The sequence below is a fragment of the Carassius auratus genome, unplaced genomic scaffold, assembly GCF_003368295.1.
Source record: "Carassius auratus strain Wakin unplaced genomic scaffold, ASM336829v1 scaf_tig00025997, whole genome shotgun sequence".
Taxonomy (NCBI): domain Eukaryota; kingdom Metazoa; phylum Chordata; class Actinopteri; order Cypriniformes; family Cyprinidae; genus Carassius; species Carassius auratus.
This window is the reverse complement of record NW_020525474.1, coordinates 95,414-167,502: the sequence shown is the minus strand read 5'-3', so window position 1 is coordinate 167,502 and position 72,089 is coordinate 95,414. Positions and strand designations below refer to the sequence as shown.

General features: G+C 37.8%; 1 protein-coding gene across 1 annotated transcript; it reads left to right on the top strand.

Moving 5' to 3' along the window:
* The first annotated feature begins 14,913 nt into the window (after positions 1–14,913).
* LOC113078557 (catenin alpha-2-like) lies at positions 14,914–48,172 on the top strand. The gene is made up of 9 exons (XM_026250853.1): positions 14,914–15,027; positions 16,226–16,382; positions 18,182–18,382; positions 23,646–23,797; positions 26,569–26,682; positions 29,607–29,788; positions 30,120–30,225; positions 46,340–46,474; positions 47,251–48,172. Exons 1-9 carry the CDS (start codon positions 14,992–14,994, stop codon positions 47,536–47,538), a joined length of 1,371 nt encoding a protein of 456 aa, XP_026106638.1. The 5' UTR covers positions 14,914–14,991; the 3' UTR covers positions 47,539–48,172.
* The last annotated feature ends 23,917 nt before the right edge of the window (positions 48,173–72,089 follow it).

The window sequence follows — 72,089 nt, the reverse complement described above, 5'->3', positions numbered from 1 at the left end:
CAGAAGGCTAAATCCTGACTGACAAGAGGACGAGTCAGTGATGGAGTTGAGTAACATAGCAATTGAGCTTATATATGAGTGCTGTGAAAGGTGTCGCATTCCTATAGGTTGACGTGGATCAGCTGAGAGTCAGATGATGCAAGCTTGACTAACGTGACCTGTCAAAACGGACGCTGATGCTAGATTTTTGAAACTACAGATGCAACAAAATTATAATGCTGTGCATGTACTTAAGATATGAATATTTTGCTATTTAAATATATAGATATATTATCACATACATACTATTATGCCAGGAGCAAGGTCACATACTACACACGTGAACTTGGTAACATGGTATGTGCGATTATGTTCACAAAGATATGTTTAATCATTTCAGTGGTCTGGAACTACTATTGTTAGCTCTTGAATATGGAGTATTGTAGCGAAGCTAAAGGAGGTTGTGCTGTACTGGAAATGGTGGAACAGTGTGTGAATAGCATGGGCCTCCCATGCTACTGCAGGTGAGGAGATCAATAATTGCCTTTCTTCACACTGGCAACACACAAACACATACTCACACAGGAATAGGCCTCTTTGCAGCTCATCCAGACGGAGCTTGTTGAGAGACAGCCAGCAGTTGATTGGCACCGTCTCAGTCTCAAGCTTTGCTCGTTTTTCCACAATCAGGTAGAAATGAGGAGCTATCCAAAACTGCCACAGTTTACAAAAAAAAAAAAAAAAAAAAAAAAAAAAACCTGTAAGATATCTTTTTCTTTCTGCTTCAGCATGCCTACCCCTCAAATCCTCACCCGAGAGTTTACACTTGCCTGGATCTGAAATTGCAGTCTATCTGAAGGTTATCTCTGGTCCCCCAATTCACGATCTCAACAAATTAGAAATGATGACATGCCAATCATCTAATCAATTCAAAACACCTGCAAAGGTTTCCTGAGCCTTCAAAATGGTCTCTGACAATAATTGACACCCTTCACAAGGTAAGTCACAAAAATTAATTGGCAATAAGCTGGCTGTTAACAGGATGCTGTATCCAAGCATGTTAACAGAATGTTGATTGGTAATTTGTTGAGATAGTTAATTGGTGGGTTTTTGTTAAATGTGAGCCAAAATCATCACAATTAAAAGATCCAAAGGCTTAAACTACTTCAGTCTGTGTGCATATAATTTATTTAACACACAAGTTTCACAATTTAAGTTGATCTACTGAAATAAATTAAGTTTGCTTCAACATTCTAATTTACTGAGAAGCACCTGGGTGTGTGTGTGTGTGTGTGTATGCACGCACGTGTATGTACACAAGTATGTGTGTGCTGACATCAAGAAATTCTATTGCAGGATATATTTATTCTTACAAAGAGTCCTTTTGTGGACTCTTGGATCTTTCTGTAAATTCTGGTCTCATTAATATATTAATTATTTCCTTGAGTGTGTAAATGCATAAAGATTTCAGAAAGCAGTTCATCAAATTGAAAGATATTGTGCAATAGGTATTATATACATAGTATAATTTATACATTTGCTGAATATGTTCAGAATTTGCCCAGATCAATTGCAAATGTATGTAATTCAGTGATCTTGGGTGCATTTACTTCTGGATTTTAATATGATATAGTGATAAAGTGTCATGTCAACGTGTTAATGCCGAGTGCAAAGGGGTCTGTCTCTCTCTCTCCTCTGTTCTGCACTCAGCAAGCATTCTCTACATCCAAACACTTTTAAATGCATTGTTTATCTCCAAACGCATTGGACATGCATTGTTTTAAATGGTGGCTCTGGAGTATTCTTAAATATACAGAGAAATTACAAAGAACAAGCTTGGCTCCATTTTCATAATTGCGCTTTGCTGCCAAGCACAACTGCTTGGCTTGCACCCTCACAAGGAGGGATCGATAGTTCAGTGAAAGCTGAAAGCTGCCCACTTATACTTTGGGAAGTTGGAGAGTCACACAGTGCCTTCCAAGTTTCTCAAGCTTTTTATATTGAAGACCTATTATCTACTCCGATTTAAAGGCATGTCGGGATCCAAGTGCAAAATGTGAGCGTAACATCAATCAATCCAAATGTTCTCTGTGGGTGCATAAGTCCATGAGTTCTGACTCCTGATTTGAAGCAGTGCAGCCCACACAGCCTTGAACTGAAACAGGAAGACACTTTTCACACTGAGCAGAGATCTTTTGGTAATGATTAAGCTAGGACTGCAGTAGGTGGTGACTCTCTGGTCACCACAGTTGGGGGCAATGAGCCACCATAACGCTCTGTCACCCTCTCAGGCACCCATCCTTCTCAATTCTCCACCCCTGAATACATCAGAGTTGTCCGATTGGTCTGTATCTCCACCATTGCCCTAGGTGATTAAAGTCGCCACCCGTCCCCTCGCCTCTCCACTTGTACAAAGTCAAGCATGCCCACTCAGCTTTATGGATTGTTTATATTGCTTTCAATTACCTTCCCATGTCCCACACTGAAGTCAGTAAATTTTTATATGGTGGAAATTACTCTCTAGGCACCCATCTCCACCATAACTGCCAGTACCCAGACAGAAGCTCACCATGTACTGGCAAATAAATCATACATATAATTCATCAAAATAACTTAGTATATTAGAGTTTATATGCAAATCCAAGCATGTTTTGGGTCTCTACTTTTTTTCATTCTTAGCGGTCGCTTGTCAGTTGTTAAACTCATTAATAAACCTAAAAGTCACACGGCATTGCAATTAAAATAAATTTCACAGCACTGGTTCTTCTTGATCAAATGTGGCTTGTATGAACCCTTAAAATAGTGTTCTGGAATTATTTAATGTTATCTTGGGTTGCTGCGCACATGTGATATTTTCTTCATATTCTGTTATGAAAGTGGCTAAATAAAGCTAAGTTGAATATTTGGATCATAAGAAATGTACTCAGCAAACACATTATTACTGATTAGATAGTTATATTTTAATAATTATGTTCTGCAGTTTCACCAGACTTATTATTTGATATAAATGAGAACCTTAAAGGTTTAAAGTGTGTAATTTAATAGACAGTCATTAAAAAAAGAAAAGAAAAAGAAACTGCAAAACTCACTAGTGTACATGTACTAGACAGATGTACTTCAATAATTCCTTGCATCTCCAGTAGATATTTAAAATGTCTTATGTATAATGTTTTCTTATTACCTACTCAGAATTTTTAATTACAATAAGAAAGAAAGAAAGAAAGAAAGAAAGGAAGAGTCTGATTTAAAAACACACTGGCTGCAATCACAAGAATAGCAATCAATATCTAATCTAGCCCAAATCAGTCCTGACACAACAGAACTAAATGCAAATTCAGTAGCAGACAAATGAAAAAGAGAATAGGGGTTCCCTTTCTGTCTTTCACACCGATGTTGTGTCGAGTGTAGGGGTTACTCTTGGGAGTCCAAACACCTCTGACATCTTTAAGAAAAGGCCAATGAAATTGGATGTGCAGAATTTGCAAAGCTGGCATCTGCTCACTGGTTCTGTTTCTTGGAGCCTAAATGCTGAATCTATCTCATAGAATAGATGTACTTATTGTACCCAAGAAGGGCAGGGGGCTCAGAAAAATCCTGGATTTGAGAACTCTGAACCGGGCCCTTCACAAGCTTCAATTCATAATTTTAACCCTCAAACACGTATTAACAGAGGTCAAAGATCAGGATTGGTTTGTGGCAATAGACCTGAAGGATGCATACTTTCATGTCTCAATCCTATCAAAGCACAGGCCGTTTCTTCTGTTTGCCTTCGAAGGCATTTTAGTACAAAGTTATTCCCTTTGTGCTGTCCCTGTCTATTTGTGTCTTTACGAAGATTGCAGTGGCTGCCCTTGTCCCTTTTAAAGAAGTGGACATTCGCATTTTTAACTAGCTCAACAACCTGCAGGATTGGCTACACCTAATACATTTGCTAGATTTTATAATCTACAAATGGAACCGGTTTCTTCTAGAGATCTGATCATCAGTTCTTTGACTCAGGAGACTGGCAGTATGTAGAGCTTGCTACCAGCGCTGCACAACCCAAAGGTTATTTTACGCTTATTCAGTCCAGCTCAGGTGCCTTTCATGGACTCAGGACAATCCAGCCATCACATAAGCACATTTTGTAAGCAAAGTTCAATGGAGGAACTTGTTATTAACTTACAAAGTTGATTCCCTGGATTCAATTCTTGTATTGGATTAGTGTTCCACATGTAATGGCTCCTCTTGTGGCCTTGTGTGTATTCTTCAACTGTATTGCCTCTAAGGCTCAGTGTTCCTCTAGACAGACATTCTAGGTTCTGGGTTCTAGTAGATTTACCCTTATGCAGAGCCCATCCCCCATACCTTCCCTATGTGGTACTTCCTCTGTAAGTCCATAGGTGGATCTTCACATGTTACATCCCCATCGGGTAGGATGTGATTTCTGTAGTACCTTTTCACTGTCCCAGAGTTACTTCTAAGACTTTTCAGCTATTCTATTATAGTGATTATTACTATGGGAAAAGGCTCCGGCTAAGAAAAGGAAATGAGTAGGAGGAAGAGAGGTGTATTTGGTTGTGACACTTTGGCTGGTCAATATCTGTGCCTCCCTGGACTCGTAACTCGGTTTTGCAGTTGTGGCATTTAGTATAGGGACCTCTAGTGTTGTACATTTGACTCAATGTCGAAGTAAACAACAGAAAGGTAACGTCTTGGTTACGTATGGTAAAACTCATTCCCTGATGGAGGGATGTGAGTGGATTGAAACGCTTCTCGACTCAAAAACAAGTAAGCAGATGCCACACTGGCCTATTTATACCCGAATATCCAGATATGCAAATTCTGAACACCTAATATCATTGGCCTTTTCTCAAAGATGTCAGAGGTGTTTGAGCTCCTAAGAGAAACCCCTCGTGTTGTACACTCGACACAACATCTATGTTCCATCCTTCAGGGAACAAGGGTTATCATACGTAACCAAGAATATTATTTTATTACAGTCAGTAGATGTTCCTGCAAGAAGAAGAAATTTGCTGAGTTTGCGTGGGTTTGTATGATACGTTTTAATCATACAAGTAAGTTTAGTTTGTTTAAGGAATAATTCGGGCAAAAAAAAAAAAAAAGTGTTTGCAATGACATGAGTGTGAGTAAGGGATGATATCGTTTGAATTGAATTATTTATCCTCTTAAGTATAAATTAAATTCATATAATTTTTTGTTGCTATCAGCGGTTGGTCTTATACCTGTGGCGAATTTCTTTCACTTTGTAAACACTATAAGCCAAGAAAAGTAATCAACATGGCTTTCGACAGGCTTTCTCTTTTCATTTGGTTGGCTCTCCTTTATTTGCCTCAATTCAGGCTTTGTTTATCAACTGGCTGATTGTTAGGCACTTAATTATGCCACACTCCAAACTGCAGGTTTCCCAGGCAATAAGCTACTTGGCACAGTGACTTAGTCGAGGTAAGTGGTGTGGACGCTCACTGACTTCTTAAGCAAGGCCTGTGACTCGCATGATTAAGATTACAGACTCTGGAGACAAATAAGACTCAACCTGGGACGATGTGTGTGTGCACTCCTCCATGTACTTCTATATGGTTGAAAGCATTTTTGATAGTTGTTACAGTGCCCAGGGTTTAAATTGAAGAGGCTTATCACAAACTCCTGTATTTCCTAGAGAAGTTTTTTATTTTTTTTTATTTTTTTTTGCATTTCCAGCTAACATCAGCAGAGTTTTGAAAGAACCGCTGAATGTTATTCTGTTAATGGGCAGAAACGCAAAGCACCTAGCCATTTTCCAACATATTAAAACACATTTTCATGGTTCCATTCAAAATGTTGCTTTCATTTTTAGGGTTAAATCTTGCTTATTTACTGCAGCCTATAAGTTGATCACATGAGGGAGAAATGGTTTGATACCATAATTGTATAACAATTGTTATAAAATGCTTTTAGGTTTGTATTATGCAGTGTCACATCGTAGTTAATAAAACAACAGAGGTTTGAACTTCATAATTAATAAAAAAATTTATAGAAATCAAAAATGACATACAATTAATAAAAAAAATAGCTAAAATAACATTTAAAACTTAAATTACTATTTTTTTTTCATTATTATATATATATATATATATATATATATATATATATATATATATATATATATATATATATATATATATATATAAACAATAGCAACTGCAAGGCTAACAACATCAACAATATAATCCATAATAATGACCACAGTACCAGTGGTATTTCTATTAATACAGATGAAATAGACCAGGAACATGCATAATATTTATTTAATGTAGTATAAATGGAGAGAGATCAAGGTTTGGCCTAGACTGTTAATGGTTATTTTCCATTAATCTCTTTTTAGATCTTAGACTTGCTTCAAATGGCTCCTGAAAAGCCATTAACTTACACTTTGCTGAAATGTACCCATGCATACACTGAACCCTTCATTTTCACCAAGGCTAAACCTCTGAAGGGGCTGGGACAGTTTTTCATATTGACCTTCATGCCAGATCTCATTATCTCCACATGATGTCTATTTATGACAACCCCATACATCAAATTCAGGCCCTCTTAGTGCAACTTTGGTGACAGTTAACATTTCACTGAGGTAGTTTGGAGCCTTCTAGCTCTAATGGGAACTTTTCTGCTTCTCAAAAAGAAAACTTGACAGAGAGAAGTGTTGAAGAACAGAAGAACCTGAGGGGAAAAAGAGGCCTCTTGGCTGGTGGCCGACCTGCGCCAGACCGCAGCCCTGTGACCAGTTGAGCATGCTTGCTGAAGGCATTTAGTGTAGCATACTGGCTTAGGACAGGTAGATTCTAATAATATAGCTCCATTGAGGGATTCAGGCTTCCACAGCTGTGACAGGCCCACCAGCCTTGGCTCTATTACACTCTTCCACTTTGGGCAGAAGTGTCAGTGTGAGAATCCAGAAAGGCTAATTCACTTCCGCAAGATGTCAAATGAGAAGATGTGCTAAGTTATTAGGACATTTTTCAGCCACATTTCATCTGTTACATTTTAATATACACTCCAGTGACTGTAGGTATATCGTTGAACTTTTCTGTCTTTTTATTTATTTATTTTAGGGATGCACTGGTATCAGGCCTGATACTAAGCTCCTGTACTCATACTCATTAAAATGCCCCGATTCCAAATGCCGATACCACACAGCAAAAAATAAAATAAATAAATAATAATAAATTTGAATGGGCATAATTAAGTGTAAAAATAACCAAAGGATATAGTCAAACCAAGAATTCATCAGAGATATTATTATTTTTCTTGTTTTTTACAAGGGGGGGCAGGACACTATAGCATATTTATAGTAAAATAAAGTAAACTGTGACAAATTATACCCAGAAATTCTTCATACAGTGGACTACCAGTAAAACTGATACAAATTTGGGACCCTAAGTCTGGGTTTGCATGATCCTAGAGCATGCCCAGGAGACTACAGGCTGTAAGGCTAAGGGTTGCTCAACTAAATATTGATAGTTAATACTGTCATACTAACAGCTGTCTTAACAGTTTTTGGTTGATTGTAGTACATTACATACATTTCTATCAAAGTTATCTAACATTATCAAGATGAATTTGTTCTGACACAGTTTAACTGTGTCATATTTTATTACCATCTTATAAACTATAGATAATAAACTGTGATAATGTCAAATATTGAAGGTGTCTGAATACATTTTGGTTTGACTATCTATTTAATAAATTAAGTTAACCAGCTAATATTATACATACTCTTTTGGATTCTGTAAACAATATTTTAAAAAAATATATCAAATGCAATAAAAAGATCGATATCGGTACTCTATATCGCCAAGTACCAAACATAAAAGTATCGTACCGGGCGAGTACTGAAAAAGTAGTATCTGTGCATCCCTAATTATTTAATTTAATTTATTTATTTTGTGATGACCATTAGGGAAACTTCTTCCTTATTGGCTGCTGTGTTTTAGTTCCGTCATGATGAAATGGTCATGTAAATTAGGAATATATGTTTAGAGCTCTGATCCCTATAGCTGCACCATGATACTGCCATGCTATCAGACGGTAAAACAGTTATAGACTTTTAACATTATTTCCATTGCACAAAAGGTTCTGGAAGAAGGTTTTTTTTTAGAATTGTAAACTGTAAACAGAGAGATAAAAAAAAAAAAAAAAAAAAATGAAAGGTTCTTTTAGAGAACCCAAAATGCTTCCTCTTATGATATTGCTTCTGTCATCAAAAGTGTTGTGATGAACAGTTTGAAAAAACTCCCACAACAGTTGCAGTACCACTTTATATTAGGTGACATTAACTATTAAAGTCATGGGAAAATTGTGGCCTAATGGTTAGAGAGTCGGACTCTTATCCCAAAAGGATGCAGATTCGAGTCTCGTGACAGCAGGGAATGAACAGTAGGTGGCAGGAGTGAATGTATCGCACTCTCTAACAGTTTCAATACAACGAATGAGTTGCCCTTGAGCAAGGCACTGAACCCCTAACTTCCCCCTGGGTGCTGTAGCATAAATGGCTGCCCACTGCTTCGGGTGTGTGTGTGTGTTCACTGCTGTGTGTGTGCACTTAAGATGGGTTAAATGCAGAGCAATAATTCAGAGTATGGGTAACCATATGTGGCAATAAGTCATTACACTGTTACGTCACTTACACTATTATGTAATTTAAACCAATCATTTGTTTTAACATTGTACTCATATAAAAATAAAAATACCTGCATGCAATTACATCTGTTGTTAATTTCTATATTTACATTTATAAGTACACTGTTGACCCATAGTAGTTAAGGCCTCCTAATATAAAGTGGAACCAAGGAACTAGCTACTCTCAAAACATACGCAGAAATGGTGCTGTGAGTATTTAAGACGTACTGCTGCTGCAAAAGTAGCATATATAAAATCCTTTAGCAGATCTATACATGAAAGCATGCTGTGAAAAGCTCTATTGAATACAAACCAGCCATTTAAATGTCAAGCAGCAAGCTTATTGGCTGTGTGCAATGTGAACTAATCAGCTGGTGCCAAGTAGTTTAATAATGTGAACATCATTAGTGCTATTATTAGCATTAACAACCCATCAGCCTACACCATCTAGAGTTTCATGACAGAAATTGCCATTTATGTAGAACCAATTAGAATTTGTATCATCTGCATCAACACCACTGCAATTTTGTTTGACATAGCATGCATGCTACCCTTAGGGTCAAAACTCTGACAAGACCAGCACTTTGGGGGATTTTTCTGTAATTTAGCATTTAAATCAGTATGTAAACTTGTCTGGGCCTGTCCAACTTTCCCTGCAGACATGTCAGGGATCATCAGGTTTCAAACATCTGGGACTGTTGAGGTTTGTTGTTAGCCTGCATGGTCATGCTTAGTGACCTGTGTTTGTTTCCCCCCCTCAGTGGATCGTTCTGCTTCATCCATGCTGACAGGCTGATTTATTTGCACTCTGTCCAGGGTATGGTTGGGGAATAGGGGGAAAACACTCTAACACCTTCTTGTGCCCCACTCTTAACTGACTCTCTTCTGACATCAACTTTCTCTCTTCTGTCCGTGAGTGCTGCAGCCTGAAGATGAGCTGCACTCATGCAATTTTTCCTTTCCGGAGGAAAATTACAATAAACAATACCTATATTTTGACAGGAATGGTTCCAACAAGAAATGCTGAGGTGTCTGAAATACTGATTTAATGTCCACAAAGAGAGGAGGCAGAAACTCTATTCTATAAGCTAGTGACCTGCCTTCACACTGTTTGTTGAAACCCAACCTAGACTCATTGGAAATACATTTTTGCAACACTGTTATTATTACTATACCTTACTGCACGTTTCGGGGCAGTTTGAAAGTGAAAAGTCCAGTGAATGGTGCTAAAACGCTGACACATTTTTTCACACAGTCTCGTATTGCTGTGTTTTTATTACGTTGCTTCAGGTATGTATTGTGGTAGGTCACAATTCAAATATCCAAGGAGTGAAAAAAAGTGAATGCTCTATCGTGTTGAAAATATCCCCTACACCAAACCCAACCTTAAATCTACCCAGTAGGATTAGCAAATGCAAAACTGGTATAAAAATGTATTTGTTGACGCAACCATGACATTTTAACCCTAGTTTCACAAAAATCATACCCGAGCTCTACACTTCTCAAGTCAAACTTCATACTGCGTGAGCTACTGAACAAACCTTCTGAATATAAAAACCCATACATATGAAGCTGGATATGTGACACTAACATGCAAAAGTATCAGTTTTCAAATGTCACACCATGTTAAAATAGTTTTGACTTCATAACTTGATATTCCTCAAATAATTTGTGAAAATTAGGCTTTATTAATCAAAACTGTGAAAAGGAATTACAATTTGTCTGAGTTTTACTGCCTCTGGTGTTTATTTTGAAAACTGAAAACTGCAGCGAATCTTATCTAATAGCTTTTTATTATTATTATTATTATTATTATTATTATTATTTGCAGAAAAGTATTTAAAGGCATGTATTTCCAATGTGCATATGTTGTTGAAACCTAAATGGAACCTCATAATGATCGATTTGAAACGCTCTACATATCAAATAACTCTTCTTGCCATCCAAATGTTCCCCATGTGAAGTGCACAGAAGACTTGAAGTTGATTCTGACAGTGTTTGCTAATATAATGCAAAAGTATTTCATCAAAAAAAGTTTGTAATCATTAATAACACACTGCACCTGCAAAACTGGAGTTTATTTGTAGTATGAAGTGCATTTATATGTCTATAGCATGAAACTCATGAATATTATTTTGACATCCTTGGCTACCTAACAGGGGCCTTCTCTTTGAGAAAATAAAAAAGGTCTCAGAAAGGAGGAGTGGTTCTTTAGATAATTGCAATTATTAATTTTGGCCGGACACTGTTTCTTGGCTAGGATCCAGCTATGAGAATTGAGTGCTGGAGCATCAGCCAGTTCTGGCTGCCGTCCAAGAGCTGCTGCTGGTTTGACTGTGTGTTCAGACCATGAAGGACTAGTGAGGACCAAGAGAAGCAGCAGCCCAACTACATAACAGGATATTATTTCCTGCAAATGCTGTGAGTTTTACACTGCCAGCCTAGTGTATAAAACAACCCCCTACCTTCCCATCCGGTCCTTTATACTGCTGTCTCTAGCCCCTTTGTCCACCGTCCAGGTGGCGGAACTGGTGCCCACTTCCATTTAAACCCAAAGTCTCCTCTAAAATGTAAGTTAGACCTGACAGTTGGAAATGATAGGTACAGAAGCTGTTGCCACACTCTCAGATGATTAGAAAAAAAAGGAAAGGGAAGGGAAGAAAGAAAAGAAATGTACAAAAGCTGTTCCTGGGAGGGTATCTTTTCAAAAGGAATGAATATGTACAATTTTGATAATAATATGTACCCTTTAGGTACTACAATTTGCCTTCAGGGTACAAATATACTCCCCTTTAGAAGTAAATATGGCAAAAAATGGTTACCGTCCCACTGATAGTTTTCTCTCTCTCTCTCTGTCTCTCTCTCTCTCTGAGGGAACAACTCATTAAAGAGGGATAATGTCAACAGAAAAGGGTCTCTGTTTTCTTATATAAGCGTGGGAATTTTACACAACACATGATTCAGAAAGTCACAATTCAAAAAAAAAAAAAAAAAAACAGCTTCCAAGCATGTGGTATATATCTTTCGAATGAGATCTGTAAACATTTGTTGACTCTATGGTGCATTAAAAAGAATGAATCAATGGAGTATCATTTCAGAAGGAATCTTCTTTCCCCACTGGTACTCTTTATCACATTATCATTAACAATCCTCAAGCTTTTTAGTCTTTACACTTTAAGCAGCAGCTAAACACACACACACACACACACACATGCAAGCACACACTAAAACATGAGAGCGATCCATCAAAGCATTCAGAGCTGTCAGGGGTAAACAGGAGAAAAGGGCCGTAAGCAAGAATCTTCTAACACAGATTTGATTTGCCTCGATTTACCTTAAAAAAAAAAAAAAAAAAAAGAAAGAAGAGAAGCCTGCTGATATGGCTTCAGTCATTCTGCATTTGCCAGCAGGCATATGTCACTTTAGCGCCGTCAAAACTCTTATTCCCGGCTGCTGTGTAATCTGATTTACTAACAGAGGATGAGATGCTTGGAACACCAATTCTGGATTGTTATCAAAATGCAACTGACACGCCTATTAGCGCCTTTCATCGAGGTCTGACGTGTCACCAAATTATAAACTTTCTGAGCAATATTGCAAGGTTTTCTGTCAGATCCAACGCTTTTTGGGGGAGGAAGCCAGGTTTTTAGCATCCAGTCTGACCAGTGCTCCCTCCGCAGATGCTTTTGTGATGATGGATGCGAGCAAATATGAGAGAGAGACCTTTTCTCATCACACACATGTATTCATGTGTATGCACCGATCCGGCTTTGCAAGATGCACTGCATGTCGGGTAACCCGAGGGCTGAAATTAGACAAGGGTGTATTGCGCAAAGAAGAGCCATCTTCTAGTTTAATTAGACTTTTTTTGTCAATTTTTTTTTTTTAATTTTTAGGGAAACTGTTCTAATGTTTTATATACAGTATTGTTCAAAATAATAGCAGTACAATGTGACTAACCAGAATAATCAAGGTTTTTAGTATATTTTTTATTGCTACGTGGCAAACAAGTTACCAGTAGGTTCAGTAGATTGTCAGAAAACAAACAAGACCCAGCATTCATGATATGCACGCTCTTAAGGCTGTGCAATTGGGCAATTAGTTGAAAGGGGTGTGTTCAAAAAAATAGCAGTGTCTACCTTTGACTGTACAAACTCAAAACTATTTCGTACAAAAATGATTTTCTTTCTGGGATTTAGCAATCCTGTGAATCACTAAACTAATATTTAGTTGTATGACCACAGTTTTTTAAAACTGCTTGACATCTGTGTGGCATGGAGTCAACCAACTTGTGGCACCTCTCAGCTGTTATTCCACTCCATGATTCTTTAACAACATTCCACAATTCATTCACATTTCTTGGTTTTGCTTCAGAAACAGCATTTTTGATATCACCCCACAAGTTCTCAATTGGATTAAGGTCTGGTGATTGGGCTGGCCACTCCATAACATTAATTTTGTTGGTTTGGAACCAAGACTTTGCCCGTTTACTAGTGTGTTTTGGGTCATTGTCTTGTTGAAACAACCATTTCAAGGGCATGTCCTCTTCAGCATAGGGCAACATGACCTCTTCAAGTATTTTAACATATGAAACTGATCCATGATCCCTGGTATGCGATAAATAGGCCCAACACCATAGTAGGAGAAACATGCCCATATCATGATGCTTGCACCTCCATGCTTAACTGTCTTCACTGTGTACTGTGGCTTGAATTCAGAGTTTGGGGGTCGTCTCACAAACTGCCTGTGGCCCTTGGACCCAAAAAGAACAATTTTACTCTCATCAGTCCACAAAATGTTCCTCCATTTCTCTTTAGGCCAGTTGATGTGTTCTTTGGCAAATTGTAACCTCTTCTGCACATGCCTTTTTTTTAACAGAGGGACTTTGCGGGGGATTCTTGAAAATAGATTAGCTTCACACAGACGTCTTCTAACTGTCACAGTACTTACAGGTAACTCCAGACTGTCTTTGATCATCCTGGAGGTGATCATTGGCTGAGCCTTTGCCATTCTGGTTATTCTTCTATCCATTTTGATGGTTGTCTTCCGTTTTCTTCCACGTCTCTCTGGTTTTGCTCTCCATTTTAAGGCATTGGAGATCATTTTAGCTGAACAGCCTATCATTTTTTGCACCTCTTTATAGGTTTTCCCCTCTCTAATCAACTTTTTAATCAAAGTACGCTGTTCTTCTGAGCAATGTCTTGAACGACCCATTTTCCTCAGCTTTCAAATGCATGTTCAACAAGTGTTGGCTTCATCCTTAAATAGGGGCCACCTGATTCACACCTGTTTCTTCACAAAATTGATGACCTCAGTGATTGAATGCCACACTGCTATTTTTTTGAACACACCCCTTTCAACTAATTCAACTAATTGCCCAATTGCACAGCCTTAAGAGCGTGCATATCATGAATGCTGGGTCTCATTTGTTTTCTGAGAATCTACTGAACCTACTGGTAACTTGTTTGCCACGTAGCAATAAAAAAATATACGAAAAACCTTGATTATTCTGGTTAGTCACATTGTACTGCTATTATTTTGAACAATACTGTATGTGGACGTGAAGTTTGGTAATCAACCCTGGTTATTCCATTAACTGCTTGTGGTGAAAATTCCAGATGTAAAAAAAGGGGACATTATGAGTGAAAAACAGAAACATGGTTACCTCCAATTAGGACCCCTCTCCGTGTCCACTGACATTTTTGGGGTAATTGTGTTTTCATGATGGGACCCACTATATCACGCGAACAAACCACAGTCCTTCTGTCGCTTCAGAGGAGAACATGAAGAGGCAGCCTCTAATACATCCAGAAGATTGGCTGGTCAAAATTCAAATTACTGTGTGTGTGATGTCAATTATTCAAATAGACGCTATTTTTAAAATAGTAAAAGAGAAAGGAAGGCAAGATGATTTGGGGCCGGGGGAGCAGAGGGGGATGAGGGACCCACAAATCATGTTCTTCACGCTGGGAAATAACAAATACCAATCTAACACTTGAATGAGCCCTAACTCTCTGTACATATTTTGGCCTGACATTGCCTTCTCAAGCCAAGCATTAAATCCTTATCCATTGCACACAGCACTGATAGCTTCAAACATGAACCGCAAAAAAGGACTATGTGTTTGTATATGTGTGCACTCTGCTCAGGAGCTTTATTTGCCCCTGTCCAAATGCTAGTCCAACCTGTCTGATTTACAGAAACCTGGCAACCAGAACCACAAGGTCACTTCATACTTTAACCTCGATGTACAAATGACCCCCTAAAATCTCTCTCCCCCTTCTGTTTTTTTGCCAGGTGGCCAACCTCGCCTGTTCCATTTCCAACAACGAGGAGGGGGTGAAGCTAGTGCGCATGGCTGCTACACAGATCGATAGCCTGTGTCCTCAGGTAAATGGCCTGAACGTTTGCTATCCATCCACTATTCAGGGTTCTATAACCTCTTGCAGCAGTTTTATACGGTGCTGACAAATAGTAGTTCACTTAACACATTGTGCCACTTATTCACTATAATGCACCTTTATTTGCAAAACTATTTATTCCATATAGCACTGTTTACCCGCTGCAACTACTGTACCATTGCCAAGAAGATATTTCCTTTAGAAGAGATGCCTGTGCACCTTTTTATTCCTCAAATGATGAAGAAGAGCATAGCAGGCACATAGCCAGGCACATCTCCAGACCTGTCATATTTATTAAAATATGACTCACGCTAGATTTTTTTAGCCATTCAAATTCAAAAGCTGTTTGAAACCCATTCAGCAAAAAAATTGAGGAATCAGTCAGAGGAGAAATCAAATGGAAACATAAAAGAGCCTTGGTAACATTAAACCATTTTTTAAGAGACAACATGTACTATGATAATCATTTGGGACAATGTGTATTAGAAGAATATGGTCTATTTAAAGTCAGTGTAAAATTGCATTTGCAAAGCCTTTTTTTGTGACATATTTATGAGAAATGTAGAATTAGATTTTATCCATTGGGAATTGTGAGTTGTTGTCCCCAAAATGAAAAGACTAATGACAAATTAGCAAAGCTGTCGGCAAAGTTGAAGTTTGCACTAATAAGTTTTTCACAACCAGTGTCAGAATGAAATCTGGACTGACCCTGGACTAAATTGGTTATATGGAAGGCTCCAGTTTAATTGCGGTATTCAGATTCATAAAGTACTTTTACAGTAACTCTTTCTAACAGATCTCACATTCTGTGTAATAAACTGACCCTCCGCAAGTGAAGCTAGAAAACTCTGGAAGTAATTGTGCTGTTCAAGGTTTCTTCTCATCAGCATAAAGGACTAATAAGAAAATCTGGTAAAGACAAATTTGACTCTTGACTTGAAACGCCATATGACTCAAAATTGTAAATGCAGAAGCTGTTATAGGTTCATAAGGAATGCAAAAATGTGCAACATTTTTTAATTGAAAACATGCACATGGTTTGATAAAATGTATGTTTAATAAAAATAAAAAAAAGGCTTGGATTTACTCGTTTGTTTTATACTATTTGTCAGCAGCATGACAACAAATAATCGTGTAGTTTTTCATAGATTTAGATAATTTAAGTAGATTTATTTTCCTTCTCCCAGGTAATAAATGCAGCCCTAACGCTGGCCGCACGCCCTCAAAGCAAGGTTGCTCAGGACAACATGGATGTTTTCAAGGACCAGTGGGAGAAGCAAGTACGCATTCTGACCGAAGCTGTTGATGACATCACTTCAGTTGATGACTTCCTCTCTGTTTCAGGTAAAATGGAAACAGATTGCTATATTCTATTGTGAGACAAATATTGAGTACTTTCTGCCTGGTGATTAACAGGAGATCAAGCAACCATTTTGTATCCACCCTATTAAAACATTGCAAGGTTTTAAGAGCTGTTTTATTTTATTCATCCTTCTCTTGACGTGTAAAGTCTCCACCCTGAGTACAGCAGTAGAGTTTAGCCATGTCTATTTATCCCTCTGTATAATGGACACTCTAAAATGTCAGCTGCCTCCACCATCAAGATCCCATTATCTTGAATGGGAATGCGCATCCAATATCAATGTAAATGGCCATATAATTCAACATAAATATGAACAGTTATGACCCTTTTCATGCATAGTCTTGCTTTGAAACAATGTTCACACTTTACTGTTACTTTGTTCACATCTACTTGTTTTGCATTCATGAAAAAGATTATTGTATTTACAATGTACATACACTTGGTGCCAGTTATTGTTTCTTTGAAGTTTCCGCTGAGCATTGGACTCAAAACTATGTAAGGCTTTTGACGATTATATACAGAACTGGATACAAATATATAGGTATATATCTTAAATGCCTTGCCTGCTATTTATATGCAGTATATATTATAGAATGTATGCTGTGAATGCATATGGAGAGGTTTTCTCTGATAGTCCACAGATTTTTGCTGATAAACAATATAATCATGTTTAATGTAAATGTTTCAACTTGTAATTATGGTATTAATTGAATTATATAATTCTCACAGTTATTTTCTTTGTAAAAGGTACGCCAACTTCACACTCTCACCTCCCACCTCTGAAAAAAACTGGCTCTCCTCTCCATCCACTTCAGTTTTTTGCCATATTTTGCTGGCGGAAGTGTAGTATATCCTGTCTGGATCCTGCACAAAAACTATTAGAACTAATACTGTATATTTCAAGGATTTCCAGGGATTTCAAGGCAGAGATTATAATAAGTCAATACTAAGTACATAGCAAATGAATGAATGGAATCCTGGATGTTGTGGGCCAGATCTTTTGTGTATCTGACAGGTCTATGTGGGCTGGATGAAATGAAGCAGGAGGCAATATTGGTATTCAGCCCACTGCCTGTTGTCCAGAAACTGGTGTAGTGCATTCCAGTTTGGAAATATTCTCCTGAAAAACCTGTGAATAAAACATGCCAGGACTCAACAATAAGAATTTTTATATTATTATTATTATTATTCTTGAAATGCTGGCCTGGCCGGGGCGAGTATTTGAGATTAGCACTTGGCCTGCCAACACTTTCACTGGACACAAAACAAATTGAATGTTTTAGCAACATATTATTGTATGCCTCAGAAAGAAAATATTTGGAAAACTGACATGGACTGCATTTTTTTTTTTTATTTATTTATATTTGGTTAACCATATTTTTTTGGTTATAGTTTATTTGAATAGTCCACCTTGAGAGTTTTACGGCCCACCTTGCATCTAGAACATCATCCATCTTTATCCAAATCTAAACGGAATAATAGACAAATAAAAACCATTGTTTAGGTCCACCCAGAAATGCATTTAGAAAGCTCAGCTGTGGGTCTGTTGTCTTACAAGTAGTTCAAGAAAAATGTTGAAGCGGTTAGAGAATATACCATACTCCACAACCCACACACATCCCCCATTGATTATTTTTATTTTTTTTTAATAATAGGTTAACTTTGCTCAAATTTATCGGCAGTGCTTTAAAAAATGTCAAATTCCAAAAGTGACTACAGTTATTGGACAATAGTAATACTTGAATGTGTATCCTCTTTGTTTTATCTCATCTCTCCACAGAGAACCACATTCTGGAGGATGTGAATAAGTGTGTGATCGCCCTGCAGGAGGGGGATGTGGACACGCTGGACAGGACAGCAGGGGCAATCCGGGGCCGAGCCGCTCGTGTGGTGCACATTATTAATGCTGAGATGGAGAACTACGAACCCGGCGTCTACACAGAGCGTGTTCTCGAGTCCATCAAGCTCCTCTCTGAGACCGGTGAGAACAATGATCACACACACACCTGGATCCTGATCTCGTCTCATGCTCACTAAGGCATGAACTTATGGTAGAGTTGGGGACAGATGGACAGAGGAGATCAGGAAGCTCTTGGAAGAAGGAAGTTAGAGGAGAGAGGGGTAGACAGATGAGCAAAGATGGTGAGGCCACCTGTTCCCTCCTTTGGCACTCATTCTTTGGTTATTCGTTTTTCATCTGTTTTCCCCAACCCCTCCACCTTTGTCCATCTAGTGCCAGAATACAGGAGGCGGCAATTTAGACACTGACAGACAAGGCCGAGGGCCAAAACATACCTAGTAATGCAGAGATTTGTGCATAGCCTTCCCAGTGCTTTCAAGACACAATATCTGACAGGAAGCAAAAAAGCCTTCTATCTTAGGTGTTAATGTGTGAGAAACATCTCGCCTGACAATTTTTGATGTGGTTGTTCCATCTAAATGCGCTTCGACGATTGTTCGGAATCAACAAATGCAGGGTGGCTGGAAAATGAGCACTCAAAATGTTATTCTGGTGGCGGCGCATTGTCCTGCCTCCCTTGTTGTGTCTAAAATATTACATTAGACTATTTTGACAGCCGGCATTGTTTAGAAGAGCGAACGGAATATGAGAGGAAGAAAATAGCAGTGCTGCTTTCAGGGTTGAGACTGCAATATTTTTGTTATCATAAAATTATTTCTTTAATCGTATTATTAGATCTAGACAGACAGGCAGAAAAAAAAATAATAATAATGAATATCTGTGATGCCTCACCAACTGAAGGTATAAATAAACATGTAATGTGTCCAAATGGATCTTCCCTGGTTCTTCTCATCATCTTCCAGTCTAAAAGTTTTGTTCCTTCACATTACTAAAATATTTAAATTGATCATTTAGATTTCCCTGTAAAAAAAAACAAACAAAAAAAAAAAACATTAAATTAAGTCAAATCGATGTGATTATGAGTGGTCTGGTGGTAAGATCCAGTAATCACTTTAAACGCAGATCTGATCTTTAAGGTCAGGAATTGAGCCGCATTTAGATCAGATTGTGTTGATGTGTTTGCATTGTATCCTGATTTCCGATTCTTATTGTCAGTTAGTTCTTAGTGAACCCTCTCATTTCATGTGTATCATATCCTTTAAATGTTTCCTCGGTTAATCCACATTGAAGGCCATGGAGTGCAGGAGATTTGATACCACCATCTGTGTTACACTGCTGCACAATGAGTCACATGTACTTCATGTCAGTTATCACTGAAAAGTATGAAACATTATATTTAGTTCACCCTTTGTTTCATCTCCTCTCAAACAGGGACTTTTAGAGACTTAATGAGGACTAAACTCTTGCATTTTATTACCGCCTTCAGTCTTATATATATTTCTAAAGATGGCACACTCTTTTCCAGAAACCACACGTTGAACAGTTAATGCTCGCTCAGCTTGAATGAGAAACTGTTTTGCTAGTTGCTTCAGCAAAATCAAGAGAAATATCTGCATGCTTGATTGAGAGGGATAATTGAATTGTGAAAGGGCTGGACGCCCAGAATGGCTCTCATCTTTGATGAGGTGGTACGTTTCATTTAATTTCACTTTTTCTTTGTTTCCGTCTTTGTTTTGGGATGTTGGTGTCACCCGGGGCTGTCATCAGGGAAAGGGGCAACTGGAAACCTTTGACGAGAAGGACCCATTGAGTTCCTCTGTCATATAGCCTACTCATTAGGCCCAGGGGAGGGTTGGTCACCCATAAAAATTTAGTTCCATGTCCCATGAATGTAAGTGACAGCCATGGCGCCACAGCATAAATGGATTTGAACCATAAAGCATTGCACCATTGATTCTTCTAGACCTTTCATTATTGCAGATGACTTGACACTCAAAATGTCAAAGAATTTTTGAAAGTTTGCAGGATTAGGACAGACGTAGCATTGGGGTGAGGGCTTAGTGAATTAGCATTTTTGATGCGAATAACATCTGAACGTGTTTCCCCATTTAATTAAGATGTTTGAGACTCAACTAAGTTTTATTTATCTAATGAATAAAGTAGAAAATGTGCAGGGGCACAATGTTCCAGTGGGCAATTAGAGTGGCAATTAAACTGCAGGTACTGGTCTGTAGTTTTGTGTCACGACAGATGATCCCCTACAACAAAAGTTCAGGGTATCACTTTTTAAAAAGTTAGTAAAAACTAGCAAATCCATTTCCTCCAAAAGTGTCTGACAGGTTCCTATCAATTTCTTACCTTTTTTTTTTTATGTTTCGTTCCTTATAGGCAGATGGACATCTTTTAGCCTCTTTGGAACATACACATTATTATTTATTTTTTTTTTATTTTTTTTATGGCAGTGTAAATATTACAAAAGTCCAGCTGGTCCAAAAATCTATACAGATACACTGCTAAAGGAACTTCAGCACACAGTGCTCGGGAATCTCGAATCGTGTCCTTGAGCTTGAAAATCAATTCTAATAGCAATGCTGTGATGACTTTCCCCTCTCTCTTTATCCTTTCCATCCTCTTCCTGATCCAAACTAATCTTCATGCAGGAAAAATTACACCATCATTAAGGTTATGCCCAGGCCCCCAGTAGATTAAAAATTAGAAATATGGCTGATGTAATAGTGCCAAGTAGAAGGCAGCAGTAGCAATACTGTCATGGAGTATGGCAGAGTGAGTAGGGCTCATGCCAAAGGGTGACCATGCAGAGATGAAATATGGCCTCCTAATCACTGCCCTCCGTCTAACACACATACAGACTCGTATATGATTTTTTTATGGCAAATATAGTGTTTCACTGACAGGTTGAAGGCCATGTTTGCTCAGGTACCAAAAACAGCAATGATTTCATACAGCCAAATGACCCTACAAAAAATATTTTTTCCTCAGCATGTCACGACCCAAGTGTCTGCATGGTGAGAAATGGGAGGTAGTGCATGCAAAAACAACAAGAATAATAGAATTAGTTCATGCCTGCCTACTACAATGAATGCAGCTGTTTGTTTTTTGAAAAAAAAAAAAAAAAAGAACGGAAGAAAGAAATGCAGATCCTGAAAAAAGTCAGTGCTAACAAATTCCACAGCCTAAGGACCAAAATGTAAATGAAACCAAAGTACAAGTGACCCCACTGTTGTCAAAGGAATCTTGTTTTCCATTTCGAATTACTTGGAGTGTTTTGTAAGACCTATTAGCATTAGGAATGTCTCATTGCATTTTAAAGTATATCATTTTGAGCCCATTAGGCTGATCTGACCTCAGCCTCTCAAACAGAAAAACCCAGTTTAAGGCATGTTTCATCTAATTCACCTCAGCATTGTGCGATATCCCAAAACACTTTTTAAAAAAAACATAATTTGAAGGCTCATAGAACAGATCTGACTGCTTGCTTTATCTGGGGTTAAACACTTTAAGAAAATAATCCCTTCCAACATGGTTTTTATTAGCTCCTTTCAGAATTCCTCACTGGTCTGAGTTAAATTTGCTCCTCACTAGCAGCAACTTTACTCATTAATGGCTTGAAGAACATTTAAATATTTCTATTTAAAAGTCACTGCAAAATTCCCCAAAGCTCATTTTTACGCCTCTTCAGTAAGTGGATTAAAATGAATTAAATATGTGTTAAAGCAAGATGGGGTTAGAGAGAAGAAACAAAATCAAATAAAGAGCCTTTACATTTTTGAATGTTTTGCATAATTTTGTATTTCTTATGTGTTCATTTGAAATTCAAATCAAAACTTGTACATTTATGAGGCAAATAGGCAAAATGGCTGTCAGAGAGGATCCCATACTGGTCCCCTTTTAAAGTCAAACTCAAGTCGGATGCCTGTAATCAAAACCATCATGAAAAATCACAAGCCAAGTCATTTCCTGAATATCTGCATCTGCTATTATTGTGAATGGCTCTCCGGGCTTTGATTTGGTTTGATGGCTGAAGACAACACTCTAGAATTTTCCTGTCACAGGAGTGTCCTCGTAAGACCCACCTTCCCCACTGAGAAGTGTATCTTGGGTCATAATATCCTAGTCCCTTGCTTTTAAAAATCCAGAGACCTTCCCCTCCTTGATACATTTGTTGAATATTTTAAGAGCATCGCTTTGGAGCTTGCTCAAGGGTTTAATACGAGGCTTTTTACTGTGTCCATCTTTTTTTCATCATCCAGCAAGTGGTCCCGGGCATTGATATGAGTGTGACTTGATGTAGGGGTTAGATCACAATACGGTCTCCCTCCACCAGTGATATTGCCATGGAAACACTACATTTTTCCTTCACTTTGGATATCCCCCCCTTCCTCGCCTCGGGTATGCAGGCAGGTCAATCAGTATCAGGTCCAGTGCTTGAGCGTGAATCGGTGGGCTGCGGTGCATACTTGTTTAGTACACTCCAACTAGAGACCTTAAATCATCAACCCTATTATTTACCCTTAAGTCTTTAAGGTTTAAAGCTTAGGATTCATAATAAGATAGTGGGAGCCCTGTAAAATGCTATTAACATTTTATATTGACATTTCACAGAAATTAAATTTACTTAAGTCTCCATTCACTGTCATGATGGAGCATTAGCTGTAAGTATTTTATCAAAATGGTTACACCAAGGGTAAGTGGTCCAAACACATTTGTTCAATGCAATCGTTGAAATATGGCTCATCATAAAAACAGATCAAACTGATGTCACATTAGTAAGCCTTTCCCAGCCCTCCAGCTGCACTCAATCAATGTCTGTCAACATTGTTCGTACTCGGCTCCTGTCTTTGTCAAACAATCCCTTATTACAGCTAGCATTTAGTGCCCATTTCTGAGGAACAAGTGAATTAAAAGAGGGTAGAGAGCGAGATGATGTAATTTTTTTTTTATTTTTTTGTCTGCCCACTTTGAGTGATGTGGTATCACTTCAGGATTTTATAGAGTTGTGAGGCCTTGGCTCGCTGAAGGTGAAGTGGTTAATTGGCAAACGTAGGGTGCCCCTTCCACATATTTTCAGGGTGACATTTTCTCGTCTTCCTCTCCCGCTGATGTCCTCGGGCCTGACTGACAGGGAGGAGACGACAGAAATAGATGTGCCGCCTGAATTTCGACACTTAGCTTCTTAAGATCACATATTCTCCATTTTTCTCACCTCTCACCATGTCTTTTCTCTGATATGTTTGGCACCTGAGGGGAAGGCTGGCTTTTGAGGGATGTATGTAATCCTTTTTTTCTGTGTATCTGTCTTTCTGTTTTTGCTTTCTTTCAGCCTCTACTTAATTCAATCATCTATGTTCTTCTTTCTCACCAGTGATGCCACGCTTTGCCGAGCAGGTTGAGGTTGCCATCGAGGCTCTTAGCACCAGCCCCCCACAGTCATTCGAAGAGAACGAGTTCATCGACGCCTCTCGTCTCGTTTATGATGGAGTCCGTGACATCAGGAAAGCAGTCCTTATGATAAGAGTGAGTATCATACGAGGTCCTTTCTAATCGCAAGCAGGGCTTTGACTGTGCCTATTGCCTCAGTGGTTTGTGTGGTAAATAACAAAAATCATTGAGCACATTTCAATTGAAAATATTGTGGGTTAAGACCCTATGATACAAAGCCAGGGTTCTCAGCTGTCACATTTCAGGGGATCTGTGGATATATGATATATAAAGTTCATCACATTTTCTTTAGAAATTAGTATTGTTTGAGTGAACATAAAGAAATGTTCTCGGATCAAATATCATAATCCAGCATAAAGAATTATTTATACTTGGCGAAAAGGTAGTGAGCGTGATATTGTAAAGAAAATGTATTTCCAAAAATAATTACTGTAATTCCTCAAATAAAAACCGGTAGTCAAATAAACGCCGGGCCTCTTATAGTGGCCGGGGGTGTGGTCAACACGGACAAAAAAAGGGCGGTCTTAAATAAAGACCAGGGGAAAATTTGTGCAGCAGAGCCAGATAACGAACGTACACGCCCACTGCCGGAGCATTTCTCGTTCTCGAGTCAAGAACCGGTTGCATCGGTTGTCGGATCACCAGTACACTGAAGCGAGAAGCGTTTCTGTCAGACACGTCCGATTTGAGAACCGAGGAGCTGATGATACTGCGCATGTTTGATTCAGCGTGAAGCAGACTGACACAGAGCGCGTCTGAACCGAACTGATTCTTTTGGTGATTGATTCTGAACTGATTCTGTGCTAATGTTATGATCTCTGTCCACTGGAACGCTATCGCTTTTAATTTAAAACGGGTTATTTAAAACAATTACTTATCAAACAGATGGAATTAGAAATAAAGGCCTGCCTCTAATAAAAACCTGCTTCAAATAAAAGCCTGTTACCTTCTGCAGCTAAGGTAAATAAAGGCTGCAGCTTTTATTTGAGGAATTACGGTAATTGGCTTTTGTATTGTCACTGTAATAAAGCCAAAGCAAACTATTAAAATATTATACTGAGAATGTTAAATTTTTTATTGAAAATTGTTTATAATAAAATACAAATAAATAAACATTTGAAATGTAGAATAGTTCTTTTTAAATATAGTGAAACAATAAAATAAATATCTTTGACACCCCTAAAACAAATAGTTGCGTAATATCCCTCTTGGTGGTTTCCTTGAACACAATTTCAAAACCCTTGATGTAATGTAGGAATGTAATATAAGTTAATGTTGTTAATGAAAGTTTTTTTTTTTTTTTTTTTTTTTAGAAAAAAGAAAAGAAAATAAAAATTAAGTGGATGCACTAGATTGTGAATTAATGCTAAAAGTTAGTATTTATGTGGTATACGTACAACATATCCTTGGTATACAATAAGAATATGTTAGAGTTTTGTTTTTATTTATGTCTTTGCCTGTTGTGTATATTCTATTTACCAAAACTGTCATGTTTCTACAATATGACTAACACTTGTCTTTTTGTTGCACAAATACATTTTCTAAGATGTATTCTTCCTCCAGGAGAACATCAAGCCATATTGAACCATGTGTTATCTGTAAATAACGTCAAGCTGAGCTTGGAGATGGTTTGTAACTGAGAGATAATTGTAAATAGAGATCCTACTTGGTTTTACTTATATATTGATTTTCTGAACCACCCTCCACCCCAAAAATTAAGCAAAGAGATAGGTCATATAGAGCGGGTATGCTTTCTGCCACCCAGAAAAGCCATTGCAGTCACCATGTGCTGGTGACTGCTTTTAAGGTTTGAAAATAGTACAGCTCCCAGAGTAGAAGTGAAATGAAAATACCAGATATTTGTCATGGATTTTATCCTGCTAATCAAACCAAGATGGGTTTGCGCACAAATATACTCTCCTACAGTACTTTTATGTCAGAGAGAAATCTCTGTCCACTGGGATCTTCATTAAAACACGTAACAAAGAATACTTGGCCAGTTTGCGACAAGTTACTTTGCTAATTGAATCAATAGCATATCTCAATCAATAGTTAGTGCCACTGCCGCTCAGAGTGGCAGAAACAGTGGCTGCTGTCAAGATTATATATATATACACTTCTTTGTCTTCAATTTGCTCATTAGTCAGTTAGTGGGACTGATGTTGAAACTACTGGTAGGCAGAATACAAGAAAACAGATCACATCTAAAAACCTAGAGGCCTTCCCCCCTTCACATTGTTTGATCCCACTTTAAGAGGGAACTTCTTTTTATATTACTCACAAGAAACCCAAAAGGGAATTGACGAACAATGATGCAAGTAACTTGTAACTCAAACTGTGGGACGAATGAATTATTTATTGAGATTTGACTGGTTTAATGGTTGACTTGCTTTATGTTTGATCAGAGGTCCTTCACTCTCATTGTGTGGCAATGCACAGCTGCTCATGTCAAAAGTTGTGTCCCAAATTGTCAACAAGCTGGAGCACTAGGACAAAGGACATTGGCACTCTAGTAGAGTACATTTAAAATATATATGTACCATATAAACAAGGCAAAATATTTGCTGACGGTAGAAATCCACAAGTCTCTTCAGTCCAGTTTTGAAACTGAAAGTGACAGTAAAAATGTAATTTAGTAGATTTAGCTCATTCAAAAATGAATCATTCACTGTTCTCATCCAAAACCCTGTGTGTGCGAAATGCAATTAAAACAGCTACTGATTGCTCTTTTCCAACAAATAATAATAATAAAAAAACACTTTTTATTTGATCAAGTATTTATTTTTCAAGGAAAACCCACAAAGGTATGGTGTGGTGACAACAATTGTCTTTTTTTTTTTGGTCAGACTCCAGAAGAGTTGGAAGATGACTCTGACTTTGAGCAAGAAGACTATGACGCCCGTAGCCGCACCAGTGTCCAGACAGAAGATGACCAACTGATTGCTGGACAGAGCGCAAGGGTGAGTGACTCATACAGTACGTGACACATGAACAAAATCTCCTGTTCCTGCTGTCATTTCCAGCAGGTTTATTCTCACAATACAAAACACTTATCACTCCACTGAGCATGTCTGCTCTAAAATTACATCTAGTCTTAGAATAACAAGAGGGCCAGTCACTCAAGTGCATTCACACAACGTGTCTCTCATTTTTCGACAAAAACACATTATATAGCCTCTGCTGCAAATGATGGTGTGAATGTGTTTGTTGATTTTCATCCCTCAGTACTCAACACTGCAGTTACAAAGTATAAAGTATACATCCTGTGATGATCACACTTTATAACAGTTCTGTCGCATGGCACCTAAAAGCTCTATTTTGTCAATATTTAACATAGCTGAGGAGCAGGCGTGTTAGTTTGAGTCCTCCATATATGAACATGTTTTTTGTAATAGGTAAAGTAAAACTCTCTGTATAGACTGTTATCTGTGAAAATATAGCTTTATTGGAAACTATTGAACTTCCTATGTAGGGGCATTTTAAGGAAACTTACACTTTCAAAAAAACAAAACTATATATATATATATATATGTATATATATATAATAAAAATGTATGGACCCTTTAGGTCCAAAGGTAAGAGAACACCTTTGGACCAGAGGACAAAGTAAGAGATATGCTATTTGTATTCCTTCGATACAGCAAGGTAGAAAATAATTATAATAAAAAAAAAAAAATATCTGATCTTTTGCTAATGGTGGATTTTGTATAAACATTTGGATTTGTTGAGTCTACATTGCACATCAAATTGCTGCCTAGTATATGTAGAATGTTATCTTATTCTAATGTTCCATTTTGGAATGTAGGTTTCAAAGACAAAGCCTAGATATTAAGCTTCAATATTTAACATAGCAGGGGAGCGTGCTCCCATTTCCAGTAGAACATTCTTCATACAAGAATCATTTGGGTTCTAGTTTCGTAAACTCTCTGCAGAGGCTGTAGTAGTTAAAATATGATTGCAAATGAGACTTCTGGCAGTGTCACCCCCTTAGTGTGCCTGTGTCAGCCGGCGTTTGACGGCAAAGCTCACTGGGGTTCGAGGCTTAATCCACATTAGTGTATGTGTGAATAGTGCACAGTGGGCTGCTTATGAGACATTACAAGGATATCAGTATGTAGCCATGGAGTACCGCTGACTTTCACAAGCAAATACACAGCATAACCCTGTTTGATACCAATTACTCTTGAGAAGAAATTATCTTACATGAATGAGAGGAAATGATCGCTTGTATAGAAAAAAAAGACCGGGCTAAAAGAGATAATGCTGCAGAGAAGAAAAACAGGGTCATTTCTTAACAGCAAGAAATTGACAAAAAAAAATGACAGTAGAAAAACATTTTGCTCAGTAGTAGACTCGGTTCAGTGGAGTTCAATTGGCGTCTTGTGCATAGGTGCTGAATGTTACATTGAGTGAATGTGTTTTTGCAAATCACATATGCATGGCACTACTGTTGTATTGATATAGTCTATGACTTTAAGTTTTATGGATTTTGAGCTCTCACAAGACAGAAATAAGAGCATACATTTGTACACTGACACACACTTTCAAACAGATGCGTAGAGACACTGCTCTGTCTGTCAGCTCCTTGATAGGATAACAGTGCTGATAGGTCAGCCATAAAATTGAACTCCGGTATCTAGGCCACTTTATTTCAAATGAGAAAAATTAAAAGCTTTTCTGAGGGACTTCTAATCCAGAAGCGCACACACGTACATGCAGACGTTCAGCACACAAAATGAGTATGTTGAATGAATCGGCACCGGTGCGTATGGGGAAGGATTTGTTGGAGCATTAAGCTGCCTGCACCCTCTTGTTATCGGTTAGGAGCCAGACAGATTTGGGATAAGTGAATTCTGAGCAAGGCAAGAGGAAGAAATTGGCTCTCTACTTCCTATTTACCTTCTTTCCATACATCGCATCCATTTTTATGATCAGAGGAGTTGGGATAAAACTTGTAGCAGCTCACTAATACTGACTGGCTGCTTCAAAGGCATGTAAAGATCTGATTGGCTCTTGGGATGGGTATGTTTCTGATTAGTCATACAGGTGGTAGAACAGTGCATATATGTAGATGTGTGTATGTATATGTATATATATATATACTCCTTTTGAAATGCCCAGGAGTGCTCGCTATCTGAAAAAATAAATCATTTTCATCTTTTAATCACGTTTTCTCCAGGGACTTATTTTCGTTTTACTGTGTAATCGCTTGTTAAATAAACAAGCAAAAAGCTACAAATCTTAAATGAGCAGCTGCCTCTTAATTAGCTCTTATGTTATGACATCCTTTGGCTATGATGGTGTATCTCCACTAAATTCAGAAAAAAACTGCGGAAAAGCTCATCTATGCCTTGTCAATCTACAAATTCCGACTTTTTTGAAACCCATCTTTCTCAGTAATCAATCACGCACTTAATGACATCCAGAGTCCCCTGCTTTGGTCTGGTCCGAATACTGAACAAATGTGTAATTCATTGACTGGTGTAAGAAGTGAGGTAATTATACATTTATTGCACAAATAATACTGCGCCTTAACAGTGCCTGTGACCTTGCAAAGAGATTAATGCCCTTTCGGACTGGCTCAGAATCACTAAGGAAAGAGAATTTATTCCTTGACAAGGAGAGGGGGGGAGAAAAGAGGATGGATTTTCTCTTTATGAGCATGAGATGTCATGGGGTTCCAGAAGGTCTTATGATTAAGTGTTAAGTTTCAAAACCTCATACAGAAACATTTCAGTGTTGTTGAACAAAGTCAACCTAAATGGAGGGTACTTTCTTTTCAAACTTTTAATGAGAAACAAGGGCATTTGTTGCAAAAGAAAAAAAAAATTGTAATGTGTTTAATTGATCTTTATCTTGTGTCATACTACTAACCTCCCAATAGGCTATCATGGCTCAGCTGCCTCAGGAAGAGAAGGCCAAGATTGCTGAACAGGTAGAGAGTTTCAGGCAGGAGAAGAGCAAGCTGGACGCAGAGGTCGCCAAGTGGGACGACAATGGAAATGACATCATTGTGCTGGCAAAGCAGATGTGTATGATTATGATGGAGATGACTGACTTCACCAGGTACATCCATTCCCATGTCAACAATAAGAATGCTGGAAACATTAGACAAATAACATTATAATGTGAATCTGAGGGCTTTAGTATCAACTTTAGTATCAAGGGGTACTAATATGCACCCTTTAGTGGTAAATAAGGTACAAATGTGTACCTTTTAAAAATGTTATGCCCCATTTTTTCTGACAATGTAGCTGCTTGTGTTTCTTTAGTTTGTTCTGATTGGGGATTTACTAGCATATGTTGGGGGATTGCTTGCTTTCTGTGCAGCTTGCATTCTGCCCTTTTTGAGGAATCAGCTAATAGAGTAACAATCTGGGTTTTTGTGCTACTGCAGAGGCAAAGGCCCTTTGAAGAATTCCTCTGATGTGATCAATGCCGCAAAGAAAATCGCAGAGGCCGGATCCAGAATGGACAAGCTCGCCCGTGCCGTGGCTGACCAGGTCAGAATACCCTTTTCTTTTTTTGTCTTCCTCTATCCATTTCTTTGAGGATGTGAGATCAAAGCCCTGGGTTGTGTTTAATATAATGAGCTCCTATGAGGTGTGGAATTTATTATCAGATGAGCACCATCTTCAGAACCAGCTGACTGACACTTTTTAATGGTTAATCAACTGTACTCCTTGTAAAAAAAAAGAAAGGCTAAGGATGTGTCAGTGAGTGCTAGCATGTGTTGATGGCAGCTACTATATCATGCACAATTTTCGTTCATTCAGTATGTAGTGCACTTTAATGTTTTCATAAAATATTATGCACTTTTTTCAAGTCATAGTATTATTTGCTCATAATTAAGTAACCATATAGGGGTAGATTTTGAAAGGATTGGATGTAAATTGGACGAGTGTTAAAAATTTGAAAAACTTGAAATTGTTGGAAAGTAGCAAACCTGTCTACCACCCTGCCTATTTGGGGAGAAGACAAACTTGGTAGTAAGGGCTGAAGGTTTTTCAGAGTTGTTCGTGGTCTTAGTCAAAGGCAAAAAAAGAGTTCTCACTGTTAAAGCAGGGATGAAGTCAACTTTGTTTGCTGTCCATTTGACAAAACATGGTTAGGGACTAGCAAGAGATCACAACTAACAATGAGTGCAACTGTTTTGTGTGCAGACATCTTTAGACTTCTGTCTTTGGTATACAGTGGGGATGAAGTGAGAGCACATGACAGGAAACACGATAGTATTGGAGAGAAAATAAAAGGAATGCTGCATGTTATCGCCACACATGTTGAATTATGGCTTGGTTTGCTTGGGTTTTGTTTATTTATATAGCACTAATAAAAAAAATAAAAAACCTGAGGTTGAATCAAAGTGCTTTACATAGTATCAGAACAAAAAGTTTCAGAACTATATCCGAACTAGTATCAAATCTTTCACCAGGTTCCTGAATACTGATAAGGATGTAGCAGATGTAATCGATAAAGGCAGCTCATTCTATAATCTCGGTCCCATAACTGCAAAAGCACGATCACCTTTTTGAAGGCGTTTTGTCCTTGGAACTGTAAGTAGTTTTTGGTTTTCTGACTGCAGTGCTGTAAGGGGATTATAAGGGATCACCAGATTAGTGAGGTACATAGGGGCCTTATTATTTAAAACTCTATATACAAACATAAAAATCTTATTTGATTCTAAAATGAACGGGAAGCCACCGCAAATTTGCTAAAGCTGGTGAAATTGACTCAGATTTCTTGATCCTATTTAAGAGCCTCGCCGCTATATAGAAAATACCATCATAAATGCTACCATTTAGAGAATTACTAAATTCAAAACGAGATCAAACAAAAGTATGAATGACTCTTTCAAGATCTACATTTGATAAGAAAGATTACATTTTTTGTTAAAAGACACTGATGATAAAAGCTGGCCCGCACCACAAAATTGATTTGCTTTTCCTTTTTAATTTATAATCAATTATGTAACCTACATTTCTTACCGATATTTTAAAGTATGGTTCCAACCCGCTCAAATCATTTGAGTCATTTGACTGGCCAAATACAATTATCTTTGTTTTGTCCTCATTTAACATAATTAAATAATAAAAAAAAATCCATCCAGTTTTTAATATCGTTTAGGCAAGCTAACGGAGCATCCACGGATTTTGTTGGGTGCCTTAGTGGTAAATACAGTTGAGTATCATCAGCAAAACAATGGAATGATACTTCGTGCTTTCTAAAAATGCTACCCTGTGGGAGCAGATAAAAAGAAAAGAGAGGTAAAATAGACCCTTGTGGCACACCCCACAACAGGCATTTATTGGTGGAAGTTCTATTTCCAAAATGTACTGAAAAATATCTATCAATAACAAAGGATTTAAGCCATTTCAAGACTGCGTCTTTTAAACCTACTGTGTGTTCCAGGCGAGAAATAAGGATATTATGGTCAATCATGTCAAATGCTGCACTGAGATCCAGCAACACTGAAACCACAGCATCTCCTTTATTTAGACCTAGAAAAATATAATTTAACACTTTCAACAGTATAGACTAAATGAACTGCTACTCCAATGGAGTTATATGAATGACATATTTTTTGTAGACCAAAACCCAGAAACGTGTTAGTATTTTAAGACTTCTGGTTAACATAAGCACAATAAATTTCCCTTTTTAACATTTTTATTAGCATTATTCTACAACAGAAAATATATATATATATATATATATATATATATATATATATATATATATATATATATATATATATATATATATATATATATATATATATAATATATTTCTTTTATTTGTTTTGTATTATTATTATTATTATTATTATTATTATTTACTTTTATTTAAAAAAAAAAAAAAAAAAACAGTTGCTAACAGGTGGCTAAATGGAAGTGCAAAGATCCTGTTGGGAACCAGGGTGCCTATAAAAAAAAAATGTAATCACTGTAGCACTCTGTAGGACAGCTCTACTATACTACACTACTAAATAATAAGCCACTCCTACCTTACAAAAACCTACCTGTTTTCCGTAATATGGCTTACTGAATGACAGTTTTTATAGGAAAGACAAAACCCAGAACAACAATCATTGCAATTATCAAAGGATTTTACATTTGTTTTTTTGTTTTTTGCTACTACATAACAGGAATGGGCCTTTTGTTGTCATCAATGGTGGGAGACTAATCAAAAAGATACAAGAAGCCTGAAACCTGCTGTGTCACCACTGGCCAGGCTTCTTGTTGTTTTTGTTGTTTTCTTGCCGTATTTCTTTTCCCTTACATAAAGGGAAAGAGTGAGGGGGAACCTGATCACACTGCTGATCAGAGTGTAATCCGAGTGTACGAGCACATCGGAGATGGTCAGACAGTTACTGCTTTCCAAATCAGAACTCCCCTCCCTTCCCTTCAGGCCATTGTGTTCCGCCCATAGCAGCAATCCATCCTCTCTACTGCCACATTTTGTGTTTGTTGGGTATTCTGAACAGGTGGCTTGACTTGTCCCTTATCGAACCTTTTTCCCACTAACACAGTATTTACATCTAATGGCCATCTGGGGATCACAGGACTCATCAAGGGACTGTATTCATTTCAGAAAGAATCTCTGAGTAGGCGGTATAAAACAGAACCGGGTGCTCAATAATCAAGCTGCCCCTCAGTGCTGGAAAAGACAAAACAATTCAGAAACAAAAGCATAGCATCATAGGATTTGCTTCATTTGCTGTAAATAAAGCTTTGGATGTTCCAGTAAGTTAAATGTAAAATGGTGGAATATTGTACAGCTGTGGTTGTCAAAAACAATGCTAATTGCAACTAATCATATAACAGCTGAAACAAGACTTTAAAAAGAAGAACTTAAAAGGAAGCGCATGTATTTCAGTGAAAATATCTGCCTACTTTGGTTATGTTCCACAAAATAACAGACTAAAATGGATGCAACTGGAAAGAAAATTTGACCATGCTTACAGTTCAGCTGGTATTAATATATTTTAAATAATATTTTAAATATGTTTTTAAAGCTTTTTTTAATTTTTAAATGCACAGTGGTGTGTGGTCATCGGAAACATACTCTTATTAACTCCTGCAATTGCTGCACTTTACACAGCAGACCTAAAGCTGCTGGGCCCTGGAGGCGAGAAAAGAGGGTTCTATATTTTTCCCTTTCCCTCTTGCCATCCTCCGGCACAGCGAGAGGTTGCCTCCTGAAGAGAGACACTCGATCGCTGAACGCTAAGGACGTTACAGCTGCTCAGCCGTGTCAAAGATAAAGCAGCTTCAACAGTTATTAAATGTGTCTCATCGGTCTTTTTCACTCAAAGTTCAAGTGACGCAAAGGGAGAAAAAATTGTAGCCAACTATTTAACAACTTTTGACAACTTTTGACAGGACTTATTTCTTAAAGCAAAGTCGCTGAGTTAACTGCTGTGTTAGAAGTGTGTCAAAGCGGTAATCTTGTCTTGGCATGCAAGGTGCTGCATGGGCAAAATTTGTATTTTTCCAAAAAGTCCAGCAACTGCACAGGGGTCATTTTTACATTTAAATACACTACATAGAATGAATCATTTTCTTGTTGACAAATTCTTCATATTACAGTTTTGACATTTTAAATGCAACTGATCTATATACCAGAAATAGTTGGAGGATGGGCATATGCTAACACATGTAGGATTTTTGTACTTCTAAATAGTTATCAAAACAATGAAAGTCAGTTAAATGGTATAAATAGAGGCAAGTAAAACTGGTCTGATCTCAATTCAAAGTATGTACACATTACCAATTCTATTAGCCAATGTCTTAGTTTATGAATATTAAGTAGTTTGTGACTGCAGGAAGTAGGGCTGTGCAAAAAATCAAATGTTATTTTCATGCGCATCTCGTCAGTAAAGGCACTCCTGTGATTGTAAGTACATCTCCAGTACGTGCGTTCAGATCAGGGTTGCCAGGTTTTCAAAACAAATCCTGCCCACTTGCTTCTCAAAACTAGTCCAAAACTAGCCCAATTGCGTTTCCAAGAGGTTCCCCGATAGAAATTGCATCCCGGGGTTAAAATAAACCTTTTTTGGCAGGGTTGCCTTGGTAAACTTTGCATTTGAGGGGCTAAACATCACGTCATTGGTATTGGGGTCGCTTCAACCTCGGGCATGAAAAACAACCGCGGACTTGGCAACACTGGTTCAGGTGGAGCGGCATTTACTACACAGAGCCGTAGTCCACTGACAAGCTACACAAAATCGCTTTCAAAATAGACAAAGAATCGTCTCCGATTTAGAAATCGATTTTGTGTAGATTGTCAGTGAACTACGGCTCTGTGTAGTAAAGGCCAACCAGTGTTGCCAAGTCTGTGGTTGTTTTTCATGTCCGAGGGTCGAAGCGACCCCAATACAAAAAAACGTGATGTTTAGTCCTTAAAATGCAAATTTTACCAAGGGAACCCTGCCCCCCAAAAAAATATGTATATTAGAGTTGGGTCCGAGTCCACCTTTGTCGAGTACGAGTCAAGACCAAGTCCACAAACATCGAGTCCAAGTCCGAGTCCGAGTCCAAAAGGGGCCGAGTTGGACTCAAGTCCGAGTTCTTAAAGGCCGAGTCCGAGTCGAGTCCGCCCGAGTCCAGAAAGTAATTAAATTAAAAAAGATTATAAATTGGTATTGTACATTTTTACATTCTATTAATATTTTAACCTTTCAACACATTAAACCAATGGCAATATAAAAATGTAATAAAAAAAATACCACTGTTACATCTAGTCATTGCCATTGAACATTTTTATTTTATTTCAACAGAACTAGTTTCCTATCAAAAAAGGTTTCAAAGGTTTTATTGTATTACAAGTGCATGAAAATACAAATGAACCTGTTTTATTATTGTATCACACTATATTGTCCTCCAGTTAAAGATGACATTTCAGTTATTTAATGCCTCTCCCCCACATTTGACAGAGGTAAAGTGCAGCCAATGAGGAGATCCTTAATGATGACATTATGAATTTCTTGTTGTCTTGGAGAACTTGCATCATAAAGTTGCATTGCTTGTTTGGTCAGGTCTGGTCTTGCAAATCCTGCAATGCTGAGCTGTGCAGCATCTGTTGGTTGCTGCTGCTGTCTTTGGTAGTCGGTTGCATCGGTTTTCGGATCACCAGTACACTGAACCGAAAACTGTTTCTTTCGGAGGCGTCCGATTTGAGAACCGATGAACTGATGATACTGATGAACTGATGAACTGATGAATTTTTCAAATATTTTGTTAAACATCGGAAAGTGTGATAAAACTATATAATATATATATATATATATATATATATATATATATATACGTTTTTTGTTAAGATAGGGGCTACATGTTTCTAATCTGCATATTGTAGATTATTTATGGGGCCAAAGGGGTTTTCAGGGAAGTTGGACAATGATTAAGACTCTAAAGACTCCATGTTTAATATGAATAAGAGATGATTTATGAAATATCTGTACTGTATTTATAGTTAATGATGACAGATTCACAAACTGAGTTTGTAGTAAACAGAACATGAACACGAGTAGAGCAGCTGATGATACTGAACTGCAGCATGTGCCGGTGTCCTGACATTTTATCCTACCCTGTCAGATTGTCCTACCCGGGTTTTGAGCGATTCTCGTTCTCGAGTCAAGAACCGGTTGTATCAGTTTTCAGATCATCAGTACACTGAACCGAAAACCGTTACTTTCGGACGCGTCCGATTCGAGAACCGAGGAGCTGATGATACTGCGCATTCGTGATTCAGCATGAAGCCGACTGACTCACAGCGCGTCTGAACCGAACTGATTCTTTTGGTGATTGATTCTGAACTGATTTTGTGCTAATGTAATGAGTGCGGGTAAACCGAGGGCTTGAATGAAGGGCAATCTGACGAAACGTAAGTTCATTTAATAACAAATACATCGCAATGGATTATGTATCCGGTTAACTGTTTTTTTTTTCAACCGGTTTATTGAATCAAACCGTCCGAAAGAACCGGTTCGCGGAAAAGAATCGAACTTCCCATCACTAATCCACATTGATATCCAGTGAGTGGTGCGTGTGTTTCGTCTGCAAGCATGAGACTTCTGCCTGCCGGTGTGGTGCAGTAAAATGACAGAAGGGGAGACATTCATTATGTAACCGTGATACACACTAAATGTAAGCTTACGCTGGGTTAGGTTCGGAAGGAGCTAAGTGATATAAACTGTACCCATAAAAGGAAATATCAGACCAGGTAAGTAGTAACCAGTAACTTTTACTCACATTAATTTTGCAAATAGCAGTTGAAACACAATTGCATAACATTTATATGAAAAAAAAAAAAAAAAAAAAAATGGGCCCTTTAAAATAAATGAGTCTCTGATTTTGTCCTTTTGTAGTCGTTAAAGTCTGTTTTGTGATCACTTTCTGTATTAATCAATCCTGTCAATAGTTCGATGTCAAAAGTGTGTGTCACCAGTTCTGTGACAGTTCCTCCTTTTAAAAGGAAGTTTGCACTTGGATGAAAGTGGGTACCAGCTCAGGCGACTGATACTTTCCTACCACCAGGGGAAACGTTCGATGAGTTGGTCTGCATCTCTTCACGATCACACTGGGAGGCTCGCCATCGATAGAGAAGGATCTTCCAAGTAGTTTTCACTCTGTTCATAAGACCTGACCGAGACAAATACTGGTGAAAAAAAGAGTTTTCAAAACTCTCGGTTGCTCCTCCTTATTCTGTCTTCTGTGTTGGTTCTTTAGCTTGCTAATACACTCACTTTTATCACTCTGTTAACTTTATATATGTCAATTTCCTCTCGTTTCCCATCGCCATCAATCGTGTTCGTCTTCTCTCTTTCTCTCACATACTCGCGCGCATGGTTGAATCACGCAATTTGCCTCGTGTCCTGTCAATCATGTTCAGCTAGGGGAGGACTATCACTCCTGATTGGCTGATTTCTTCCTAAGGGATATTACACTATTTGGCTGTTTTTTTTTTTCTTAAAGGGATATTAATCTATTTTGGCAGATTTTTTTCTAAAGAGATATTACACTATTTTAATACAATTTTAAAGTAATTTTAACCCTGTATTGCCACTGGGTTACACACTCCCCTCCTTAACTGACATGAGTCCCTTCATGTTCTCTTTTTCTAATGATTACTTTCAAACGTTTCAACTAAAGCTCGATTAAATCCCTCTAGAATGGTCTGAGCAAAAGAAATCAAGGGACTGCCAAGTTGAGGGTAAGTAAATTTCCTAGGTGCACTTCTGGAACGTTCTGACCTACGTGGAGGTTCACTGGTTATCTCATTGATGTCATTGTCAGTTTCAACAGTAGAACTTGGGTCACTGGTTATATCTGTTTGAGGGCTATTCTTTTGAGACTGACATTGTGAATCCTCTCTTCCCATTGCAAGTTGCTCATGTAGGTACTCCTCTAGATGTTGTAATGATAGTTCTTTTTCCATTTGGGATGTGTTGATCTCATTTACTCTCTCTGTTTCCATATCTCCATCCATTTTTTCAGTTCTTTCCTCAGGTTCAACTGTAAAAGGTAAGTTCTCTTCAGGTTCAACTGCAACAGGTAAGTTTTCCTCAGGCTCCAAATACATGGAACTTCTCTCCACAGAATTAGGACCGTTTCCAGCAGGGGACACATCAGGTATGGTTCCAGGTAAGCTTTGTTGTTCAATGCCATGTAGGGTTTCAGAATCAACAGGTAAGTATTCAGCTCCAGCCCGTGTGCTTCTTCTGCAAGCTGCCTCACCATTTTCCTTAGGCATATCCATGACTTTAAACAGTGTTGTCTCTACCTCAGAAACTTTCATGGGGTAAAATTGAGGATCCATATCATCATCATCCTCTGAACAGGTAAGTTGTTCACTTGGTTGGGAAAATGTCTGCTTGGTTCTGAGTCTACGTGCGGGTTTTGGCTCGACAACTTCCTTTTCTTCAGAAAGGAAACCACAAGGTAGGAGCAGATCACGATGTAATGTGCGAGTTGGCCCATCCTGACCTTCAGGACACACCACATAGACGGGTAAGTCTCCTGCTCTCTTTTGCACAATACAGACTTTTGACTCCCATCGGTCAGCCAGTTTGTGCTTTTGGCGAAGTCGAAGATTTCGCACAAGAACTCTGTCTCCTGCCTCAAGTGTGGATTCTCTTACTCGCACATCAAACCTCTTTTTGTTCTTATTAGCCACTTTTTCCGCATTTTTAGTTGCAAGCTGATAGCTTTCCCTCAATTGATACTTGAGATTTTTCACATACTGGGAATGTGAAGTAGATGAACTGTCTTTGACTGGTAACCCAAATGCGATGTCTATGGGTAATCTGGGCTGCCGCCCAAACATCAATTCATATGGTGAAAACCCTGTGGCATCGTTTCTCGTGCAATTGTATGCATGAGTGAGTGGTTTGACATGCTCACGCCACTTTGTCTTCTCCTTTTCCTGCAAGGTTCCCAGCATGCTCAGTAATGTGCGATTAAATCGCTCCACTGGATTTCCTCTGGGATGATATGGACTTGTCCTCACTTTACGGATGCCGGCCAAAACACAGAGCTCTTTGATGGTTCGAGACTCAAAATCGCGCCCCTGATCACTATGGAGACGTTCTGGGAACCCATAGTGACTGAGGAACTGCTCCCATAGACATTTGGCAACTGTGCTGGCCTTTTGATCTCTCGTTGGAATGGCTACTGCATACCGTGTAAAGTGATCGGTGATGACCAGGATATCTTTGGTGTTATGACTATCCGGTTCTAAAGACAAAAAGTCCATACAAACCAGTTCCATTGGCCTGCTGGTGTTGATATTGACCAGAGGTGCAGCTTTCTCTGGCTGACTTTTCCTCTTGACACATCTCTCACAGTTCTTGATCTTTGTCTCAATATCAGAAGCCATTTTTGGCCAATAAAACCTTGACCTAACCAGCTCAAGAGTACGTTCAATACCCATATGTCCCATCTGGTTATGCAGACTGGTAAGTACTGATGACCTTAACACATGTGGCAGAACAAGTTGGAAAACTGGTCTATTGTCACACTGTCGTCTCCTGTACAATAGGTCATCCTTCAATTCAAGGCGACTCCTCTCCCTGAGCATCAGCTGAAACTCTGGCGACTCAGTCTTGCAACTGGTAGGTACATGTTCTTGGGACTGAATACATTCTATGATGTTTCTGATAACTGGGTCTGCTCTTTGTAGTTTTGCAAGATCATCTGTGCTGTACTTTGGAACTGTAAGAAGACTTGGGAATCCTTCCTCCTCAAACTCAGTAGGGACGGCCTCTGGATGTATAGCTAGAGACTCTACTAAGCAAGGATTAGTGAAGTCTTCCTCGCCACAACCAAGAATATGGCACTCACAGGACGCCTTAACTGTTTCGTTGCAGCAGAAATCATTTCTCTCAGGATTTAGATGGTGAGAAGTGAACTCATGTATCCTCTGACTTTCGCCCTGAGACTGGTTGTCATTTATTAAATCACCATGAGGCCTCCTTGACAACCCGTCAGCATCCTGGTTCTGCTTGCCTGCCCGATATGTGATGTCAAACGTAAAAGTGGACAGTGAAGCTAGCCAACGATAGCTAGTGGCATCTAGTTTAGCAGTGGTAAGTATATACCTCAGCGGATTATTGTCAGTGACAACTTGGAAGTAGTTACCATACAAGTAGTCGTGGAATTTTTCAGTGATAGCCCACTTTAAGGCTAAAAATTCCAACTTATGCGCTTGGTATCTTGCCTCACTGCGTGATAATCCTCTACTGGCATAGGCAATGACACGACTCTGTCCATCCTGTTCCTGATACAATGCCGCTCCAAGTCCAGTTGTACTGGCATCTGTGTGAAGGGTATATGGTAATTTAGGATTTGCAAATCCTAACACAGGGGACGATGTGAGCTTGTCTATGATGTTCTCGAAAGCCTGCTGACAAGCAGAGGTCCATCTTTCCGCAAAAGGCTCCTTGGGGTTAAAGTATTTGCCAGGTGGTTGGGTTGGCTTGTTTCTTCTTTGAGTTGGCGGATAACCAGCAGTCAGGTTGGTCAAAGGCTTTACAATCTTGGCATAATCTTGTACAAATCTCCGATAGTAACCAGAGAAACCCAGGAAGGATTTTAATTCTTTCAGGGTCTGAGGTCTTGGCCAGGTCTTGAGTGCTTTAACCTTTTCTGGATCCGTCTCAACTCCGTTCCTTGATACAATGTGCCCTAAGTAACGTACTGATGTTTGAAAGAAACAGCACTTTTCTGGTGATAGCTTAAGGCCACTATCTCTTAGTCGGTTCAAGACACTGATCAGTCGTTTTTCATGTTCTTCCAAAGACTTTGAGAAAACAATCAAGTCATCAAGGAAAACGAGCACTTCCCTCAGATGCATATCACCCATGCACTTCTCCATCAACCGCTGGAATGTGGAGGGTGCATTCGTTATCCCTTGTGGCATGCGGTTCCATTCCCAAAACCCTAGAGGGCAGACAAAGGCAGTTTTTTGTTTGTCGCTTTCCTCCATCTCGATCTGATAGTATCCAGATTTTAGATCCATTACAGAAAACCATTGAGACCCACTGAGTGCAGAAAACGACTCCTCTAAATTAGGTAGAGCATATGCGTCCCTGATAGTTTGGAGGTTTAGCTTTCTGTAGTCTACACACAGTCTAATATCACCATTCTTCTTTTTGACGACTACAATTGGTGATGAAAAGGGGGACTCAGATTCCCTGATAACTCCAGCATCAAGAAGGGTTTTGAGATGGCGGCGCACTGCTTCGAAATCTTGTGGATGTATTGGACGAGGTCGCTGTTTGAATGGAGTTTCATCTTTCAGACGAATGTGATGTTTTACTTTTTTTGTGTGACCGAAGTCAAGGTCATGATGAGCGAAAACATCAGTGTAGTTATTTAGCTTCTCGATTATTCTTGTCTTCCACTCCTCAGAAAGTGGTGAATCGCCAAAGTCAAACTCCAGTTTTTTCTCTTGTCGACTAGATGTGGTTGCATCTTGCTGATTATCAGAAAGAAATGATTCTTCATCTGGGTTAGTAGGTTTTTCAAAAGGATGAGTATCTTGCAAAATGTCTTGAACTACTGATAGCTCAGCAATGATACAGTTAGTTGGTAGTGTTATATCATGTTCTGTTTCATTTCTCAGTATTACAGGTACCTTGTAAGGATGTTGAGTTGGCATGGTGATAAGACAACAGTCTGTGAAGATTCCACCAGGTAAGGATGACATCGATGGAGGCTCCAACAACACAACTGACTCATTGGTAACGGTTCTTGCACCAGCAACTCCTTGTAGTATGACCTTCTCACCAGCAGGGATTGTGGCAGGTGTACTGCCTCTGATTTTTACTAGTCCAAGTCTACCACCGAAGCGTTGCTGGTATCGTAGCTGCAGGGTTCTGAGTACTTGGGCATAACCACAAAATGTTGTAGACCTGAGAGTGTTGTCATCACAGTACTCTTCATAAAGAGGGTCCAGAGTGTTCGTGCCAATGAGTACTGGTATACTGCTGTTTGAGCGAGTGTCTGGTACTATCAAAGCTAGAGTTTCTACTTCTGGTTCTGAAATGATAAACTCTTTAGGAAACTTCAGACTTATCGCCACATATCCAGCGTAAGGGACAGGTTCACCATTAGCTCCCTCAACCTCTAATATGTCACTCACAGGTTTGATTATGTACTCTGACAGATGGTCATTGTAGAACGACTGAGATATGGTGGTAACCTGTGAACCTGTATCGAGTAAGCAGTTGCACCCGACTCCACCAACTTCAACATTAGCTGTGCTCTTTCGTCCAACAAGTCCTTTTGGGACACTCCTGGCTTGTTTTACTTTCTGTTCTTTCAATATTGCTTTGGTCTTAATCTTTTGTTGAGGACTTTTCTGTTTTTCGGTTCCTGATCGTCCTTCCACAGGAACCGCTTCTAGTTTAAAGTGGAGGGGTTGCTTGATGCAGTCTTCTCATCCCAAGCCTGTTGCTTTTCTTTTAGCGTCAACCAGCACAGGATTAGCAGGGTTACTGCAGCTGCTAATTATGTGACCATCTTCCCCACATTTAAAACAGTACCAAGGCCGTGGTCTCCTAGTGGTCACAAACTGAGCTGAGGACTGCTTCTGAGACACAGGCTGGCTCTCTTTTGGCTTAGCCCTCTGAGCATTAGGCACTTTATTTCTCACTGCTTTATCTCCCTTGGAAACTGTGAAAGCAGCAATCTGAGCTTGGAGGTCTGCTATCTGTTTTTGAATCTGTTTCATGGTCGAAGGTATACTGTTATCTTGGATTTTCATGTCATAATCAGGGATTCCATCGACACACACAGCTTGTGCATTAGACTGGGCTTTTGTTTTTGTGAATCCAAGGTGCTGCTTCATTCGAGTTGCCTTGGCGGCTCGCTTATCCTCTTCAGTTCGCAACAACATCAAAAACTCTGAGAAGGTGGGTGGTTTATTTTGTCTCTGTTCCAGCTGGAGAGTTGCGATCACTGTATTATCCCAACGCCCTCTACAGAACTGTTTGAGAAGCTGTCTGTCTGCATCACTGGCACTTACAGCCCTCCTTTTCACAACGGCACTCAAGGATGACTGCAGTCTATGAAGGTAGGTAGATGGTTTCTCACCTGAATTCTGGTGAGTGTTAAGAAATTTTGCAAATAACTCATCACCATCCTCTACAGTTGCATATGCAGAATCAAGCAAACTCAGGTAATCTTGTGGAGTAGCATGACGATCTAAAGGCTTCACTACATTAGCAGCAGGGGGTAAAAGGCTATCAACAATTCTTCTCACCAACTGTGAATGAGAAACAGTGGGATCAGTCAAGTAGAAATCAACACTGGTTCGCCAGGTTTCATAATCCACCTCATAGTTCGGGCAAGGGACTTTTCCTGAGAAAATCCTCAATTTTGCAGGTGAGTGCAATTGAGATGAAATTTCTGCACTTTTCACAATGTGTTCCACCACTACCCGCTGAACTTCAGGTGTGCTGAGGTGATCAGGAGATAAGGTAAAGTTAGGCATGGGATCCCTCATAACAGATGGAGTGAATGTTGCTGCTGGTTCAATGTAAGACTGTCTTTCACCAGCAGTTTGACTTAATTCACCAGTGTAGTGAGGGTTAAATGGAGTTTCAGTGGAGTTATGTTGTTGTCCCAGTTGAGCTGGTGTGGGTCTGGGCTGAGCTTGAGTCGTAGGTAAGATGGGCTCTATCCTTTCACTCACTGACGGAGTTGGCTCATGAACTGTCTCTACTTCTTCCACTGGGGCCTGTGCTCCAATAGTTTCTGTAATCCTTGTCAACTCCCCTCGCAACATAGCCAGATTAAGTGGTGTGTCATTTGAGGACATGTTTCTAAGTCCAGACAGAAAAGTGTGAGTGACTTCAGTGCCTAGTTTGCTGCTGTGAACACTAGCTAGTGTTTTTACATGGTGTATGACATTGGAGTCCTCAGAACTGGGTCTATCTAGCGGCAATATAGTTTCAAGTGACTGCAGTGTTGCCCCTGATTTAAACTCAATGATGGCTTGTTTGTGATATTCAGACTCAGGATTCTCAATCTTAAAGGTTCTACTGATTGACCCCCATTGCTTCAAGTAATCGAAAATCTCCTCATCTACAGGGGTATAGGATAACCCACTTACTATGACTGAATTTGGTACTTTGATATTTTCGTTCTCAACAATCTCCATTTTACAGGTGTAACACTCAACCCTGAAATTTTCAAACTTTTAACAAAAAAAAAAAAATTGCAAATCAAAGTGTTATTCTAACTAGCTTTCCTGAATGGCAACAGTCTACTCACAAAGCTCCTGGCTGGCTCGCCAAGTTTATGTAACCGTGATACACACTAAATGTAAGCTTACGCTGGGTTAGGTTCGGAAGGAGCTAAGTGATATAAACTGTACCCATAAAAGGAAATATCAGACCAGGTAAGTAGTAACCAGTAACTTTTACTCACATTAATTATGCAAATAACAGTTGAAACACAATTGCATAACATTTATATGGAAAAAATAAAAAAAATAAAATGGGCCCTTTAAAATAAATGAGTCTCTGATTTTGTCCTTTTGTAGTCGTTAAAGTCTGTTTTGTGATCACTTTCTGTATTAATCAATCCTGTCAATAGTTCGATGTCAAAAGTGTGTGTCACCAGTTCTGTGACAGTTCCTCCTTTTAAAAGGAAGTTTGCACTTGGATGAAAGTGGGTACCAGCTCAGGCGACTGATACTTTCCTACCACCAGGGGAAACGTTCGATGAGTTGGTCTGCATCTCTTCACGATCACACTGGGAGGCTCGCCATCGATAGAGAAGGATCTTCCAAGTAGTTTTCACTCTGTTCATAAGACCTGACCGAGACAAATACTGGTGAAAAAAATAGTTTTCAAAACTCTCGGTTGCTCCTCCTTATTCTGTCTTCTGTGTTGGTTCTTTAGCTTGCTAATACACTCACTTTTATCACTCTGTTAACTTTATATATGTCAATTTCCTCTCGTTTCCCATCGCCATCAATCGTGTTCGTCTTCTCTCTTTCTCTCACATACTCGCGCGCATGGTTGAATCACGCAATTTGCCTCGTGTCCTGTCAATCATGTTCAGCTAGGGGAGGACTATCACTCCTGATTGGCTGATTTCTTCCTAAGGGATATTACACTATTTGGCTGTTTCTTTTTCTTAAAGGGATATTAATCTATTTTGGCAGATTTTTTTCTAAAGAGATATTACACTATTTTAATACAATTTTAAAGTAATTTTAACCCTGTATTGCCACTGGGTTACAATTAATTTATCATTTCAATTTTATGCTGGTTTTATTGTTACACATGACGTGGACTCGACTGTACTCAGAATATTTTCCGAGTCCAAAATGTTCAAGTCCATGTCAAGTCCGAGTACAAATTCACCCGAGTGCGTGACAAGTCCAAGTTCATTCAAAATTGGACTCGAGTCCGGACTACCATTTAACCCAGTTCGAGTACCCCAACTCTAATGTATATATTTTATCGCCCGGAACGAAACGCGATTGGGCTAGTTTTGAGAATTAATTGGGCAGGTTTTGTTTTGAAAACCTGGCAATCCTGATCTGAACACACTTGCTGGAGATATACCACTAATCACAGGAGTGCCTTTACTGACAAGATGTGCATGAAAATAGCATTCGATTTTTTGCACAGCCCTAGCAGGAAGGTTACACAGCAACATGATCATGGCCTAATTAATATTCATGAGACAATCAATCGCTGTGTCATCACATCAAAAAACAGTCCATGCATCACTCCCCGCTGGCTTCAAAACATTTAAAGGAAATTAAGGATGTTTTATTTACTGTAATACGGGGGCTGGTGTCCATTATGAAATGTATCTTTAAACCCTCAGGGATGAGAAGTACTTTGCATTTCATTTTGTTTGTTTTCTACTGTGCTTTATATTTATGTGTACAGTTTTCCTATTGCCAAATTGCAGGAGGTTTACGAATGAGTCTACATGGCCAATATGTGATGATGACAATCCCTTTAGTCATCTTCAAGATGGAGCTAATTTCATCTTCAGTTATTATGGCTTCACCCTCCTCACCTCATGTTTGCTCTACATAGTGACTGTATATAAGGGTCAAGTCTCTGCTATGTGTTCCCATCTCTTTTAGTGTCCAGACTCAGCCTGTAAGCAGGACTTATTGGCATACCTCCAGAGAATCGCCCTCTACTGCCACCAGCTCAACATCTGCAGCAAGGTCAAGGCTGAGGTTCAGAACCTGGGAGGAGAACTCATTGTTTCAGGGGTAAGGCGATATTAGGCGTACATACTATGACCATGTTTGATTAATGCACTTTAAAAGATTGGTTTCAGACTGACTAAACTAATAATGTTGTCTTTTTTTTAAAATGTCATGTAAATGATTTAAAGTACAGTCATACTACTGTTTCATTGATATATAGTCATGCATTTGTAAATTTGGGAAAACAGCAACAAAAGCTCCATAGTACTGACCTGTGAATTAGTATCATGTGACGACTTGTGACCAATGGAAGAGCAATACACAGCTTGCTAAGCTACATTAAAATAGCATATGCTTTGAAGCTGTACATTCACAGCATTGTAATAATGTTATAATAATGTTCACTGTATTGCTGTTTAGTTCAGCATATCAGCTGAATCAGCATATTAGCATAGTATCAGCAAATCGCCATATTAGAATGATTTCTGAAATTATAATGTAAAACTTATTTTAAATTCTAACAATATTCACTATATTCCTGTTGTTGTTTTTATATTATTTTATTTTTGTTGCTGTTGTGTTGGTATATAATGATGGATTAAGAGATGAGAAAAAAAAAAAATGCCATAGCTTGTTTATAACTTGTTTACTGTTACTTACTTGTTATGCTGCTCTTGTGTACTGCTTGTTTATCATTTATGTACTGTTTCACACATTATTTAATTTTTTAATACTATGCATTAGGATCAAAACTGCATTCATTACTATATCATTCCATACATATCCATAGTAATCCTCAAAAGATACTTACTTGAATGTTCTCCTCCCCATTGCATTAGCTGGACAGCGCTACATCCCTCATCCAGGCAGCCAAGAACTTGATGAATGCCGTGGTCCTCACAGTCAAGGCCTCCTATGTGGCTTCCACCAAGTACCAGAAGGTGTACGGCACGGCGGCGGTCAATTCCCCGGTGGTGTCCTGGCGCATGAAGGCCCCGGAGAAGAAACCCCTGGTGAAGAGAGAGAAACCAGAGGAGTGCCAGACCCGTGTCAGACGAGGCTCGCAGAAGAAACACATCTCCCCCGTCCAAGCCCTCAGCGAATTCAAGGCCATGGACTCCTATTAACAGCGCACCACAGATACCCCAAACTCCTCCTCCTCTCTTGATTTCTTCCCCTCTTCTTGTTACGGCTTATTTTCTCGGAGCTGTATCTTGTTCCATGCAGCGACATGAGTATGTGCCCAGTAAATGTCTGTGAGTTGGAGGGGCTTGGCAACCCATCCTCTTCGAACCGAATTTCACTGTAAATGAGAAACAAACATGTGAAGGAAACATTTACAGTGCAGGCTGTGGTACAATTCATGTGATGTTCATTCTCGCTGACTGGCCATATATACACAGAGATATTAAAGAATATAATCTATGGTTTAGTAGTGTCAGCCCTAACCAAGGCAGAGGTGCTGCTTTCTTTCCTACTGATTTTTTTTCTAAATGAATATTGAACCTTAGTAATAGGAATAACTTATGTTGAAACAATTTTCTTCCTTCTTCCCAGTTATCCATATGGTGACTTGATGCACTAGTTTTTGCATTAAAAAAATCAATTTCTTTAATTATATTATTGTATCACTAACCATGGCAGCCAGGTTGGCTATAGTATTACATTTAGAAATGGACTAGTTGTGTGGTTTGCTCAGAGACTAGTAGAAACCTGCATATCTTTATAGTCCTGATTCTCTAATAAACCTTGCAATTGTGTGTGTGGAGTCAAGTTATTTTCTATTTGTTCCATTCAGCTTCATGATGGACTACAAGCAACAGTTGCACCAGCACCTGATGTATTATATTTGATGCCGCAAACACATTTTCTAATTAATGAATGGTACTTGCTGTGTGTTTGACAAGCAAGATCTTCTATCAAGCTCATATCCGTCACCAAACAAGTTTTGTGTTTGCCACACGCCGTGTTCTGAAATGACTTATCTGTGTCTGTAAACATTTTTGGTAATCCCAAATAAAAAGTTTGCTGTTGATTGGTAACTTTGAGAAGAAAAATAAGCAACAACAACAACAACAAAAAATGCATTATTTAATCATTAAATAAACTAAAAAGTGCAACTAAAAAATGCAACAATGATTATATTAGGAATGCCAATTTGGAGTCAATGTCTCAAGTGGTCCACAGTGCTCCTTATTTTATGTAATTATCTCAGGGCTACAATTTGCTGGCCAGGATGACACAAACAAGCCTCCAGCTCACAGTTGGAGCCTTGTTAACAGGATTTTATATATAACTGACAAGAAGGCAAGTACGTCAATGCCACACTGCCATCCTCTCCTGACTCCATGTGTGCTGAAGAGTTTCCAGCTGTTTCTCGGGGATTAATACAGTGACCTGCGCCTAATGAAACTCATTGCCAAATGATTAGCTTCAAGACTGCTCTGCCAGTATCTGCCATTTACCTTAATTAAAATCTCATTTAGCCACCACTTATGTCACAACATTAGGCATTGTTCTGTGTTCAATAATTCAGTTGGCTTTCAGAACAAACATGCAACAGAAACAATATCTTCAGAATAAATCCAGAAGGTTAAGGTGTTACTTGTGGGCCACTTGCAACACCACGTGGAAAAGAAAAAAGAAGAAGAAACAGACAAACAAAAACAAAGCCCTCCATCTATACGTGATTATGTTCAGAGCTTAGATGTTGGCTGGCTGATGGCCCTGCCCTAACCCTAACCCTAACCCTAACAAACAGTCCCAAACTCTTTGCTAGTGGATACACGGAGACCTCAACAGCAGCAAACAGAAATATTCACTTATTGTTTATAAAATACATAAATAAATGTGTTATATGTCTTTACTATAGTAATAACAGTAAATTATGCATAATAATTTACTTTTTACTTTGAAGGTTGGGTGGTTTTAGAGAAGATATTATTCAGGGTTCAGTTTACCTCAACACTAGTCATGAACAAAAGCAGTATGGGGATAATTTCAATCAAATATACACATGCTAAATGGCAGCACTTGAATGAGCTTCAGGCCATGATAATTCTCTTTAAAGCACTGCCATCTTATGCAAAAGGAATTTTTGAATATGTCATTGCATATTTAATGGCCAACTTGTTTCACAGATGTTTCTCCAGACATTCGTACCTCATAAGAGTGATTCAATTACTATTTCATCGAATCACTCACATCTTTTGTTTTTATAATACAATATGCAGCTCATAGCAAAGCTTTGATGTTCAAATGAACAGCACTGTACCTACTGGTACATGAAGAGCATAGCAGAAATGTAGACATGGCTTAAGAAACACATTTTTAAGGGAAACATAATACTGGAGACTGCATTAAAATCTTGGTCCAGAATCTAAAATAGAGGCCAGGCCAAAGCTCAAGGCTGCTTAAGAGTCTTCCCTTATTCCCTTCACAAAGTTAATTTGTATACACTGTCCATGTGAACATTTTAGAGGCAGCCTTTAAAAACACCCAGGTTGCCAAAAAAACACTGAAGTGCTAACAAGATGTTCTAAAGCTTCGGTCATATTGCAATTTTTTTTAAATAAATAATAATAATAAGGACGGCAGCTGTGGGAAGTGCTTACCTAAATTATTATTACCATAAATGATTGGAGTGAAAATCAGGATGAAAGGCTATTATACTGAAGCACAACCTGAGCGCCACAGAGCTGACATTTACAGATCAGTGATTGGCCACAGCATGATTTCCTCTATTTAAAACTGAAAAGGACAAAGTACTAATGCCACTGCACTCACAAAAGAAGTGGAACATCCAGTTCTCACTGGCTCAGGGAGTTCACTCAACCACTAGCCTTCCTGGCAAATCCTTGAGACAACCATAGAAGCACCATTCTTCTCCCGCTGCGGACTCCAGAGCCAGATGAGAAGTATGTCAGAGCCTTTCTTTGTTTAATACATGTCTTCTGCTATGCCCAAATGTTCTTGGCCACTTACAGTACAGTGAGTGGATTTCGAGCACATCCTCAAACGTCTGGTTTAAACATATTTATGTTCTCAGAATAACTCCGTAGAACTCTGTAGCTCCAGGATTAGAAAATGTGTACCTTTTGTTAATGCATTTGCACAATAACATTTCAAGAATTTCAAGAACTCACATTATTCGAGTTCATCTAATGATGCTTTTTCCTATAGACCTTCATGAAGGCCAAATAAGTTGACTGTGTTTCTTCTGGGTTCATTTTACGCAATGTTACAATTTAGTAGGGGCATTTTATTAGAAGCGGATCTGACAATACTTGTTATTTCCTGTAAAGTAATTTAGAAAATGGCTCATGAAGTTTATTTGGAGAAGAATATTCTCTTATAGAAGGTTTTTATATATCTTGTTTCATCAGTTCAGTTGTCTGTTTTTCTTTTTATAAATATTCATTATACAACTATAATTTTGCTATTACAACCATTTAAGTAAGAAATAATTAACTCACGTTCAATTACTTATTTTACATTTACATTTATGCATTTAGCAGACGCTTTTTTTCCAAAGTGCATCCAGGCTATACATTATTTTTAATTATTTATTTATATATTTTTACCTAACGTGTTCCCCACAACATTTTGCTATATTAATGCAATGATCTACCACTGAGCCACAAAAAAAAAAAAAAAAAAAAAATAAGAAAAAAGGTTCCCCTCCAAAATATACTTAAAGTGCTCTATTTTCCGCGCACTAACTTTGTAATAATAGTAATACATAAAAAAAAAAAGATTATTTAGTACTTCTTAAGATAAACTTAATATAATTGAAGTGTACTCAACTGTGCTATTTTGGAACACCATGAATATGAACTAAAATGCACTTTTAACATACAAAAGCATATATTTAGTTACCATTTGTAGTACACTTGAACCATCTCTCGTACACTAGTACACTCAACTGGTGTTTAATACATATATTATGCAAATAGAGACAGTATGTTAAAAGTGCATTTCGGTTCATTTGCATGGTGTCCCAAAATAGCACCTAGTACACTTAGATGATCTTAAGTTTATCTCTAGATAAGTTTATCTTTTTTTGTGTGTGTGTGTATTACGTACAAAATTTGTGTGTGGAAATAAAGCACTTTAAATACATTATGAACGTGTTGTTTTTTTTTGTTTTTTTTTTCACCTGGGTAACACCTCGAGTGTGCATTATTTTCTAATAATTAAATGGACCTAAGTCAATTATTCTGCTTATACTATGGTTATACTAGGCTTATGCAATGGTCACAACATTGTTCAGATGTTGTATTTAAAGACTTCTGTCAGATTTAGTGCCGTAAGACACTCTTGTGTGTAGGATTCATATCTTATGCATCTCATCAAACACCTCTGTTGCTAATTCCAAAATATAATTTTAGACCTAGCAGCGGATGCTTGAGATGTATATAGTAGAATAACACAGTTATTAATGCAGTTGAGAGAGAGAGAGAGACAGAGAGATTAAAGTTTGTGAGTCTGTGTATCTCAACAGTTTTTGGCAAGTTTATCTTCTTCAACAACAGCAAAAAGTCTGTGTATCTCAACAGTTTTTGGCAAGTTTATCTTCTTCAACAACAGCAATAAGTGAGAAATGACAAGTAGTTTTTAAGTTGCTAAACTATTTTATCAGTAAAAGTCAGAGCAGCACTAACGACCAGTTTCTGTGTGCGTGTATGATTCTATGTGTGTGAGTGTTTTACTGTACTATTGTTTGTGCATTTGTAAGGGAGAGAGAGTGCGTGTTGTCTCTACACCATAAAATGTAATTTTGTGGCAAAAACATGTAAACAATTTGTTGTTTTTATTTTGTTGTGTACTACAGTATATTCAATTACTTGGACAGTTTGTGGGTTTTGGTTAGTTTTGTAAATTGTAAGGACCTTTAAAATAACTGAAATCATTTGGCCAATTGATATGGACATGTAATGCATGGAACTACTTTAACGGTGTGTTTCTTGCACCTTAGAATATTTGTCAACCAATCAGATTCAAGCATTCTACAGCCCCCCTAGTATAATAATCTATTTAAAAAATATTAAATAATTACTTTAAATGTATTCATTATGTATTAAATGTTAATTTTAAAATGTATAAGTAAATGAAGAAATTATTATTTGTAGTATCTATTTATTAAAATGGTTATTTCATAATGCCTATTGCAATGATAATCATTATCAAGATGGCAAACGTTAAAAACTGAACCTTTGCTGTATAGTGTTAGTACTACATATTCCTGTGATTTTACTTGATGCATCACCCATGTCCGTGTGCTATTTTAAAAATGATGTCATTAATGCACACAACAACACATAGAGAGAGTCATACTAAATATGTTTAAGGTCAAATGTAATCATCCACTGCATCTTGATTCTAACATCACACTCTAATTGGTTTAAAATGGCTTTTAAAGAGACCATTGGTACACCATGCCTTAGAGTTGCTCATTTTTGAGATTACAGACGCTTGAAAATGGTGTCATAGCATCCCATGACCTCTTGTGTATGAAAAGATCACTGATTCCAGCCTGTCCACTAAAATAAACAAAATAGGACACCATTCCATTATAAAATGCCATTAGCATACCTGGTAATAGAGAAAGTATATTATTTAGAGAGGTAATATAGAGAGTCTATACAGAGAGTCTTAAATATATATATATATGTGTGTGTGTGTGTGTGTGTGTGTGACTGAGTTACTAGTACGCTCTGAAATCAGTTTATTTTTTTATTTTTATTTTTATTGTATTATGAACAGAAATACACTCTGTAAACAGCTCTAATAGCTTCTCAGTTCCTGAGCGGAGGCACCACTAGATTACAGCCTTGTATTTGCGGAGATGATATATTCTCATAAATGAGATACGAGGCTCCTTATCAGCATGTCATTTATATCCTTTCTTATCACTCTTATTGAAACCTATTCTTAGGGGAGCATTACATTGTCAAGTCCATTAGTGAAACAACCTAAAGATAAAGGTCACCACCAATTACTATATCTAACCCTTATTCGTTTTTGCATTAAAGTTACAGACATTTTTGTGGTGTATAAGAACACAAAATGAAATAAGAATTACCATATATTTGTCAGTACACAGCTGGGACTGTTTCTGCAGCCAAAGACGCGCTGACCTTCTCTAAATTAGGGGTATTTAACACATTGAGCGATGTATGCAAGCTCCACAAATGACTAAAATATCAGGAAGCCACCTAGATTGCCTGGGGCCCTGTTGTGTATGGGCCATGAAAAAGATGATTTGCCACTTGACTGTGGAGGACTTGTTACATCCAATGGATGTCAGAAAGAAGCAAATTCAAATTAAATGTTTGCTGCCTGCAGATAAGGCGGTGCAGAGACAGGGGCTTGTTAAATCGAGCGCTATCTCCTACAGAATTGAGGAAAGGATATTAAAAAACATCTATTATGAGCTTTCACAACATGCCACAAATCCCAGTGTAAAACCCTCCCCAACACACTCGCTCGCTTTCATGAGGTGAGATTCAATTCTGTGTGAGACTGTGGTGGTAGACAAATGATTTAAATACAATGGAACAAGAATAAAGCTGTAAAGACTGAGAAAAGGCCTTACTATATTGTTACAGGTGTGAGGTTGAGAAGTTTGCCAAACTAGCGTATCGACCATATGCTAGCAGAACAATATGAGATTATATATAACAGTGAAAACAGTGAAATAGCATGAATGTGCTTGTTGTGGATAGTTGACAGCAGTGTTAGGACAGTGATCCACTTGAAATGTGCACCTGTGGCCAGCTTTAATTTGACTTCATTTACAACCATAAACTGTGAAGCATGTAGGAATTAAACTCCTGTTAATTCACAACCCAAACGTAATTGTTAAGTGGGTTGATCAGTTTGTTTTCTAGACAGGCGTGGATCATGTGGATCACTTCTACTGATAGGCCAGTGGGATAGGATAGGAAACAGGGAATAGGATCAAAAAAAATCATCTGAGCTGAGTGTGAACTCACACTGCCTGGATATGCACCATGGTTTAACATGTCAAAGGACATGCAACTACTACTAAGCCATGGCTCTGATAAGTGTGACATATAACTGATAGGTCTTTTACATAATCCATATTTCACTGGATCTGACTCTGACAAGAATGCAATTAAATTTACACAGCTTTTCAATGGGATGTGAAAAAAAAAAAAAAACTAAAAACTTTATCAAAAAGGCACAAACAATAAATTCAGAACAAATAACACATTCCAATGAGTAAAAAAAAAGAAGAAGAAAAAAAAAATCCTTAGGCACAGTCAACCTTTTGAAATCTCACCAATGCTGAATATTTGATTAAAATACAGTAAAAACAATTATACTGTGAAATGGTATTCCACTTTAAAAGAAATGTTTTCCATTTTAATGTATTTTAAAATGAAAATTATTAATGTGATGCCAAAACTGCACCGAGTAGCCATTACTCCAGTTGATAAATTATACAAAGGCATGTTGGCTACTGTATATTGAAAATACTGAAGGGAACTTACTTTGCTTTAAAATGGGATTCTTCCATATAATACTTAAATAAAACAAAGTAAATATTAGATTAAAAACTTCAGTAATAATTAGAACTGTTGCCAAGTAATAAAATTACTAAACCAACTAAAACTGGAAAAATGGGGTAATGTATACATACATATATATATATATATATATATATATATGTACACAGTACGGACCAAAAGTTTTGACACACCTTCTCATACAAAGAGTTTTCTTTATTTTCATGACTATGAAGATTGTAGATTCACACTGAAGGCCTCAAAACTATGAATTAACACATGTGGAATTATATATGGAACTACATACATAACAAAAAGTGTGAAACAACTGAAAATATGTCATATTCTAGGTTCTTCAAAGTAGCCACCTTTTGCTTTGATTACTGCTTTGCACACTCTTGGCATTCTCTTGATGAGCTTCAAGAGGTAGTCACCTGAAATGGTCTTCCAACAGTCTTGAAGGAGTTCCCCGAGAGATGCTTAGCACTTGTTGGCCCTTTTGCCTTCTGTCTGTGGTCCAGCTCACCCCTACACCATCTCGATTGGGTTCAGGTCCGGTGACTGTGGAGTCCAGGTCATCTGTCTCCTTCTTGGTCAAATAGCCCTTGATGCCTTCAGTGTGACTCTACAATTTTCATAGTCATGAAAATAAAGAAAACTCTTTGAATGAGAAGGTGTGTCCAAACTTTTGGTCTGTACTGTATATATATAGTGTCTGAGGTGGTAAATATCAAAGCATCAACTGTGAAATCAACTAAATCAAAAGATGTGGGGCATAAATGGTCCTGAATCTCAACAGCTGCATGGCTAAATCTCAAATCATACCTGAAAATTAGCACTAAGAGGACCAACCACATGACATAGACATGATCCACACACACATTTACATGATTACATAGATGTGAATGTCAGCATGCAGAGCAAAGGAGAAGGATTATTTGTAACCATGGGGGAGGAATAATAATCAATGAATTCTCTTTAATGAGCAGAGCACAGACAGTAACTCCAAACAAAAGGTGCTAATCGCAGTGACAGCCTCGTTAGAAAGAGTGTGTTGTTTTAGAGTCGATACTGTATTTAGATGAGACCTGGATAGTCTGACAATGTTTAATACAATACAACTGAATGGCAAAACAATTACTTAGCACCAAAATTATAAATATATAAACACACACACACACACACACACACACATATATATATTTGAAGAAATGGAGGTGCAAATAGGCATGGAAAGCAAAGACCTCAGTTGAAATCTATCAGTAATTAGAGAGCAATCCTGTCCCTTATCAGTGAGAATTAATACTAGCTGGTTTAGTCCCGACTGATGGCCTAAAAAGGTGTCTCATGACCAACGTGTCACACAAGAAACATTGCATGATGGGTAAAAACAAAGAGCTTTCTCAAGACCTTCGCAACCTTATTGTTGCAAAACATATTAATGGCATTGATTACAGAAGGATTTATGTACTTCTGAATGATCCAGAGGAGTAAAAATAATTATCAGAAGAGTTTCAGAAGGACCTGAAATAAGCATGTACAATTGTTTAAAAGAAAACAATGAGTAATTCACTTGTTGGTATAATGTCTAATAGAAAGTATTATTATTATTTATTTTATTTTTTTAATTGCTGTTTTGTCATTTATTAGTAATTGAAAAAAATATTGCCTACACGGGGGGAAAAAAATATTGGAAAAACGGTGTTCGGTATTTAGCCTTTTGGCCTAGGGTTTAATTTAGTTCAGCTTCGTCTAAGAATTTTGATTTCAGTGCATCTCTATCTAGTACATCTCTACCCCAAGATAAATCTGTAAAGTCTCACATATAGCACTTTCCAAATGCTCACCGCAAAAGCAGAGTGCTTATTAAACTCCAAAAATGTTCAACTTCACACCTGAAGTAACAACTTGATGTCTATTGACCTATTAACACTTCATATTATTTCCTGAGTGAGGTCCATAATTACATCACACAGACGAACCCTTAATGAGAACACAATTACTGTCCAACTCTTGCTCTGCTCCAAGTCATCACCGCGAGAGGTTGTACTGCAGATAAGTGGCTATTTATGACTGCCTAAACATTAGGTACACACACTCTCTCAGTGCAGGTCAGAGGTTCAGTCCCTCCATTCAAACCTTGCATAATGAAATACGCTTCCAAAATTAAGCAGTCAAATAATTAATGGCTGCTGTTAAACTTGGAGAGAGGGGGCAACAGAGAGTCATCTGTTTGTTTGTTGCTGAGGGTTCATAAGAATGTTTATGAATTCAGGATGCTTAGAGCTATATGTGCCTGTTTGACCCTGTGCCACGCATCAATTCCCTCGAGACCATCTCACTGAATGCCAGGTCAAAATATTGTGTGGTTGTAGGGACACGGACTACATTTTTAATAATACAGTAAAGTACAGAGTCAATACTGCTGTACAGAATAGTTCTGCTGTTGGATAAGAGAAATAAACTAATATGTTGCTTATACTATTTGTCCCCCTGTCTGTCTGTCTGTCTATCTACTGATAAAAAAATGACTTCAAAAAGATCCCAGCACTGAGCCACCATGAAACCCTGTATTTCCTCCTACACACAAATCGTCTTAAAGATGCATTCTGCTATGGGCAAACACTGGCTCATACACTACAAACAGTTTAGACTCAAGGGCTTCAATCAAAACTTCAGGGCAGATCGCCAGAAGCACTATCCAGGCACTCAGCCAGTTCTTTAATTGACAGGTACAGTTGAGAACGCAGATCAGCTAAGCCCCTTTCACGCTGCACATTGGAGCGGGAAAATTGCTGGAACATTGCCGGGTTGCCTTCTGTGTGAACGCAAACATGTCCAGGAATTGATCCCAGGTCGGGGACCTAGTAACATTGCCGGGTTCAGTCCCGGAACGAGCGCTGTGTGAACAAAAGCCAGAACCAATGCCGTAAAGGGTGTGTCGTAGTGATGATGATCGTAATCATGTGATCTTTTACCAGGTGTTTTGAAGGCACATCGATGTTTGTGACAAAAAATATGTGCAAACTGTAAAGAAGCAGAGAACAGTTAGCTCCTCACTATCTGCGCTGAAGCTGAGATTGTTCGCCAAAATCTAACGACCCGGGAACAATTGCCAGGAAACATTACCCATGTATTTTCCAGAATCCCAGTATGAAAAGGATAATAAAATGATAATTATAAAAAAGTGTTGTAGTGAACATTTAGCTGACCTTTAGTTCTTATTCTAACACCCTCTTTTGAGAGGAAACTATATCAACTGTAATTACAGTACATCTAAAACAATGTAAACAATGTTAAAAATATGATTTTTGGAAGTAGGAAAAAATGCATTGTATACAGTATTTACAATGAGAGACCTTAAATTGACATTACCAGAATTATCTGCATTACACTTTACATTTTCTATGCTTTTGTTGAAATAACTATGTTTCTTCATTTTTATTTTTTTAAGTAATGTTTAATGCTTTATTTCAGTATCAATGTGCATTACCTTGATGATGTTTATTATTGTGTGAATGACACTATGCACTTTCTATATACTGTATGTAACCTTGGAGCACAAAACCAGTCTTAAGCCGCACAGGTATATGTGTAGCAATAGCCTACAATACATTGTATGGGTCAAAATAATAGATTTTTCTTTTATGCCAAAAATCATTAGGACATTAAATAAAGATCATGTTCCAAGAATATATTTCCTACCATAAATATATCAAGTAATATTTTGATTAGTAATATGCATTGCTAAGAACTTCATTTGGACTTCATTTGAACTTTAAAGATAATTTTCTCAATATTTATATTTTTTGCACCCTTAGAATACTGACTCATATGACTGGTTTTGTGGTCCAGGGTCACATATAAGTAGTTTTTCTCCTCAGCTTATGGAAGAGTTTGTGATTAACAGTCATATTGATGTTCACCACCTGTTAAAAACAGATATTATTATTATGTTAAAATTATACACTCACCTAAAGGATTATTGGGAACACCTGTTCAATTTCTCATTAATGCAATTGTCTAATCAACCAATCACATGGCAGTTGTTTCAATGCAGTTAGGGGTGTGGTCCTGGTCAAGACAATCTACTGAACTCCAAACTGAATGTCAGAATGGGAAAGAAAGGTGATTTAAGCAGTTTTGAGCGTGGCATGGTTGTTGGTGCCAGACAGGCCGGTCTGAGTATTTACTCAGTTACTGGGATTTTCATGTACAACCATTTCTAGGGTTTACAAAGAATGGTGTGAAAAGGGAAAAGACATCCAGTATGCGGCAGTCCTGTGGGTGAAAATGCCTTGTTGATGCTAGAGGTCAGAGGAGAATTGGTCGACTGATTCAAGCTCATAGTAGAGCAACTTTGACTGAAATAACCACTCGTTACAACCGAGGTATGGAGCAAAGCATTTGTGATGCCACTGCACGCACAACCTTGAGGCGGATGGGCTACAACAGCAGAAGACCCCACCGGGTACCACTCATCTCCACTACAGATAGGAAAAAGAGGCTACAATTTGCACAAGCTCACCAACGTTGGACAGTTGAAAACTGGAAAAATGTTGCCTGGTCTGATGAGTCTCGATTTCTGTTGAGACATTCAGAAGGCATAAACAGAAGGAGAACATGGATCCATCATGCCTTGTTACCACTGTGCAGGCTGGTGGTGGTGGTGTAATCGTGTGGAGGATGTTTTCTTGGCACACTTTAAGCCCCTTAGTGCCAATTGGGCATCGTTTAAATGCCACGGCCTACCTGAGCATTGTTTCTGACCATGTCCATCCCTTTATGACCACCATACACCCATCCTCTGATGGCTACTTCCAGAAGGATAATGCACAAAGCACGTATCATTTCAAAATCACAAAGCTCAAATCATTTCAAATTGGTTTCTTGAACATGACAATGAGTTCACTTTACTAAAATGGCCTCCACAGTCAACAGATCTCAACCCAATAGAGCATCTTTGGGATGTGGTGGAACGGGAGCTTCGTGCCCTGGATGTGCATCCCACAAATCTCCATCAACTGCAAGATGCTATCCTAAAAATATGGGCCAACATTTCTAAAGAACGCTTTCAGCACCTTGTTGAATCAATGCCACGTAGAATTAAGGCAGTTCTGAAGGTGAAAGGCGAAGGCTAAAGCAAGGAGGCGGGGGCGAGAAAGCGGGGGTGAGCACAGCAGAATTAAAAATAAACAATATATCGATATATACAATATGTCAAAATCCATATCGTGTTTAAAAAAATCTCGATATATTTTAAATATCGAGATATCGCCCACCCCTAAATATATATATATACAGTACAGACCAAAATGACCATGAAAATTGTAAATTCACACTGAAGGCATCAAAACTATGAATGACCACATGTAGAATTATATATGGAATTATATACATCATAAAAAAGTGTGAAACAACTGAAAATATGTCATATTCTAGGTTTTACAGGCTTGAAAAAAAAAATAAAAAAAAAAAAATAATAATAATAATATATATATATATATATCCAACTCTCTAACCATTAGGCCACGACTTCCCCATATATATATATTTTTAGCCTGTAAAACCTAAACTGTTGCTACCATACTTTTTATGTTATGGAGCTGGAATGCACAGCTGCCGGTATTTTACTGTAAATGTTACAGGCTCAAGGTTTCAAAACCAGTTTTATATTGGCGTGATATTTACAGTAAATGACAATTGTTTTAAGTTGTTCCATATATCAACGTTAGATATTATACTATTTAATCATCAGTGTATAAATGTTCCATGAATCACATGTGAACCCTGCCATAAGATGCTTGCTGTGCAGAGATCTGCATTCATTTTTATGTTAGATTGATAAATGAGGCCCAATGTTCTGTTATGCTGGTTTGCTTTGCTTTATTACGGTAAAAACTTGATGCTTAGTAGGAGCAATATTAAAATAATGTTTTCTCTTTCATCTGTGGAACACAAGTAGATGGATGAGGGATAAGCGGATGGTAACTTTAACTGTAAACCTCAAAAAGGCATCAGTTTTGCTTACAGACCATATGACTAATGTTTTATATTCTGTTCTTAAGTCAAAAATGTCTTTGTTTATAAGCATAGTACATTTGAACAATGTGAAGGAGCTCTCATATACAGTGGGCTAATGGTTAGAGAGTTGAACTTGTAACCTGAAGGTCGTATGCTCGAGTTTCTGTTCTGGTAGGAGTTGTAGGTGGAGGGGAGTTAATGAACAGTGCTCTCTTCCACCCTCAATATCCATGGCTAAAGTCCCCTTGAGCAAGGCACTGAACTCCCAGTAGCTCCCCGGGTGCTGGATATATAGCTACCCACTCCTCCGGGAGTGTGTTCACTTCTCACTGCTGTGTGTGTGCACTTGGATGGGTTAAATGCAGAGCACCAATTCCCAGTATGTGTCACCATACTTGGCAAATGTCACGACTTTCACTTTAAAACACTCTCCACATTTTGATAACCACTGCTCTACACTACGTATGGAAATTATTATATGGTGTTTCAGTTCCCTTTGTTTCATTTTTTAGTATGTGTGTGAAGTCAGCAAATTTCTTACTTTCTATGGATCCATTGAGGAAAGAGCTTTTAACCTAAGTATAGTTAGCTGTGATATTGCCGATGCTGGTGAGTCATGATATAGAGCTGGGCTTCAATTGAAATTCAGACAAATGCACTCTCTCTTTCTCTCTTTCATAAAGTGATGCCAATCTGTTCAACTATGTGTAGCGGCAGATAGAGCCAAGCACAGTATGCCAGACTACTTGTTGATTACTGGCTCAGGAAATTACAAGCAGCCCAGGACTGCAAGAGAAAGTAAATTACACAATGAGAGGTTTCATTGTGGAAGAATCTTACTTTAAGCAAAGCAAATGATATATATTCTCATGTTGGTAGTGGCAGCCAATAAAACAAGAAAAATAAATTATGCAGGTCTTATGACCAGGTATGTAATAATATATACAATATTAAGGAAAGTTTAGACCAAAATAAATTAGATTTAAATACTGTATCTTATTTCCATGAGAGTCAAAATTTACACCAAACATTGCAAATGTCATTCTGCCGCTAGTCAAATGGCCATCAATTTCAATTTGTTGAAGTGTCATTCTAGAAGCCTCGAGGGGAAATGCCCATGAGCGATGTCTAGTGATAGACGCCTCTTCACCTTTTCATCCCACTCTGAGTATTATGGCTCAAAGCAGGAGGTGAAGGTGATGCTCGTTTACCATCTTTGATGGAGTGTCAGATCAATAAAGCAAATACTGAGAGTTTATGCGCAAACGCCTGGAACATTCAAATGAGAGAAACAGCAGAGGCGCTCCATTTATCAGCATGACTGGATGGAACTTTGACATGGTAAATTGGTAGATTCTATCTAACAACCTCATGTAGATTTATTTATATGCTGTTTTCACGCTGTTTGCAGAAGTGATCTCTTAAAGTCGAGATGAAATCAAAACAGACCTTCATTAACTGCATTTCTTGATCTTATTGTGAGCGATTCATGCCGTTCCAAAGAAAACAATGTTTGTCTTTGTAATCGTCAATCAAAATGTAATTACTTGCTGTTCTTCTGAAAAGACTTGCTGATTCATTAATATAATATAATATGCATGGCATATATTATACACTGGAAGGCCATTTCTAGTGCAGAGAGAGAGAGATGATTTTCATAATGACTTAACTTTTTATTCATCAACTTTAAGTTCTTATTATCAATTGTGACATTAACTTATAATTATGATAGAATCTTATCAAGTTTGTCTCATAATTATGATTTAGTATATCATAATTTTGACCTTTTGTCTCATAATTATGACAATATTGCATAATTGCCACCTACATCATGACTGTGTGGCAGAAAGGGATTCCATACAACTCAACAAGCAAGGTCAATTACAGGTCTAAGCAGATTCACCTAATCAAATGAGCACAACTGATTGAGTCTTCTCTTTATGCTGTTTTCTGTGTTCCTGGAAATGTCCCTTTTTTTCAAGCATTAACTGCAAGCTGTGTTCTTTATGCCTTCGAAAGATATTTTATTTCCTGAGATGTCTGTAATTTTATGTTATATTTAAATCAGGTCAAGGTCAAGGTCCAGTTCCCTTTCAGTCGGTCACTCTTGACGTCACGTCGGTGCCCGACAAATTGGAATAAGAATTGCGATATCCCAATTCGTTGGTCACCAGCATGACGTCTACGTTCCCTCCAATAATCACAGCATAGCAAGTGTGAAACTCAGATAACCACACACAAAAACACCACACAAAGTGTTCAGTTTAAGCATAACAGACTGACATTAAAGAAACTATTATGTTAGCAAGCGAGCTGCACGGCAGGATTGTGTATTGCTTAGAAGTGATGAAAGAAAATAGAAATTAAAAACAAATAGCAGAATGTCAAAGCCTGGCATGAGGACACATTTAGGATCCTAACAATAGCTGACAGCTGTTTTGTGTGCTGTGGGGGGAGTTTTGGATTTCATCATTCTCACTGTTCAGTGCAATACATGTGCGGAGAACATCAAAGAACACAAAAGAGTGTGTGTGAAAAAAAAAACTTAGAGGCTTTGTGAAGTTGCTGTCTGCTTTGATCTGGACAGAGAATAGGATTGCCAAACTGATATGCTTTGAGGCGGACCCTAAAAAGATGCTGTAATTGGACAGACGACTGGCAGCAGCGCAACAAGAGCTGCAAGGTCACGGCAAACAGCAGCTCCGTTAAAAAGCGGGCACGGAGAGAACCGAATGACTGAGATTTTATAAAAATAGTGTGAATAAAACATTGAGTAAAAAAAAATAAAAATTGATGAGAATAAACTAGTGACTGCATTAAATGAATTTGAGTTTGAAGGGTCTTACACTTAATAAACAAAAATGGATGGCTTCTTAAAATACAAATCTGTGATCCTGTGGAATCTAATTCGGTGCTAAAACAACAGACAATAAGTGCAAGTAAGTTTAAAACCATTTATTGAAGTGATTAATCAGTGATGTAAAGCTTGTGTGTGGTCAAAAGGTCACATCTTAGATATCACAAGAAAAGTATCTTAACCAACCAAGTGCATTTAACTGTAGCAGGTGGATCTCTGTCTCTTTGATATTGTGTGAACGACTAAGAAACATGTATGCACAGATGTTGTTAGAAACTGTTCTCATCTTTGCTAGTTCGCTACATGCTTTGATAAACAGCAGATAGGCTAAACTATAATAAAATATGCCACAATCTGACGAAGCACATTTAAATGTATTATATTCTATCTTAAAAAGTGTAATCATGTCAGAGATCATAAAATATTTTGCCGCCTGTAACTGAGACACGTAATAAAGTGGCAAATTTATTAAATACATAATGATTGTTGGTGTTTTCCCAATGTTGCAACAGAGACTTGACACTCCAAGAAACATTTTGTTTGTTTGTTTGACTTTATTAGTCTAGGACAGTGTAGAAGTAACAGGAAGCAAAGTGGGGGGCAGGATTGGGAAAGATCATCAAGTCGGGATTCGAACCCGAGACACCTGTAGTACAATGGCGCTATATGTAGGCTATCGGCATCTCATGTAATTTTTGTCTGTTTCACACACATGCAAGGCATATCTGCAGCGGACTACACAAAAGCTGTAATTTTCAGGTCACTAAATTGATTATTTTCTTTAATAACATGAATGGAACTGTAAAATGGGTTTCATGAATTGGATATTAATAACTATAACCGACTCATCATCATGTAATTTGCATGAAAAGAGGGGCTACATTTATAACCAAGTGGAAATTAATCTACATGGAACTGAACTTAAATGCTAAACTGTGGCTATAAGCAATACATTTTGTGAGTCTGTAGCTTGTGTCAAGTCCAACAGACCTTCTTGCTTTCTTTTTTTCTCTATAAAAAATGGGCAAGTAGTTCCATCAAATATTTTATGTTGTGCTGTAAAACAGAACATACTTCACTGAACCTCATTGAAATAGCCTATATTCACAAAATAACCTCTTTTTTTAAAAACAGGATAAAAAAAGCAGGAACCATTAAAATCAAAAGAGAAAAACAAAAGGTTGCCCACTGCTTAGAGTCTCTCCTTAAGCCATTAGTTCATATTTGCATAAAACTGAATGGTGAATTTGAGGTTATACAGAATTCGCTTCCCTCTCTCTTTCTCTACCTAGCCAAAATCTTTTCCTGCTTTGATTTATCTAATGCATGTGCCTCGCTAAGTACTTCAGCTGCGTCTCATTCTGAAAAGTGCAGGGTTCACACAAGCCCCTTATCTACTGGAAGTGAGAGAAAATGCTTTTCGCTAGTGGCACTGCATGTGGAACTGTGGAAATGACAAATGCAGTCTGTTCTGAACGGGTTTAAGACAGGCAAAGCGGGACTGCTGCTGGCCCCTCTTGATGCATTACAATCCTGTTTTACTCCCACCATGCTTTGTGGTGAGCAGCAATGTTTTGTGTGTGGTAAAGGCCTCATCAAATTCATTGTGTCTGCAGAAGTGGACAGTTTTAGCTTGAACAGAACAACAGAGTCAACTACAGCCCTATTCACTGGCCTACTTAATTCAAGATCAATTTCTAGCATAATGGCTGGCCATTAAACATTCATTGCTTGTTTCAAAATATCCCAAAAGGGCTGAAGATACAATAGAGTCCAAAATTCTGGGAGCATTTGTGAAAAGTGCTTTTATTTTGCATTTGTATATTTACATACTGTACATATTTTTGAAAGTTGCATTGAGGAATTAAATGCAAATTTCTTAGTTTGAGTCCCATGCTGTCATTGAACCAAAATCAAAATGAATCCCAAATAAAACAGATTAATAAATCCTTAATAATCTTACTTAGGCATGTCACTGATATGATATTGCATGCTTAATAAGAATCCTTCTGCTTGGGAAATAAGGTGGAAGAGCCTGATGACACTTGAGCTGATCAATAGCTCTGCTAGAATCAATAACTCTGATCAATGCCATCATGCATCGAGCACCATTCCACTGCACAAGAGATCAGTATCTATAAAAACACTTAGCAACACTCAGAGATATATCACTAAACAACTCTTTACTCGACAGTGGTTTCCAGTATGGATTTAGGCTAATCTTTCTATTATCTGTTTCAGTCAAATGATGCAGTTAAGCTGCCCTAAAAAGACATGTTCCCACTGCTCATGCATACAGTAATAAAAACGCCTTAAATCAATAACAGTTTGTAATAAATTATCATCTTTCAACATTTATCTGATATACTGTAATCACTTTTTAGTCTAGTTTGAATCAACTGAAACTGTACTATTATATTTATCACTACTACTGTAATATAATGAATATTATAATATATTATTTGCATTGCATGTTATACAGTAGAAAAATAATTTAATGATTAACATTTTTTTTATTTATTTATTTTTTTTATTTATGTATGTATGTATGTATGTATGTATTTATTTATTTATTTTTGTCCCAATATAGCAATTAATACTTTGTTTACATTGTTCATACTGAAACAACAAACTGAATCATTCTTTAAAATCTACAGGCCACTTTAGGTGTATAAAAATGTGTTTTATTCTTTTATATGATTCTTGCTGTATTTTAGTAATTTTTTTTCTTTTTTTTTTTTTTCTTTTTTTTTTTTGCTGACATCTTTTGGAAAGGTACAGGTAAGTACAGCATTATTAGCCCATCAGTCCATGACAGCACCCCCTGCATGTTCAGGTTTCCGTATCATTAGTAGCTCACTTGTTAACAATTCCACTTAATGAGAAACTGGACTTTCACAGTGGTTTCTTTCAGGGGTGGGGGATTCATAATGCAGACTGCTTGGTAGTTTGAAAGGCTATTATATTTATTTATATTATAAATGTAAAATGTAGAGAAAGAAAGAAAGAAAGAAAGAAAGAAAGAAAGAAAGAAAGAAAGAAAGAAAGAAAGAAAGCTGCCTGTTCAGTTGGGGTTTAAAAACACTTAGTATCCAGTAACATTATCAGTTTGATTGCACTTACACTGTTGGATAAGAGCAAAACTTGAACTGAAATGGGCTGGATTATGATATTATTGTCTTCTGTAGAGCTGCTTTACATGAATCCAATTTGTTTCATAATTGACAAATTTTGCAGCATCGATTAAGTTATTGAACTGCATTGAATCAACATTGAACTGTCTCCAGCTAATAGCCACACTATTGCCTTTTGTAGAACTGCTTATAGCATATCTAAACTTGTTTAATAATTGATGAATTTACTTAACAGATATTGAAGTAAACATCTGAATGGAGCAGATTAAAACACTGTTGTCTTGCTGCTTTACAGCATAATTTGAATGCGGCTCTTTTTTGGTGAAGTTTGCATTAGAGCTGTAATCGGGCCTTAAAAGTCTGCTTTAAAATCAGTTGGGTCCAAAACAACACTGGACCCTTTTAACTTTCACTGCAACAAAATATTATCAAAAAATGGCATTGGTGTTACTCAGAAGAAATAAAGTGATACAGGTATAGAACTTTTAAGAATCCCTTAAGATCACACATTAAACTTTCTTAACATGTACGGTGCATTATAATGATTAACATGATCTTAAATTGATTTTCCCTCCAAAAAATGTACTGCATAAGTTTTTTTTTTTTTTTTTCTTCCTGTCATGAGTGCATCATTAAACAAAACATAACACAACAAGGCACTGCCCTGGTATATTCACAAACTCCATGTGGTTTACAATAATGTCTCGTCACACCCGCACACTGTCCTTTCACCACAACACAGCTTTAATGAGACACCCAAGACATGTGTGTCATTATAATAGCAACTCAAACCCTCAAATCCTGTTGCAACTCTAAAAAGGTCTTATATGCCAACTCATGCTTGCAAGATGTGGGCTCAGTCCATTTTGTAATATTCAAGTACAGTTTGTCAAACTAATGTAGAGTCCATTATTTTAAATGATAGATAGATAATACTTGGAATAAAGCATATAAATTGCATCACAAGTTACAGCATATAACATGCAGATTAACACCATAAGGGTGACTAAATGATGTAAGAACTATTCCTTTATTAATGTGTGCCAGTAACCCCACTCACTGTGCTTTTAAATGATCAGTGTCCCAGCTTATTTTTCTGCACATAAATCAATACGCTAGCTTTTCAGGTGACAGTGTGCCTACATATTTGAACTGTATAATCTTGAGATGACTGCTTGTATATGACTTCCAAGATGACTATAAATGCGAGTCCTCTCCCATACTCTAAATTCAAAGCGAGGTATCAGCTGGGATGGGCTGCTATGTTTATTATGATTACATGGTGACAGTGATGTATCCACTATTGGGCATAAATCGTCTCCGTCACCGCCACGAAGAGCTCGAGGGACCGAATGCAAATCACTCCCGGCGCAAGTGCTGATATCATCAGTGAGGGTGCTCTCATTACAGAGACACAGTTGGAAATGAAAACAAGAACGTCATTGTTCTGTACCAAACTCTGACCTCAATCTGAAAGTAATCAAAAATAGAAATATACAAGGGTAGTTTATGATGCAGCAGACTGACTTTTGGTCTGATTTTGGATTATTTTCCATTCATTTCTCTACAAGGGGTCCCCGTATCTTTAATAATTAATTTGCCATCATGGTTGTGGTTGAGTTGCAGTACTGCTTCTTACCTCCGGGGAGTGTTTCTCACAGCACATTTAGTGGAGGGCAAAACCTCACTGCACGTGCAAAACTTTCCCCCTCACACATGAAGATCCTGTCAAGAGTAGAACATTTTCACTGTTTGTCCCAGATAAAAAAATAAAAATAAAATAATAAAACACTATATTTCCCCTAAGTAGGCCATGTCCTAGTTAAAGTGCAATGCTAGTATCCATTCAGTTGTTGTAGTTATATGTTTAATACAATGTGATTAAAATTGCACTTTAAAAGATCTATTTTTACTTATATATTTAAATACAAATGACAAAATCTATATATATATATATATATATATATATATATATATATATATATATATATATATATATATATATATATATATATATATATATATTTATAAACTAATATAATTACATATACTAAATATAACTTAATATACTATATAATAGACACACCTTCCCATTCAAATATTTTTCTTTATTTTCATGAAAATTACATAGCAAATGTCTTCTGGCCCAGATCCGGGCCAAACAATCACTTTTCCTTCGGCCCAAGTACTGTCAAGAATGACGACCCTGACGTGGGCCAGAACTGGATTAAAGACTAGGACATGGGCAATAACCGGCCTGAATCTCAGCCAGTTAATCACCTATAACTGGCCCTGATCTGGGACAAAAGAGGTTTTATTAGTGGTACCAATTCCCAGCCTTAAGTAAATCAGAATCCCCAAATCTGAGCCACACCTGAGCTTTATATAGCCCAGACCCAAACATAATTTTAAAATATAATATTATTGCCTTGTATATTACTATAATCACAATTATTTATTTTGTGACATGCTTTGGTAAACCAGACAGCAACATAGTGTTGGTCCAAATCCAGTCCACATCTGGCCTGCGTGAAATCCATGCAGGCCACACGTGAGCCAGATCTGGGACGACACTGCTTGCTGTCTGGGAATGTACACACTATGGAACTATTCCAATAAAGTACGTTAAAATGAATATATGCAAACATCCACATCGGTGTAATAAGATGCATTTTAACTCCTGCTTTCACGCTTCTGTAATTGTTCTTTGTTGTTGTTGTTTATTTCATTATCAAGAGGGAAGCGTGCGTCGTATATTTTCATATATGACAATAATGTCGACTAAATGTTTCAGCCCTACCAGACAGTATAGGGAGCTAATTAAAAAGGATCCACAGAGAAAGGAGGCGATCCTAAGAGAATGATGGAGCAAGTAAATCAAACTGAAATGTTGCCATATTCATCTTAAAATAATTCAGGGATTCAATTGCTGAGAGACCGAATGACTGCTTATTATTCAGTATCAGAATATACCTGTGTGAGTAATTCTGATACATGCAATGACTATCCATTATGACATGTACATATAATAACAAAGAAAAAACATTGCTCCAGACTTTAGACCAGGTTTGAGCTGGTCCATGGCGCAGTCTATTTTCAGCTCCTTAAAACCAATACGCTAGCAATGCACCTGAACACACCTCTTTTTTTAGACCAGCACGCCCATGACTACACAAATGGGCGCAAATGCATTTGCTAATTATAGCCGGACTGAAACTAGCAAACACACTTGCGCTGCGCCTTGCATCTCAACTACTTATGCACAGGTCAAGTGCAATGCACAATATGGCAGAATTAGTCCCACCTTCTAATCCAAACAGCCAGTCACCAGTTGGTAAACTCCTTGCATCACTGCAGCTGCAGTTAGGAAATAGTTTTAATTTTAATAACATTGTTTGATTTATATGTTGTAGGATCTTGTTTAAGGATATTGTGAAACCCAACTTGATGCACAGTAACACTCCTATAACTGGGAAAAAGAGCATGCTGTTGACACAGATTGGTTAGTTGCTTAATTTTGTTTTCCAGTTAATTAATTTGGGCCCACACTATGGTCCATCACATTGGACAAATGCAGAGATGATTCTGTTGAGAAACTGATGCTTTTACTTCAAGGCCTTTATTTAATGATGATTTGTTTTCAGTGGAGCAGATGTTCTCCTGCATTCTTGTGACTGGAGCTTTTAGAGAGTCACTTACAGCGACCCAGTGTGCAACAGCTGGATAAAACCCCCACCCCCCACACATGGTTATTTTAATTGTTTATTGTGCCTGATTTGCATTTTGTATGGTGAAATCTTATGTATTCTACTACTCTATACTATGAAAACATATCAGCTGATCCAAACTATCCTGAGAATCTTTAATTTGATGTTCTGGCCCTTATACTGTTTACTCATTTTGAGTACAGTGAAGACAAGATATTGTCAGGAAAATATTTATATATAGTCAATCAGTGTTTTATATTTTTGTTAGCAATAATATATTCAGAATATCCCTAATGAGGAAAAAAAAAAAACACAAGCAACAACAAAAACCACATGGATATGTTATTTATGACATAAACCAGACTTCTCCAAATATTTAGTTGCTTGACCTTAAGCTCACCTTCAGGTCTCCCTCCCTTCAATTAATAATTGATAATTAGATCTAAGTCTCCATGAAACATTTTTTTCAATGATCATTTCACTTGAATGTACAGTACATCACAATCCAAAAGATCTGTTGCTTCCATTCAATCACAACTGTAAGTTTAGCTTCAGAATGAAACGTTTTTCACGACAATAGCAAACATAAAACAAGTTCAGACAGTAAATTATATATCATTTATAGAATTAAGTAAATTTATTAAGGAAATGTAATAATTTAAATAATGCAGTAATCACAATTCAGTGAGATGTCTAATGGTATTTTTTTTTCTTTTTTTATATTTCTTTCAAAACCTTAAAATGTCTATATGTATCCTATGACAAGAAGTTCTAAAAATAAATAAATAAAAGAGAGAGAGAGAGAGAGAGAGAGAGAGAGAACTAAAACATTCAGCGAATGCAAGAGATACATTTTCACAGTTCTTAGATTTATTATGTAGTATTCCATTCTCATTAACACCCCAATATGTAGAGAAGTAAAAAAAAGGCATGCAGTTAAGCTCTGTTAGATGCAGAATACTGGAAACAGAATGACAGACAGGTCTTTACGGCGAGAACAGCACAACTATGGTGCAAATACAAGTATTGGGCTTAAGAAACAGACAGCCAGAGAATAGCCTGTCAGATACAGCAGCTGTCAGATCCCAGATCAGCTAATTCAAGCGCAGGTCACATAGCAGTATTAGGTGCTAACACACTGCACTGCATAGGCCAGACCACCGCTGCAGGAAGAGTGAGGCTTCATTCTATTCATGAAGTCTTATTAGCATAATCAGCTCAGTTCATAGAGGAGTGAACCTGAAGTTCTGTGAGGAACACGTCAATCATTTTTCGAGAGCATAGCCAACACCCTGAACAATTTTACTAATTTCTGCTGGAGCATTCAAAAGGATGTCTCGTGTCCTCTCAGCCCACCTCCCACTTCCTGTCTTTCCTCCACAGCCAGTATCTTAAAGGAATAGTTGAAAATAAATAAATCAA

What these genes read in the sequence shown, in the direction of transcription:
- LOC113078557 (XM_026250853.1), top strand. Translation starts at nt 14,992, where the DNA reads ATGGCTGCTACACAGATCGATAGCCTGTGTCCTCAG. An exon ending in CCCGTGCCGTGGCTGACCAG is followed by an intron (nt 30,226 to 46,339) that starts GTCAGAATACCC and finishes CATCTCTTTTAG; the next exon opens with TGTCCAGACTCAGCCTGTAA. An exon ending in GAGAACTCATTGTTTCAGGG is followed by an intron (nt 46,475 to 47,250) that starts GTAAGGCGATAT and finishes CCATTGCATTAG; the next exon opens with CTGGACAGCGCTACATCCCT.